General features: G+C 37.5%; 1 protein-coding gene across 3 annotated transcripts; it reads right to left on the reverse strand.

Annotated features, from left to right (window-relative positions):
- Nucleotides 1–35,212: 35,212 nt before the first annotated feature.
- LOC308690020 (uncharacterized protein) lies at nucleotides 35,213–48,452 on the reverse strand. 3 transcript variants are annotated; one of them, XM_081364228.1, is made up of 8 exons: nucleotides 48,367–48,413; nucleotides 46,954–47,272; nucleotides 46,401–46,538; nucleotides 45,807–45,900; nucleotides 45,598–45,685; nucleotides 45,075–45,239; nucleotides 35,920–37,159; nucleotides 35,213–35,803 (listed from the first exon to the last, which is right to left on the reverse strand). In XM_081364228.1, exons 7-8 carry the CDS (start codon nucleotides 37,152–37,154, stop codon nucleotides 35,779–35,781), a joined length of 1,260 nt encoding a protein of 419 aa, XP_081220354.1. In that variant the 5' UTR covers nucleotides 37,155–37,159; nucleotides 45,075–45,239; nucleotides 45,598–45,685; nucleotides 45,807–45,900; nucleotides 46,401–46,538; nucleotides 46,954–47,272; nucleotides 48,367–48,413; the 3' UTR covers nucleotides 35,213–35,778. The 3 variants fall into 3 exon arrangements, with proteins under 3 accessions (XP_081220354.1, XP_081220353.1, XP_081220352.1); XM_081364227.1 differs by lacking the exons at nucleotides 45,075–45,239; nucleotides 45,598–45,685; nucleotides 45,807–45,900; nucleotides 46,401–46,538 and adding an exon at nucleotides 39,353–40,691 and having other exon boundaries at nucleotides 48,367–48,452; XM_081364226.1 differs by lacking the exons at nucleotides 45,075–45,239; nucleotides 45,598–45,685; nucleotides 45,807–45,900; nucleotides 46,401–46,538 and having other exon boundaries at nucleotides 48,367–48,425.
- Between the last annotated feature and the right edge of the window lie 23,637 nt (nucleotides 48,453–72,089).

Here is a 72,089-nt window from a genome sequence, read left to right on the forward strand (position 1 = left end):
ACCCTGTTACTCCTGACATGATTTTCCTCCTTTTAAAAACAGAGCATTTCTTAAACCTGTGACACTCAGGAAGTGACATCATCTGGGCTCTTTCTAAAGCATGATTGGAAGACAAGAAAATAATCTCAATCCATTGTCTCAGTTTTTACTCAAACTGTAGCATTGACTGTATTCATCAACCCTGTTACGCAAGTTACTGTAAGAAGAATCTCTATAACTTTGAATAACTTGTATGATATTTGACAAATACAACTTTGTAACTTATAATATTAACTAGTAACTTGGTGTTTACTGATTATTCCTAAACAATAATAATTGTTTTAACTATGTTGAAAATGACTAAAATTCTGGTAACGCTGTTGCAAATTGGAAACCAGATATAAAATAAATGTAAAATAGTATTTAGCTTGCTCTAATATTAGGGCTGTAACGATACGCGATATGAAATCGAAATCGCGACACTCGGATCCACGATCCTGTTTCGCGGTGTGAGAAGGCAAAATCGCGACACACCCCTTCCAACTCTCAGAGTACGGCCGTTTCACACATACTCCATTTGCAGTGCGTATGTGGTGCATATTTTTTCCGTAGCCTACCCATGTTAACAGGTTAGAGCTTTCACACTGCACGCGGTTGCCGTCTGTCGATCCGTTCCAGTTGCCGTGCGTATACAGCAGTGCAGCGATCGTTTCCGCAACGAGTAATTCTTTTGTGCTGCACGCGCTGAATTAAAGTGACAGCGCATGGTTCGTGGTCAAAATGAAAACAGATTGACAATAAATGCGATTAATTAAATAAAATGTAGTATCTCACCATAAATGTATTTAATTAAATACTATCTTTTTCACTTTAAGACTGGGGAAAAGCAAGAAAAAACACAATTTACCTCAACTTGGAAGGTTTGATTGGTGGTTTGCAGCACAGGCAGTAAGCCTCAGTTACCACAGTGTGAAACAGTAGCCATTTAATTTAGCCTACTTTGTGTAAGAGAACTTGATTGAAGGAGAATTTTCAACATGCTCGAATCATCACCACAATGGAGTTTAGTTCTGTTTGTTTTTCAACAGTATTTTGTTACAAAGAAAACAGAAGTGTTATAGCTTTGGCTATTTATTTATTTTATATATGGCTATTTATATTGTTAATAATTTGCATAGTTAATCTTGTTCTTTGGTGTTCAGTTTGTAAAGGTTTTACAAATGTTATTTAATAAAAAATATTGTTTTAATAAAAATCATCCCCCCCCCACCCACCCCCCAAAAAAATCGTGATACGAACCGAATCGTGGGTCAAAAATCGTGATACGAACCGAATCGTGGGTTTGGTGTATCGTTACAGCCCTATCTAATATTGATAATCAGTATAAAAATGTCTCAAACCTCCCTTTACTGTCCATTTGTTGAAGAAAACCCAGAACCTTCTGTACCGTTTCATAGTTGAACTGTTTATCTAAATGTGATGAAGTGCTTGAATGTTTCTAACATGAATGTTCTTCAGCATCATGAATGAATGAAGAATAAACACCAACCTCTTTGTTCTTCAGGATCTTCAGTGTGTTTCATTCTGCAGGGTTCTGGATCACTCATGTTCTCACTGTCCTCTTTAATAAACTCAGTCTTTGCAGATTTCAGCTCTTCCTGATGCTCGTCTTCACTTGTAGCTGATGGGAATTTACAGCATTTATTGGAGAATTGCTGTGGGAGGAGCTTCACTGATGATTAATTACTGTGGGAGGAGCTTCACTGATGATTAATCACAGTGGGAGGAGCTTCACTGATGATGAATTCCAGAGTTGGGGGAGCTTATCTGCCAAAATCAAAAGTATAAATTACTGAGTTTGTTTTTATAATAAATTACACTTCTAAGTGTAGCTGTAGCGGTCTGCAAGTAGAATGCAGACTCAGTATTTAATCGCATTCAAAAATCAAAAAATAAAATACAGAAAAATGAACATGAAAAATAAACATATCGCATTAGGCTTGTATCATAAATCTGTCATATTGTGTGTTATTTCTGTTATTAACTATGGGTAATAACGTTTTACATTAACATTATGCAACATGAAATAAACCATCTTCCTTTCAATAGTTAACACATACAGTAACATGCATGAAGCAAAATGTACATGCTTTACATCAGTGCCATTGAACATCAATAAATACAAGAAAACTTTTAAATGAACACATTATATTTTAAACCAGGTATTGGAAGTACATACCAGGGGGCTGTTCCATAAAAGACGCTTAGAAAAGCGGGGATTAAACTCCAAAACCGGACTTGAATGAGCCTAACAAATGAGTTGGGGCTAAAGTGGTTCCATAAAAGGTAATTGAAGCTCACGCAATCTCACTAACTCGATCCAGGTTTATCTAGTCTAGATAATTGCGTGTGCACGCGTTTCTTAAGCAGCCCTAGAGGTCGATCGTGGATAAAATCGATCCACCATCAAACAGCGTATATTTTGTGCTGTTTTATGTGTTTGTGACATGTTTTTCCCTCCCCCCCTCAGTTCAAAACTTACATTTTACAGTTATATTCTCCATCTGTAAATGTTCGAAAGTCATGCAAATGTATCCATTTTGCTGCTAATTTTCATATTGAACGAGCGCTGCTGCGCGCATGCGCGCCAAATAGGAGCGCAATAATTCTGACTAAAATATACATTTTGCTTGGAAAATTAATATGCGATGTTTTATAACACTAGAAATATCTTCTAATTATAATTATTTATCTTTAGGATGTTGGATAAGTTGCAGTGAACTTCTAGCGAACAGAAGTACTTCAGTGAACAGAAGTAGCCTAATTCAGGGAAGATTTTTTTTAAGAAACTAAATATATAAAGATACAAAATATAGTTTTGGGTATAGGACCTATGCTACATAATAAAGATGATGTATACTTATTTAGAATTACAGCTTTTAATGCAATATTTTTTTTGGAGAAAGCAAGAATCCCCAGTTTTAAATGAGTAGATTTAGTTTCTAAAGTACATTATCGAGAGGATAACATGAAATTAAGAGCAAATGTATACATATTGAAAAAATATGTGCAACTCTAAAATCAAAGAATATTCCATAAAATAAAGGAATATATATTAGCCTACATTAACTACATTTTTATATAACCCTCCCTCCCTTTTATTTCTAGTTATTTGTTATTTTATTTATTTACTTATTTAATATTGAATATTTGATATTCAAATAATATTACTTGAATAACTATTAGGAATTATGTGTCATTATAAGAGTTTGATATAAATATGTTAATGTTAATTTGTATTACTATTTATTTATTGTTTTTTGTCTTTTCCCCCTTAAATCATATGTAAAAGTGTCTATGTACTTTTTGGTTATTGTTCTAATCATGTGTGTTTTTAGGCTATGTGTTGGTGGGTATTATCACAAAAGAAAAAAAGAAGGAAAAATAAGGAATATTTATTGGGGGAAAATATGATGTCTTTAAAGGAACTGTCAATTTGTATAATTGTGTTAAATGTGTTTGAATTGAAAGACATAATAAAGTACATATATAAAGTATATATATATATTAAAATATTTGTTATTTGGACATTAGATTAGTGCCTTATTTAGAATTTTAAACCTGTGTGTGTATTTTTATGATAGCAATAACTGTAAAGGGACTATTGTAATGGGGTAAATCAAATGTAGGCTAATACTGTCAATTACTAAGCTCAGATTCATCTTACCAGTTAAAATTTATACTCTTCTTTTGTAATTATTTATTTTTAATTTTGTGATTTTAACTTCTGCTTTACAAAGCTTTTTTCAGATTGTGTTCTAATGTTCTTCTAATCATAAACATGTACTACAGCTGCCAAACAAAACCAGAGAGGAATGTATTCATAAATCTTTAAAACAATCTAATTAAATCTTGGGCACAAAACATTCAGCCAGTAAAAAAAAGAAAACCTGTAGTATATATATATATATTGTATTTAGGCCTATCTATCTATCTATCTATCTATCTATCTATCTATCTATCTATCTATCTATCTATCTATCTATCTATCTATCTATCTATCTATCTATCTATCTGTCTATCTGTCTATCTATCTATGTCTAAATATATATATGTCTAATTTATCATTGTAGCCTTATTTAAGTTGATTTTCTGTATACTGTGTATTTATTTTTGGACTAATAGTGGTTAATAAAGTCCAATAATGGCATGAGAGAGTGTCAGTGGTAATATCATTGTGTTCTTGTCGGTCAGTGTTAGAGGATCTGTGTAACAGCTGAGGCTTAGCCTGACAGTTAGTCTGCCCTGGACCAGGCTAGTTTCCCAGCATAAGTTGCCAGGGTAACTGAGTTTGAACTATTTTAAGTTTGCTTTATGAAACAGAATCCACCGACAATAAGTCTGACTAACCGAAATAAGCCTGGCTTATACTCCAATCTTGTTTTATGGAACAGCCCCCTGGTGGTGTTGGTTATGTTTTGACATAATAATAATAATGATGTCATATCGACACAAAGCACTTATATGCATCTCAAAACCAAACAAGTAATACGCATGTGCATGCTGTCACCGTTTTCACAGATTCAAGATTTTGAAGTTTACATGACAAACGATATCGTTTTCAAACCTCGTATTCATAAACTTGCACTTTGAAGCCTGTTCCAAAGTTTGCATTCTCAGATCACTAAAACCCTGTTATCATGTAAATGAACAGCTAGAAAGTACAAGTTTTTTGTTTGTTTTTTAGTTGCAAATGGTGTCGTGTAAACTGCAAAAGGTGAATCTCTACAGAAACATTATTTGTCTGATATCAATCACTATGTTAAACAGTTTTATAAATATACAGTATATCGTCTAAACTAGGACCATTAAATGTTCATCTAATCTTTATATTCAGTCCGAATAAAATAATAATATGATGCCTAACTGCCTGTCAGTGTTAACCTATTATTTTTACAAATCCTCGCACACCCTGTTCGCCTATGGAATTACTTTTGGGCCAATAATAATGAACAAAACTTCTCAAGAAACTTATGAAAATATAAATTGAAACTGAAAAACATATGATTTGAATTTGATTCTGGTCTTAACAACATAACTGCATCCAAGACTTTCACTTTGATACTTGTGTAATTTTAAATGTTAGAAGATAATATGAACTAAAGGAAATAACTAAATAAAATTATCAGCATGATAAAAAAAAAAATGGCAACAAGAACATTCTTTGGGTGACATTTGTAATGAAATGTCCTTAGAGGTGAGTATCACCTGACAGCAGGCCACAATTGTAATTTTCATATTGTTTAAATTCCTCTTACAGTACAGGCCAAAAGTTTGGACACATTACTATTTTTAATGTTTTTGAAAGAAGTTTCTTCTGCTCATCAAGCCTGCATTTATTTGATCAAAAATACAGAAAAAAAAAATAATATTGTGATATATTATTACAATATAAAATAATTGGTTTTCAATTTATTATACTTTAAATTATCATTTATTTCGGTGATGCAATTCCTTTGTTTTCCCCACAAGAAAGCGTTTATTTTAAATAAATTGCTGGTTATATGTTTAAATAATTGATATTTGTAAAAAAAATCACTATATATAAAGGGAAGTTAAGACAAAAAAGGGAGAAAAGAGAGGTTTGCAAGTGCATTTCGCTTCTTCCCCTGCAGGATGCCATGGATGGGTGTTTCTGGCACCGGCATAGTATATGAGTTCTCTCCATCTTATACAAAACAGAAGAAAGACAAAAGGTTTAAGTCACTTTGTGGTGGACTGGCTCCCTGGAAGTATGGTGTTCACATTGTAAACTAATGCTAATGTCTACAATATAAGTAACTGCAACCTTAAATGTTAAAGGTACAATATGATACTATGAGTACTAATATTTACAGCATTAAATCAACAAAACAAAGGACTCTACTCACTCCTGTTACTTTAACTCACCCCTGTTATTTTTCATATAATTAACAGGAGTTTTTAATCAAAAAGTTATCAAATACATGGCATATGGCCACATAGCATGCATGCTAATTGCATATGGACACGGAGGAAATTCTAGTGACTTACTAAAAGTTAAGAAATAGTTAAGTTAGGAAATAATTCAGCTAACAGTATGTTGAGATTCTTAGTCGTAGTTACAATTTTAATTCAAATATACAGAAATTAAAATTAGATTTTTTAGAGTTCCGAGTAGTTTTTATTAATATTTTTTAATCATACATTTTAAGCTTAATGGGCAGGACTTTTTGCTTAATAATAAAATGTATTTTAGAGTTAATTTTCATGCATTTTTATACATATACAGTGCTACGCATAAGTTTAGACACCCATGCTAAAGTTGACTAAAAAGAGGAATAAAAATTCATCTTTTGGAAACTGAACTTAATGCCTTAATTTAAAAAATTAGGAAAAATCCAACCTTTAAGGACACCAATTTTCTTTGTGAATGAATAATGTATCGTAAATAAATAAATGTTCTTCCTTAAAATACAGGGTGCATAAGTTTGGACACCCCTATGTTAAATTCCCATAGAGGCAGGCAGTTTTTTATTTTTAAAGGCCATTTACTTCATGGATCCAGGATACTATGCATCCTGATAAAGTTCCCTTGGCCTTTGGAATTAAAATAGCCGCACATCATCACATAGCCTTCACCATACCTAGAGATTGGCATGGTTTTATTTCAGTTAGCCTAATAGCTGGTTTGATTTGCATTGAGAGATGATCTTATGGAAAGTACCCCATGCCAATCTCTATACTGTAAAAAAAATGGTAATTTCTTCCTGTTATTTTTACGGAAAAAAACTGTATATTTAACATTGGATTTCAGTAATATGATATGATGTTAATTTATTGGCCTATTGAAGTATTAATATCTGTTTTGTGCACTGATAACCACCCATCACAGCAATGATGAGAGTCACATGATCAATCAAAGCTCAACACAAGCCATTCTTCCACAAGAAAGTTAATACTAGGCTAATAAATATAGAAGCTGCACAGTGTCATTCACACAAACATTAAACACCATCATGGTAACACATGAAATTTTAAAAATGCAATAAACATTAATTTAACAACAATATATGTAACATAAACCCCTAATGTACATAACTAATTAGAAAAAAACGAAGAAAACTATGAAGAAACATAGTTATTTATACATCAAATGTGAAGTGTCACAGGGAATTGTGGGAATATCAATTTACGTTTTTTCACTGTAAATTATACAACGAGTTGTTTTTTCACCTTCAAAAACTGTAAATGTACCGTTAGATCTATCCCAGTTATTTACCGTATATAGTACGGAAACTTTCTGTTAACAAATTAACAGTTTTTCACTGTAGCATTTTTACAGTCTTTTACCGTTAAAATTACGATCATTTTTTACAGTGAGGTGAAAACAGGAACTCTTACACACACGCAATAATCCGTCAAAGAACAAGGGGAACACACGCAAGAAGTAGAGAGAAAGTAATGAGACTAAAGGGAGAACATGTGTCACAAGCCGCGTTCCCATTACCCTTTAAATTGAGCAAATTAAAATTGCGAATTGAAAATACGCTCAATGGAAACACGTCAATTTCGTAAAAACTCCCATTTATCGCAAAAAAGTTTTCACGCTCGCATGAGGTGGTTTTTCAGGCAATTTGAGAAAGAAATATTTCGCAAAACTGCAATGGAAACAGTTTTTGCGCATTTAAAGTCACTTGACTTAGAAGGCGCTGTGTGTTTGGACAGAATACGAAGTCAAGAGTTAAAGTTTGAGATCTGTGAGGGGAATCGATCTCAAGTGTGGCTGTATACAGCCACTTTATCTCTCCTCTTTATTTTTTAAAGCTTTTTCAGTTTCTAATGATCTAATTACTTTATTGTAATGAATGTAGTTATAAAACCAAACTTTATCAGTTCTTCCAATAGAGCAGTTTTACAGGCTTTTATATCCTTTATAATCGGTTTTTAATGGTTAAACACTGAGAATAAAGTGAGATGATCTGCTGATGATCCTTAATGGCTTGTTGAATGGGTGTTGATAGTCTGAGGCTCATCAATATTAACAGATCTGCTGAAAACACTCTTTATTTCATGACAATAGTTCCTGTTTTCACCTCATTTATTATGCTGATGTCTTCAGATCTCCTGTAAATTGACACTTAAAGCTCATTTCATTGGTGTCAGCAGACTGAGGGTACATTGTTGGCTGCTATATGTACATTTATTTCTGTGTTGATGATTTTAACTGTTTTTCTTACCTTTATTCATATTTGGAAGAATTTAAATCATTTATATTCTTTTCTATATTTCTAGATACCTGGATTTTAATCAAGAAGCAGAATAATGTTAGGATTAGCAATAAAAATTGTTCAAAATAATTAATGAATTGGCTCCAGTTACTGTAGGATGAATAGATAGACAGACATAAATGCGTATTTAACAGGTTAAAGAATGACAAATGTTTTGCAACCTTTCATTTTCTATTTTGTGGGTATGTGAGTTTTATGTGAGTCTTGCATTGTTCAGTCATTTCATAGGTAGTCTATTCGGGAGAGTTGTGTGTTGTGTAAGTGCGCCCTCTATTGGATAGAGGCTAGAGTGGTGGTCAAATACTGAACTTTCGCGCTCGTTGCTCAGTGTACTGGACCGAGAGAGGTAGGTGTTCACATCAGGGCGATGAAAGCTTGAAATATACCGGTTGTAACTTTAGCTTTAGTGCACATGGTAACTTATACGTGTATTTTATGGTGAGTGCATACATTTAGTTGAGATGTGTCGAGAACTGCTGTTTTGAGTGCTTAAGAAATTGCTAACATCCTGGTTTGTTTTGCTGTGTGCTAGCGCTCGCCAGTCTATCGTCTTGTAATGCAGCCCACGTGTTTCAGTTGTCCTTTTTCTTATGTTAGGCTGATTCTAAATGGAGATAGAATCCTGAACTTTTGCTCTCTTTGAAATTGTTCAAGAATGTACTTCCAATACCAGGTTTAGAATATAATGTGTTCATTTAAAAGTTGTCTTGTATTTATTGATGTCCAATGGCACTGAACAGCCCAGATGTAAAGCATGTACAATTTTTGCATGCATGTTACTGTGTGTGTTAACTAGTGAAAGGAAAATGGTTCAAAAAACAAAAAACTCAGTAGCCTAATTGATACTTTTGATTTCTGCAGATCAGCTCCCCCAACTCTGGAATTCATCATCAGTGAAGCTCCTCCCACTGTGATTACATCATCAGCGAAGCTCCTCCCATTGCTATTGCATCATCAGTGAAGCTCCTCCCACAGCAATTCTCTAATAAATGCTGTAAATTCCCATCAGCTACAAGTGAAGACGAGCATCAGAGCATCAGGAAGAGCTGAAATCTGCAAAGACTGAGTTTATTAAAGAGGACAGTGAGAACATGAGTGATCCAGAACCCTGCAGAATGAAACACACTGAAGATCCTGAAGAACAAAGAGGTTGGTGTTTATTCTTCATTCATTCATGATGCTGAAGAACATTCATGTTAGAAACATTCAAGCACTTCATCACATTTAGATAAACAGTTCAACTATGAAACGGTACAGAAGGTTCTGGGTTTTCTTCAACAAATGGACAGTAAAGGGAGGTTTGAGACATTTTTATACTGATTATCAATATTAGATCAAGCTAAATACTATTTTACATTTATTTTATATCTGGTTTCCAATTTGCAACAACGTTACCAGAATTTTAGTCATTTTCAACATACAAAATGTCCACGTCTGGTAATGCTGATCAATAGTATTTAGGGCTGTCAACGAATATTCTAAATTCGAATATATATTCGAATAGTTTTAAAAAACAGAAATTCGAAAGTGAAAATTAATATTCGAATGTGAATTTCGAATATGGAAAAACACGCCCGCGGAAGCAGAGGCGCGGCTGTCTGCTTTGCGAGTGGGCGCGCGCGCTGTCTCGTCAGGGTCGCCCTGTCTAGCACAGCGTCACTGCTGAAAGTTGACTTGCATGGAAGATGGCAGAAAGTGCAGAGCCCAAGTTCAACTCGACCGCAGCAGAGAAAGTGATTTTAAGCCATGTCTGGAAGTACTTTGGATTTTGGTCGGTAGAACGTAAAATTGTGGAGCCACGACTCCCGCAAGATAAAGTAGTATGCAAGCTATCTATGTAAGATACAGATAGCATACCATTCGACCACTAGCAACATGAGGTCACATCTCGAAAATTGTGTGCCTCATTTTATTTAACGTTAAACAGAAAAGTTCCACGTTTACCACAGCACAGCTCGCTCGGAGCGTTCAATGTCGGTTCTATACTGTAAAACTTCAATTAATGTTAATAAATTTGTTTCAATCACTGAATGAAGCCTGCTATATTTGGGACAAGAGTCGCAACCTTAAATTGCTTGCACAAAACTCTTGATCAGCACTCAACATGTGCTTATTGTTGTTGTTCATTTTTAAACCGTTATGCGCAGAGAGCGCGAGCGCGAGGGCGAGGGAGGGAGAGAGTGCCTGCGAGTGAGCGAGAGTGAGGTCTGCGGTCTTGGCCATTAGTTTATTTACTTGATTTTGTGTTGGTAATACATTGTCAAATATGTTTAAACTTAAATTAACTAGGGTAAACGTACCTATTAAGCTCAAGTACCCATTAAGCACACTACCATCTTGGAGCTCAGATTATAAAAAGAAACAGCAATGTATTATCCTATTTGATGTATTAACCAATTGATGTGTTTGTTACTATATACCTCCTGTAATTTTAAACCAATCAGACCATTGCACACTGAGATATGTGTGTCCATGTGTTCACACTGTCTGGCGGCTATTTTCAAAGCTGTCTGAAAACTTTCACCAGAAGAGGAGCCCCTCAGATGTGCATTTTTTATATGTTTAAGCCTTTATTTTGAAGAAGTACATCTTCTTATTGCAAAATTAAGAGATTAATGTTTAGACTTTTGAATATTATAACCTGGAACCTGGATGTGGGAAATAATTACAGTTAGATCTAAAAGATAGTTTTAGCAACATAGCCCAGATGCTACGAACATAGCTAGCTTATTAGCTGTATAAGATTGTGTGCTACATTAATATATTACTTCACAGGAATTAATGGCTTGTACTTTTAAATCCATAATATTATAATTTTACATTTTATTGATAGTCTGTGGTTTTAAACTGCTGTAATTTTTAAAGAATTCATATTATTGTTAGGTGAGCTTAAAGGGTGCACTACTATGACAATCACACAGCTTCAGTGTGACATCAATTAGAAAAAGCATAATTTCATAGATATTGTCTATAATAGTTGTTCATATTAAAATTGGTATAAACTTAATACATTACCTAGATTATTAATTTAGCTAAATATTTTCCTTTAAATTTTAATTTAATATTTATTAATTAAAAAATGTTTTTGCTCCAATTAAGCACAGTGTGTGCTCCCTTTAAGCTCACCCACATTAAACGTCTATGTAAATACTTAATAATCAGAATTTAAATATTAACTGATGGTTGTCACTATGTTAATCTTCAAAAAAATGATTAATAAACTTATTTTCACAGTCTTAAGATGACAAAAGCTAGACGAAACTATAGTGTATGCCCAAAGATGAAAGAGGCATGTCATACAAAGAAGGAGCCATCAGAAACCTGCCGTATCTGTCCAAGAAGTTTGGAGTAGACAGGAAAGCTCTGACCCAGAGAGTTAACCTGTTAAGCTGCAACCCCACTTTTGAAAAATCCCAAGAAATGACATACCCAAACTGAAACAGATACAGTTCATGAACCCTTTGTACTAAAAGCACAAGTATGATCTCATTTGAAAGCTGACACCTGGCAGTTTATTGTAATGTAGAATTAATTATTGTCATAATGACAAAAATTGTTATAAATAGCTTCAAAGTTTTGTAAAGTTATTAGAAATTATTTTTTATGAAACATCCTCATGAAAATAAAATTGAAGTTGGCCCTGGAGCAGTCTAGAAATGCACTACAGCTAATGCCACATGTCTAAACATTTTATGTTTAAAATCTTAAGATAATAAGTCCAAAACTCTGTATTTAGTGAAATGTTTTTCAAGACCATGTCATGTGACTTTATTTTGATTTGATGCTAAAATGCTACTGATATTTAGTGTCATCTTCTTACCATCTATGCAGTATATTGTCTTTATTGTTTTGTGGTGCAAACGAGCCCCATTCAGTCTCAGTCTCCCCCTGCACACATTCACACCTCTCCAGCCAGGTTATGGCTCTAAATATGCATTTCTTTTGTCTGCATTAGTTACTAACGACTGGCTATTCACATGCTATTCATATGGTTTCAGTCACTAATTTATTTTCTCAAAGTTCACCCTTACATTCTAAACTGTTTTAAATGCATTTCTTGAATAAAGAAACATTTCAGTAAGCGTTCAAAAATAATAAAAATATAACTTCTAGGTGGCAGGTGCACCTAGGGCTAGCTAGCATGTTAGCTTAGCACACCATCAATACACGACAATTTATGAGATTAAAACCATGTTTGTGCTTATAAACTTACTTTATAAAGCAAATCGAGTATTTTAAATAATTTTCTGTGATCTAATTTGGCTTCAGATAAAAAAATCAGACAGAAAATATACTATTGTATACTGTTCTGCACAATGATAGTCTATATAGATTAGCATTACATTATAAATATAATCTATTATTATGGAAATACCTGGCATGGATTGAAAAACACAGGTAACTCAAATATCATAGCAAACATGTTTATTGTCTTCAAAACGACTGTTTCTCCATGTTACAGCGCGATCTGTTGTTAGCTGTGTGTGTGTTCGAGGCTTCCTGGATTGTCACATGATTATGGCACTTCTTCATGTTCTAATACTGTGCACAGGGCGGCGAGGGCGCCCTCATGCTATTGGTATGAATTGAAAACGCATTAACAGAGTATACAAACGCTCATAATGATTACATCGACGCATTTGGGTATAAATTCAATAAATATTATTCCTGTCTATAGAAATCTGATGTAAACCTATGAGAATATATCAATATTTCTCCAAATCTGCACATTTTTTAGCTAAAAGCCCGGAAGGACGTTGTTTTGTGTATCGCTGTCATGACGACAGCACAGAGTTTTTTTATGAATGAAAGCAGCTGACGCGCATAATTCATATCAAAGGTATCGACTCATTTTTTCATTTCATAACTCCTGACACAAATTAAGAAATAACTGCCGCTATAAGTTTCTCAGAATACAATAGTGGTCAAATTCTGAAACTTGAGTCTTATATCTTTGTAATGATGTATAGTTTGTCAAGGTATAACATTAAATCTGATAGTAACTTTGAACTATTTATAAAAAAAACCGCTTCAGTGCGCCCGCGCTCTGGCAACGGTTAACAGGTTAAAGGGATACTCCACTTTTTTTGGAAATAAGCTCATTTTACAACTCCCCCAGAGATAAACAGTTGAGTTTTACCGTTTTCGAATCCATTCAGCCGATCTCCAGGTCTGGCGGTACCACTTTTAGCATAGCTTAGCATAATGAATTGAACCGGACAAGACCATTAGCATCTCTCTCAAAAAAATGACCAAAGAGTTTCGATATTTTTCCTATTTAAAACTTGACTCTTCTGTAGTTACATCGTGTACTAAGACGGACGGAAAATGAAAAGGTGCGATTTTGAGAGTATAGTTCCTAGCCATATCAGCCTAGAAAATTTAAACTTTACATTTTCCGTCGGTCTTATTACACGATGTAACTACAGAAGAGTCGAGTTTTAAATAGGAAAAATATCTAAACTCTTTGGTCATTTTTTTGAGAGAGATGCTAATGGTCTTGTCCGGTTCAATTCATTATGCTAAGCTATGCTAAAAGTGGTACCGCCAGACCCGGAGATCGGCTGAATGGATTCGAAAACGGTAAAACTCAACTGTTTAACTCTGGGGGAGTTGTAAAATGAGCCTATTTCCAAAAAAAATGGAGTATCCCTTTAAGGAGCACATTGGTTTGTTTTGTTATTTGATTTTTCAATATGGGTTACATAGCTGAACGTGGACTAGTCTAGATGTTGCAATGAGTTTGAATGACACGTCACTATGAATAGGATAGGCTACCTGATCAAATTGAATGCCTTGTTGCTTGATTTTAGTGTTCTGTTTTTTTGTGATTGACTCTGTACCTTCAAATAAAACTTTTTTCAATTATTCCTTAAAAAGGTTGTTTAAAATAAACAAGAATTTTTAATAAAACTTGTTGTGAGCTTATTGGGAACAGGGGTGTGCTTAAAGGGTACAAAACGTACCCATTAAGCACAGCCAGACTTTTTATATTTAATGATGTACATCTTAATTGAAATACTTTTGTCATTTAAAATAAAATGAAATATTATAGTGTGAGAGATTAATATTTTATTTTAAAATAACTTCTTGTACTAAAACCAATATCTTGTGCACTAAAAATGTCTCAATGTAGATTTTGGTGAGCTTAATAGGTACGTTTACCCTACCTATACAAGTAGTTATGTCTCTTTGTATTAATTTGTCCTGTTATTGACGTAATGCGCGTCATTGACAAAATGCGCAACCAGATGTTCGAATAGTTCGAATATTCGTATGTGTTTTAGAGGGAATATTCGAACGTCATTTTTGAACAATTTTGACAGCCCTAATAGTATTGTTGATTGATTAATTAAATTAAGTATCCCCAACTGAGCAAGCCAAAGGCAACAGTGGCAAGGAACCGAAAAACTCCATCAGGTGACCTAAGGGAGAAAAAAAAAACCTTGGGAGAACCCAGGCTCAGTCGGGGGCCAGTTCTCCTCTGGCGTTTATGAAGTAGAGACCGGATTTAACTGTAAGATTAAAAATATTATATAAATGCCTGGCTGAAGAGATGCGTCTTTAATCTAGTTTTAAACTGGGAGAGCGAGTCTGAGCAACGAACAGTATCAGGAAGGCTATTCCAGAGTTTTGGAGCTAAATGTGAAAATGATCTCCCTCCTTTGGTTGATCTGGATATCCTAGGTATGACCAAAAGCCTCGAATTTAGTGATCTTAAAGAGCACGATGGATTATAGGGCGATAGAAGATCCGTTAAATAGACTGGAGCTAAGCCGTTTAGGGCTTTATAAGTCAGTAGCAATACCTTGTAATTAATACGGAGCTTTATAGGTAACCAATGTAGTGATGATAAAATTGGTGTTATATGGTCAAATTTTCTTGATCTAGTAAGAACTCTAGCGGCGGCATTTTGGACTAACTGTAGCTTGTTTATTGAGGATGCAGGACAACCAGCTAATAAAGCATTACAGTAATCTAGTCTCGAGGTCATGAACGCATGAACTAACTTTTCTGCATCAGAAACAGATAGCATATTACGTAGCTTAGCAATGTTTCTAAGGTGGAAAAAGGCTGTTTTTGTAACATGAAATATGATTTTCAAAAGACAGGTTACAGTCTAATATAACACCCAGGTCTTTTACTGTAGAGGATAAAGTAACAGGACACCCTACTATGTTAAAGTTGTATTGTAAGAGGTTTTGTGGGCGGTTTTTTGAACCGATAAGTATTACCTCTGTCTTGTCTGGATTTAATAAAAGAAAATTGCGCGTCATCCAATCTTTTATATCTTTAACACACTCTGTCAATTTGGATAATTTAGCGTTTTCATCCGGCCGTGATGAAATATATATTTGAGTGTCATCAGCATAACAATGGAAACTAATTCCATGTTTCCTTATAATATTTCCAAGTGGCAGCATATATATTGAGAATAATAGAGGGCCTAACACAGATCCTTGCGGCACTCCATAGTTTACTGGAGTTATGATAGATTTTTCTCCATTTAAATAGACAAAATGGTATCGGTCAGATAGGTATGATCTGAACCAGCTTAATGCTTGTCCTTGAACACCAGTTTAATTTGGTAATCGATCTAAGAGTATTGTGTGATCTATAGTATAGAACGCAGCACTAAGATCAAGTAAAACTAATATTGAGATACAGCCTTGGTCAGAAGCTAAGAGTAAATCATTTGTGATTTTAACGAGCGCAGTTTCAGTGCTATGGTGCGGCCTGAACCCAGACTGAAACTTTTCATAGATGTCATTTTCTTGTAAGAAAGAGCCTAGTTGGGCAGACACAACTTTTTCTAGTATTTTGGACATAAAAGGAAGATTTGAAATGGGTCTATAATTTGCTAGATTATTTGGGTCTAATTGTAGTTTCTTAATGAGTGGTTTTATAACTGCCAGTTTAAATGTTCTTGGAACATGACCTAAAGATAAAGATGAGTTAATAATATTGAGGAGAGGCTCTTCCACTATAGGTAACACTTCTTTCAGTAGTTTAGTTGGTATGGGATCTAATAAACATGTTGTTGTTTTAGAGGAAGTGATAAGTTTATTTAACTCTATTTGTTCTATAGTTGTAAAGCACTGTAATTGTTCTTGCGGGGTGATAATCGAGGCTGAATTATAAGGCGCGATTGAGGATTGAACGTTACAATTGTGGTTCTGATGTTTTCTATTTTCTCAGTGAAAAAAAATCATGAAATCATTACTACTAAACTGTAACAGAATATTTTGTTCAGGTGACGCTTGTTTATTTGTTAGTCTAGCCATGGTGTTAAATAAAAACCTAGGATTGTTTTGGTTATTTTCTATTAGTTTGCGGAGGTGCTCACCTCTGGCTACTTTTAGGGCCTTTTTATAACGTGACGTACTGTCTTTCCAAGCTATTCTAAAAACCTCTAAATTAGTTTGTTTCCATTTACGCTCTAAATTACGAGTTTCTCTCTTTAGGACACGAGTAGTATTGTTGTATCATGGTGCTTTAATTTTCTCTCTGACCTTTTTTAGTCTAATAGGTAGTGGTGCAACGGATCATCATTGATCCGTGATCCGTTCGGATCAGTATCTTCGGTTCGGCACACACGTGATCCGCGGATTGATTTATGAAAAAAAAGCACTCAACATTTGCTTATATTTGTTGTTCATTTAAACCGTTATGAACCGCAGAGAGCGTGGCGCCTCATTTGCGCCCCAAGATCTCCAGACGCGCGTAAACGCGTCTTTACATTGACTAATGGAAATCACTCGCACCAGGCGCTCTATTCGCGTTTGGTGTGAACGCAGCACAAGGGTGAGGGCGATAGAGAGAAAGAGTACCTGCGAGTGAGTGAGCGAGCGAGAGTGAGGTCTGCGGTTTTGGCCATTAGTTGATTTACTTGTTTTTGTGTAGATAATATACGTTGTCAAATATGTTTAAACTTAAATAAACTACCTATACAAGTAGTTATGTTTCTTTGTATTCATTTGTCCTGTTATTGACGTAATGCGCGTCATTGACAAAATGCGCAACCAGATGGTCGAATAGTTCGAATATGTTTTTTTAGAGGGAATATTCAAACGTATTTTTTGAGCAATTTTGACAGCCCTATATGACAGTGGAAACACATCAAGCATTGTTCCATGTTTAAAGGAAGAGATGCCTTTTTATGTTGCACTTTAAGTTGTTTTTCATTAATTATGTTAAAAAAAAGATATTATGCCTTGTGCACTTTAAGTTGATTTTATATATTTTAATTTAATAATTTAAAAGTGTTCATAAACAAAAAAAAAAATTTTTTTTGCTGATCCGAAAAATTATCCGATCCGTGAGTTTTTTTATCCGTTGCACCCCTACTAATAGGTGCAACAATATCCAATGTTCTAGAGAGAATGGTGCTCATTTTGCTGGTTAGTTCCTCTAATTCATCTGTTTGTTTGGGTTCACTGAGCAGCTGAGACAGATCCGATAAGCAATTTGAGAAATTATCTATGGTGGATGGAAGGATTGTTCTGCCTAATCGATAACACGGCGCAGCATGATATATTACAGGGGTACGTAATATGCAAGTTACCATGTAATGGTCAGTTACATCATCACTTTGTGGAATGATATCTATATCGGTTGGATCGGTTCCATGTGATATAATTAAATCAAGTGTATGATTAAGACGATGAGTTGGTCCGGTAACGTTTTGCTTAACCCCAAAGGAATTTAATAAATCTATAAACGCAGCCCCTAACGCATCATTTTGATTATCTACGTGTATGTTAAAATCTCCAAAAATTAATGCTTTATCGACATTGACCAATAGATCTGAGAGAAAATCTGCAAACTCTTTTAGGAATTCAGCGTAAGGCCCTGGCGGTCTATAAACGGTAGCCAAGGCTAAAGATAATAGGGATGTTTTTCTGGCATCTAAGAGCGTAACATTTAGTACAAGTACTTCAAATGAAATAAACTTATAACCCGTTTTCTGAGTAACACTAAGAAAATCTCTATAGATTGTTGCAATACCGCCGCCACGACCAATCAGACGGGGCTCGTGCTTATAGGAGTATCCTGATGGAGTAGATTCATTTAGACCGAAATAATCATTTGGCTTAAGCCAGGTTTCAGAAGGGCAAAGTACATCAAAGCTATTATCTGTGACTATTTCATTTACAATAACTGCCTTAGGTGTGAGTGATCTAATGTTTAGAAGACCTAGCTTTAGAAATTGTTTTTGTTTACTAATAGCAACATTTTCTGTTTTAATAACAATTAGATTTTTCCTAGATCCTGCTGTAGATTTATTATTTGATCGCACTAAACGAGGAATAGACACAATTTCTATGCAATGTTCTACACTAGTATTTATATCAGTTAAATTGGTGTAGCAGAGACTATGAATTTGGACTTTTGGTTACTAGTCAAAAGGTATTTAACATTTTGGAGATGTTATCCGACAGAAGATCCGCTCCGAATCTGCTTGGGTGTAAGCCATCAGTACGGAAAAGCCTAGGATGCTCCCAAAACAGATTCCAATTATTTATCCATCCATTGAGTGAACACAATCTTCTAACTATCTCATCACTCCTGCGAACAGGAAGGGGGCCAGAGCAAATTACAGTGCTTGACAACGTATTTGAGAGTTCACACACCTCTTTAAAATTAATTTTGGTGATCTCCAACTGGCGGAGTCGAACATCATTAGTGCCGCCGTTAATAATGATCTTAGAGAATTTACGATTAGCATTAGCCAGCACTTTTAAATTTGCTTTGATGTCAGGCGCTCTGGTCCCGGCAAACATGTGACTGGTGGTTGGTGTCTCTATTTTCACGTTCCGTGTGATCGAATCGCCAATTACTAGGGCACAATCAACAGGATTCTCAGTGGGTGTTTCACTGAGCGGGGCTAATCGATTTGTTATGGTAATCGGAACGGAAGAGTGGTTTTTTGATCCGCGACTAGAGCGATCCCTCACTGTCACCCATTTGCCTTTCTGCGCAGGCTATACTTCAGCTGGAACCGAATCATGTAAAGAGTTCACTATGCTAGGCGCATCCAAAGCAGCATCTAAAGCTCTAGCACTCTTACTATCCTCAATTAAAGTTTGGATTTCGTGACTCTAGTTCTGAAATCTTCTCCGTCAGCCTGACTGTCTCTTTGCATTTATCAGTGCAGGTGACAATAACAGGACGACATTACTCACCATGTTTGTTGACTGATTCTTACTCACCTGGGCTTTTTATAAACTCAAAGGTGTGGGCGCTCAAGAGAAAATAAATAAGAAATAACTGAGTGCATGTGTTAACAGGCTAGCGAATTACAAGCTTGTTGTGCTAATTATAACGGAAGCTAGCAATGTCAGGTTAATCTGAGATGTTGGGTAAGATGTATTTAGTAGTATAAACAACTAGAAATGATAGTAAATGATGGTTCAAAACAAAGAAATACGAGGCTAAGACGGAGCTTACAGCACCGAAGCAAACAAACTCACAGCAGGCAGCGAGGAAGACAGGGAAGGTTTTAGTAAAATAAATATCAATCTCAAAGTTGGTTTCAAAACATGGCAGTATTGTACATTTTATTGTTAATATCATGTTAGATAATTGTTATTGATCAAATATATTTAATAGTTCTTGCTAAAGAAACATGGGATTCGTGCCTATGTTTTAAAAATAATAGTTGGAAGATACATTTACCTCATTCATGGAAAGTTCAAGGACATATAATCAATTTATAAAAAGGCATGATATTATCATATTTTATAGCAGTTTTCTACTTTCCACATCAGGGCTCACTTTCATGTCCATTCACTTTATAACTTTGAAGAGAAATATTTTGATGTACTAATGTAATAATTAAATGTAATAATTGTTTCTTTCATGCCAGACCTGATGGAAGAGAGCGAGGAGAGTGAAGAACTGAGTGAAGTGGACGAGGAACATCATGTCAGACCTGGAGGAAAACCTTTCAGTCGCTCAAAGACTAAACAGACATTTTTAAAGAAAAGAAGAGCCAAGAAATCTTTCACCTGCATGCAGTGTAGAAAGAGTTTCACAACCAAACTAAATCTTGAGTGTCACATGAGAGTTCACACTGGAGAGAAGCCGCACACGTGTGATCAGTGCGGAAAGAGTTTCTCTATTAAAAGTGAACTGAAGATACACATGAGGATCCACACTGGAAAGAAGCCGTTCTCATGTGATCAGTGCGGAAAGAGTTTCTGTCAATCTTCATCCCTTAATGTTCACATGAGGATCCACACTGGAGAGAAGCCGTTCACATGTGATCAATGTGGCAAAACATTTCTTTTTGCATCAACCCTGAAGAAACACCTGACAGTTCATACGAAGGAGAAGCCGCATTCATGTTCGGTGTGTGGAAAGAGTTTTTCATCGCTGCAATATTTACGTGGACATGAGAAAATGCATACTGGTGTGAGAGAGTACATGTGCTTTGAGTGCGAGAAGACTTTTATTACAGCAAACTGTTTAAAACTGCACCAGAGAATTCACACTGGAGAAAAACCTTACAAGTGTTCACACTGTGACAAGAGTTTCAATCAGTCTGGAAATCTGAAAACCCATGAGAGGATCCACACTGGGGAGAAACCGCTCACATGTGATCAGTGCGGAACGAGTTACTCTTTTAAAAGCGAACTGAAGCGACACATGAGGATCCACACTGGAGAAAAACCTTACACATGTTCACACTGTGACAAGAGATTCAGTCACTCATCACATCAGAAAAGACATGAGAGGATCCACACTGGAGAGAAGCCGCACACGTGTGATCAGTGTGGAAAGAGTTTCTCCAGTAAAAGTGAACTGAAGATACACATGAGGATCCACACTGGAGAGAAGCCGTTCTCATGTGATCAGTGCGGAAAGAGTTTCTCTATTAAAAGTGAACTGAAGATACACATGAGGATCCACACCGGAGAGAAGATGTTCACATGTCATCAATGTTGCAAAACATTTCTTAGGGCATCAGCCCTGAAGTCACACCTGAGAGTTCATTCGAAGGAGAAGCCACATTCATGTTCTGTGTGTGGAAAGAGTTTTTCATCGCTGCAATATTTACGTGGACATGAAAAAATGCATACTGGTGTGAGAGAGTACATGTGCTTTGAGTGTGAGAAGACTTTTATTACAGCAAACTGTTTAAAACTGCACCAGAGAATTCACACTGGAGAAAAACCTTACAAGTGTTCACACTGTGACAAGAGATTCAGTCAGCCAGCAAATCTGAAAACACATGAGAGGATCCACACTGGAGAAAAACCTTACAAGTGTTCACACTGTGACAAGAGATTCAGTCAGCCAGCAAATCTGAAAACACATGAGAGGATCCACACTGGAGAAAAACATTACAAGTGTTCACACTGTGACAAGAGATTCACTCACTCATCAGATCTGAAAACACATGAGAGGATCCACACTGGAGAAAAACCTTACAAATGTTCACTCTGTGACAAGAGATTCAATCGGTCATCAAATCTGAAAACACATGAGAGAAGCCGCACATGTGTGATCAGTGCGGAATGAGTTTCTCTACTAAAACTCACCTGAAGTTACACATGAAGATCCATTCAGTGGATAAACCACTTAAACACAGACTGAAATCATTGTAAGTAGTAGAGATCCACCGATTACAATTTTCTTGGCCGATTCCGATTTCCGATTTTTCATTGAGTTTGACCTGCCGATACTGAATTTAGCCGATTCCAATTCCATTTTTTCTAACCACTTTACAGCACACACAAATATTTATTTTCTATCTTTTCTTTAGTAGAACATTTTGCATAGAACATATATATATTTTTTTTTTACAGATAATGTTAATAACTAATCTAGAACTATATAAATTACTCCTGGTGTGGGAAATTCACAGTGCAGTGTTATGGAAGAACCATTTCCTTCTTTTCACATTCAATATCAATTTCTTCTCTCATCTGCCACATGTCCAGCCAGGCTAAACAAGCACTCACACAACAACACTAATTGTGCTCACCTGATCCTCATGTGCTCTGGTCCCTTTATATTTAGCCTCTTCCCTCATGTCTTTGCTGGTTTGTTTTGTAAGTTGTCTTCATTCAATTTATCTGCAAGGTTGCAGTCTTGTTTAATTTATTTTTGTTTACTTCTGTCCTGGCAAGCCACTCTAGTGCCTAGTGTTGTTTCATCCCACCTATGCCAAGCCTCTGGTTCCTTGAGTTGCTGTCAAATTTCCACTGTTCCCAAAGAGCCTGGGTTTGTCTAATCCCTGACCCACCGGTTCTCCAGTTGTGCCCTTGACCCACTTATTCTCCAGTTGTGACCTCGACCCATCTGTTCTCCAGCTGTGCCCTTGACCCAACTGTTCTCCAGTTGTGTGCCCTCGACCCACCTGTTCTCCAGCTGTGCCCTCGACCCACCTGTTCTCCAGTTTGTGTGCCCTCGACCCACCTGTTCTCCAGTTGTGTGCCCTCGACCCACCTGTTCTCCAGTTGTGTGCCCTCGACCCACCTGTTCTCCAGTTGTGACCTCGACCCATCTGTTCTCCAGCTGTGCCCTCGACCCACCTGTTCTCAAGCTGTTCCCTCGACCCAACTGTTCTCCAGTTGTGTGCCCTCGACCCACCTGTTCTCCAGCTGTGCCCTCGACCCACCTGTTCTCCAGCTGTTCCCTCGACCCACCTGTTCTCCAGTTGTGTGCCCTCGACCCACCTGTTCTCCAGCTGTGCCCTCGACTCACGTGTTCTCCAGTTGTGCCCTTGACCCACCTGTTCTCTAGCTGTGTCCTCGACCCACCTGTTCTCCAGTTGTGTGCCCTCGACCCACCTGTTCTCCAGTTGTGCCCTTGACCCACCTGTTCTCCAGTTGTGTGCCCTCGACCCACCTGTTCTCCAGCTGTGCCCTCGACTCACGTGTTCTCCAGTTGTGCCCTTGACCCACCTGTTCTCCAGCTGTGTCCTCGACCCACCTGTTCTCCAGTTGTGTGCCCTCGACCCACCTGTTCTCCAGTTGTGCCCTTGACCCACCTGTTCTCCAGTTGTGCCCTTGACCCACCTGTTCTCCAGTTGTTTGCCCTGCTCTATTGTTTGGACTGTTCTGCCTGTGTTTTGTCTTTGTCAATAAATATCACTCCCCGTTCATTCGGCACCTGGGTCCTCCCTTCTCTGAATCCTGACAATTTATTTATATTTCAAAAAACAGTACTAGAGATTCTAGAAACCATATCCATTTTTGCCCTTTTAAAGGGGTCATATAATGCCATTTTTGTACAAGCTAATATGATTCTTTAGGGTCTAAATGAAAAGTTTGTAATATACTTTAATTAAAAATTCTCAATAGTATTGTTGGAAGAACACTCATTTTACCTGGTCAAAAACAGCTGTTTTCAGCATGCTGTTTAAGTGCATGTGTCTTTAAATGATAATGAGCTTTGCTCACCGCCTACACCGTTTGAAATAACACAATAACCATAACGTGCTGTTCATTATAAACATGGGATTATGAATTATATTGAGAAGGTCGTTTATAGAAAACATGCCGTAATGGACCCTGCGTGTAAACCTTAGATGCATTCATTGTGAAGCTAGTGATTTGCAAAGATTAATATAAATATTAATATAAAGGTTAATAAAACGTTACACTCACTTCTTTTTCTGGAGGTGCAGCAGGAACACAAATAGTTGGTACCGTTCCTTTTTTCATGAGCAGAAAGCTGTTTGGTGTGAAATGATTCATGCAAACATGAAAGCATTGACGTTGATCGTGGGGAATGAGAAGGAACAGACCGCCAGAGACAATAGAGATCTTGTTCAGCTTGCCAAAGCCATCGATGGACATAAAAGAAGAAGAATTGCTATATGGACAGGGTTCCTTACAAGTGTCTCCACATTGTTGTGCATCTGACTAAGCCTACACCAGATGGGAGTAGGTGTTCTGTGTGTGTATCTTCTTAGCATCCTTGACAATGACAATTATCATCATTACTCTTGTACTACTATGCCAATGGAGACACTTCGTCAATGCACTCAGCCCTAAATTTTAAGGTCACAAATGTACCTCACATAATACCTGAGGTCTAATGTACCTGAGGTGGGATTATAGATCTCTTTACTGCCCATTGTACTTCAGAAATTCTTTTAAAGGTATACATGTGAATTAAACGTGGCACAATGGCCTTCATCATCACATTATGCTAATGCCTATCTAGTGCAGGGATTTCATCGCTATGCTGATTCAGGACTGCTGGGACACTCCAGTCACAAGATGATCCAACTACATACTGTTTATTCACTGGTGTGTTCTAACATGTGACTATTTCATGTTTGGTCTCATTTGACAGCTTATAAACTGAATTGAACTGAACAGTGGTGAACTTAATAGAGATATTAAAGTATCTTAATGTACAATCTAGGTATTTTTTGCTTACACATGCATTGAGGAGAATATGTTAATGTTCTTCTCCCCCTCTGGATCTCCACCCATTTGCCTCATCTTTCGGTTTCCTGTCGGTAAAGTTTGTTGTTGGTATTCCACTCATGTTTAACAATGCTTTGTTCAGGGTATAAGAAGGAAAGGTAACTGTGTATCTGGGAGAAAGGCTGTAGCCCAGCCACTCCCACACACCGGTGCGTAACCTCATACTATGAGAAAGGCTTTTACGGCCTACACTCTCTACTGGGCTAACAGTTTCCGGTTCCGTATTTACATCTGACGCTAAGCCACGTTTGGTTTGTGCTGTTGTGTTGGCAAGATACAACTCAACTGTGAGTTTCCATTCATTTCCAGTGGAAGAGGATCTCAGAAAAAAGTGGATCGTTCAGATCAGGAGAGATGACTTCCAAGTCAACAAAAACACAAAGGTGTGTAGCGTTCATTTCAGACATGATGACTTTATGGATGGGGCTCGTCTGAAATGTCTGAAAAAAGGTGTTTTCCCTACACTGTTTGAGTGGAACCATTACTAGGAGCAGCCGCCGACGTTAAGTGTTTGGGAATGTCGAGAGAGACTGCTGACCCCTGATCCTGACTCGGACGTGGACCAAGAATATATGGACTTTGATGTGACTGGACCTGATTATTGTTCAGTTCCCGAAGCTGCCGCTGTGGACATGGTTCTACATGAAAACGAGGAGTTAAAAAGGGAGATAGATGATGTACGGAAGCAGTTGGAGCAAACAAAGATCATACACTGCTTTGGTCTCAAGAGATTTGCTGGGTCCGATTAGAACATGCTTTTATACAAGGTAAGATTACACTCACCTAAAGGATTATTAGGAACACCATACTAATACTGTGTTTGACTCCCTTTCGCCTTCAGAACTGCTTAATTCTACGTGGCATTGATTCAACAAGGTGTTGAAAGCATTCTTTAGAAATGTTGGCCCATATTGATAGGATAGCATCTTGCAGTTGATGGAGATTTGTGGGATGCACATCCAGGGCACGAAGCTCCCGTTCCACCACATCCCAAAGATGCTCTATTGGGTTGAGATCTGGTGACTGTGGGGGCCATTTTAGTTCAGTGAACTCATTGTCATGTTCAAGAAACCAATTTGAAATGATTCGAGCTTTGTGACACGGTGCATTGTCCTGTTGGAAGTAGTCATCAGAGGATGGGTACATGGTGGTCATAAAGGGATGGACATGGTCAGAAACAATGTTCAGGTAGGCCGTGGCATTTAAACAATGCCCAATTTTATTTTATTGCCCAGTTTTATTAACACAGGAATAAATAACAGGAAGCGTGAAACTTCAGGAGGGGTTCAAGCCAAAATAACAAACAAAAATGGTTCTAACTAAAAGGGAATTAAATGTAATTTACCTAACAAAAGAAAACCCCAAAGAAAATACAAAAGACTTCCCTTTCTCCCTAACTAACCATAAATAGGAGAAAATTACTCAAGAAAACAAAAATGGCAACCTCCTCCCTACGGCTTCCAAAAGAAACTAATTAAACATCAACTTAATGACATAAATCAGTAACAGCTTAAATAAACACGAAAATATAAATAAAATATAATACAAAAGAGAAACATGTGATACCAAGGTAACAAGACAGATGTCCTCATAATTCGACGATGACAATCCCACACAGGGAAACCTCACTGAACGAACCACACTCCAACATTTAGAACTCCAACAATAAACTAAATGTCTGGGGCAGGAGATGAGGGACAGAACGACAACGGAGCTCTACGACGCGCGCCCAAGAAGCTCTCCTACATTGCCGTCTTTCTCAGCATATCAACACTCCCGCTCATCAACGTGATCTGCCGCAGCTGAACACAATCAAGCCTGCACAGAAGGAGAGGGAGAAAGAGAGAGAGACAACAAACTGCACAACAACAAATCACATCACAAAAATCAAATAAATAAAAGAAATAACGTAATGTCCAGGACGTAACAATATCATATTCAATAACCGAATTAAGCTATAATAAAAAATACATAATTTTACCAGTTTTACTTCTAATAAACACAACAAAATATTTAGTAGTATAATCTATTTAATCTATAAAGTACAATCTATTTATATTCATGAAGTATATGCTGTATAATGGACATATATAATCTGATTTGATTTAAATAGTAAAGTGAAGGTTTTCTGTTCTTAGATTATTTACTTGTATTTTATAACAGATTGTGTTTACTTTTCTTCTGGTATTTCTGATTTATTGTTTTTTGTTCATTTGTCAGTTATTGTGTTTCTATACTGCTGTAACATCTAAATCCTTTTACAACATTCACATAACCTATTACAATCATACACTGTCCTTACCTGCAGGTCAAAGATGCTAGAAGTTGTTTGAGGGTCCTCAGTGGTGTCCAATCCAGTTCAGTCCTGGGTCTGTTTCACTGGGCGTTTGCTTAGTATTCATATCTAAACTACAACAAAGTAAAGATACTTCTAGGGAAAAAATCACTCTGAGACTTGTTTTAAAAGTTTTTCGAATCACCAAAAAATGGTTTCGTTTTACTTTAAAAAGTTTCAGAATAATACAAAGACAATAAACTCAAAAAAGACAATACATACATTTAATGCTGACGAATCTTCACTTAAAGGAGAAGTTCACTTTTAAAAAAACTTTTGCTGATAATTTACTCACCCCCATGTCATCCAAGATGTCCATGTCTTTCTTTCTTCAGTCGAAAAGAAATTAAGGTTTTTGATGAAAACATTCCTGGATTTTTTCACATATTATGGATTCCATTGGGACCCAAACGGTTCAAGGTCCAAATGACAGTTTCAGTGCGGCTTCAAAGGGCTTTAAACGATACCAGACCATGAATAAGGTTCTTATCTAGCGAAACGATCGGTCATTTCAAAAATAAATAAAAAAGTTTAAGTTTTATAAGCACAAATGTTCGCCTTGCTCTGTTCTGTGATGCGCGTTCGTGACGTCACGTAATACGCAATTACGTTGAAAAGGTCACGCTTGAAAAATTTAAGAAAATGTTCTTTTTGGCTTTTTAATATTAAAACACCCAGGATGCGCACACGAAATGGGCATTTTAAACGATAAACTGACACAAATACATTTGAAAATGTGTATATGGTCCTCCTTCCGCACATTTGTAAACACGTCAAACTTGACCTTTTCAACGTAATTACGTATTACGTGACGTCACGAACGCGCATCACAGAACAGAGCAAGGCGAACATTTGTGCTTATAAAACTTAAACTTTTTTATTTATTTTTGAAATGACCGATCGTTTCGCTAGATAAGACCCTTATTCATCGTCTGGTATCGTTTAAAGCCCTTTGAAGCCGCACTGAAACTGTCATCTGGACCTTGAACCGTTTGGGTCCCAATGGAATCCATAATATGTGGAAAAATCCAGGAATGTTTTCATCAAAAACCTTAATTTCTTTTCGACTGAAGAAAGAAAGACATGGACATCTTGGATGACATGGGGGTGAGTAAATTATCAGCAAAAGTTTTTTTAAAAGTGAACTTCTCCTTTAAGAATCTGATGGTAAGTTTTAGCTGTTGCTTTGTCATTTACAGGGTAAATTTCAAATAGATTCATACTACAGTCCTGAAAATGCACTTTGACCTTTAACTTTTTCTCCAACAGGACGAGAGTGTGCTGGTGAAACAGCAGACATCAGTGTGACTGTCACTCTGGAGAAAGTCAAACTAACTTTTTGTGTTAATGGTTTGTCATAATGTGGACGTTTTTAAAGGTATTAAAACTCATTAAACAGCAAAATCCCCAGTGTTGAAATTAATGAGATAATTAAATGATTAATTGAGTGATGATTGAGCGTTATTGAAGACACCTGATGTTAACAAGTAGAATCACTGAAGGAAAACATCACAAATTTGAAGTCGCCATTATGGAGATCATGCGCATGCGTCGCAACTGAGTGCGTTGTTGTGTTTGGAGCTCCGTCGAATTAATTCAGAAACCTTGTTTTTCTTCTTTACACTGGAATACTATTCTCCTTAAAAAACAATCGGATTGCTCTGATATCGCTACATATATCCAACCTTTCGAACTTCCGCTACTAGCCTTAGCCCGCTAGCATTACACGCGTGGTCACGCCTATCGATCGACTTATTTACACCCGTATCACTGAAAGCTATAATTCGCCATTATAGCACATCGGCTATAATGGCGAATATAACGGATGTTGTCTAACGTTGCAGGTGAGGACACCTTCGAGCTGCATTCTGTGCAGTTAGAGCTGGAATCCGTGGAGAAGCAGATCCGCGACCTACTAGAGAGACAGGCCGAGCTACGAGATCGACGATTCGCGCTTGAAACTTCACGCGCCGATGCTCACAAGTCAGTGGTTAGTAACCTTTTGACTCCGACCTCGTCTACTCCATGTGTTTCTCTGCCCAGGATGCGATCATCCCTGGTTTCATTCACTCCGGCACCGACACAACAACATGGACCCTGGGTGATGCCACAGCGGAAGACGCGGGCCAGGACCAGAGCTAGGACCTCTCCGCCCCTTCCGGCCTTCGAGATCTCCACCCGGAACCGCTTCTCCCCTCTACGCGAGACGGAACGCGACGCTGTGATCATCGGCAGTTCCATCGTCCGGCATGTCCACGCTACCATAGGTAAAGGTAAGGTGCGCACTCACTGCTTTCCTGGTGCTCGTGTTCTCGATGTCGCTGCACAGGTTCCCGGGATTCTGAATGGTGACGAGCCCGTCGGAGCTGTCGTGCTGCACGCGGGAACGAACGACATCAGGCTGCGGCAGTCGGAGGTTCTGAAGAAGGACTACAGGAGCCTGATCGAGACGGTACGCAGCACATCGCCTGAAACAACGATCATCGTGTCTGGACCGCTTCCCACTTACCGACTAGGACACGAAAGGTTCAGTAGATTATTTGCTCTAAATGAATGGTTAATGTCATGGTGTAATGAACAGAGACTGCTCTTTGTAAATAATTGGAATCTTTTCTGGGAGCGACCTAGGCTCTTCCGTGCTGATGGCCTTCACCCCAGCAGAATCGGAGCGGCTCTTCTGTCGGACAACATCTCCAAGACGCTACACACCATATGACTAGTAAGTCAAAGTCCAAATCACACTCTTTGCTGTCCAAATTCAATTGATATAAGTACCAATGTAGAACATTATATTGAAACGGTGTCTATTCCTCGCTTAGTGAGATCAAATAATAAATCTACTGCAGGATCTAGGAAAAATCTAATTGTGATTAAACCAGAAAATCTCAATATTAGTGAACAAAAACAATTTATAAAGCTAGGTCTTTTAAACATTAGATCGCTTACACCTAAGGCGGTTATTGTAAATGAAATGGTCACAGATAATAGTTTCGATGTACTCTGCCTTACTGAAACCTGGCTTAGACCAAATGATTATTTCGGTCTTAATGAGTCTACTCCTCCTGGATACTGTTACAAGCATGAGCCCCGTCTGATTGGTCGTGGCGGTGGTGTTGCTATAATCTATAAAGATATTCTTACTGTTACTCAGAAAACAGGTCACAGGTTTAATTCGTTTGAAGTTCTTGTACTAAATGTTACTCTCTTAGATGTAAGAAAGAAATCCCTATTATCTTTAGCCTTGGCTACTGTATATAGACCGCCAGAGCCTTACGCTGATTTCCTAAAAGAGTTTGCAGACTTTCTCTCAGATCTTTTGGTCAATGTCGATAAAGCATTAATTGTTGGAGATTTTAACATACACGTAGATAATTCAAATGATGCGTTAGGGGCTGCGTTTACAGATTTATTAAACTCCTTTGGAGTCAAGCAAAACGTAACTGGTCCCACTCATCGTCTTAATCATACGCTAGATTTAATTATATCACATGGAACCGATCCAACCGATATAGATATTGTACCGCAAAGTGATGAAGTCACTGACCATTACATGGTCACTTGCATACTACGTACCGCTGAAATTTGTCATGTTGCGCCACGTTATCGACCAGGCAGAACAATCCTTCCAACAACTATAGATAATTTCTCAAATAGCTTACCTGATCTATCTCAGCTGCTCAGTGAACCCAAACAAACAGATGAACTAGAGGAAATGACTAGCACTATGAGCACCATTTTCTCTAGTACATTAGACATCGTTGCACCAATTAGACTAAAAAAGGTTAGAGAGAAAACTAAAGCACCATGGTACAACAGTGCTACGCATGTTCTAAAGAGAGAAACTCGTAATTTAGAGCGTAAATGGAAACAAACTAATTTAGAGGTCTTTAGAATCGCGTGGAAAGACAGTATGTCACGTTATAAAAAGGCCCTAAAAGCAGCCAGGGCTGAGCATCTCCGCAAACTAATAGAAAATAACCAAAATAATCCTAGGTTTTTATTTAACACCGTGGCTAGACTAACAAATAAACAGACGTTACCGGAGCAAAATATTCCGTTACAGTGTAGTAGTAATGATTTTATGAATTTCTTCACTGAGAAAATAGAAAGCATCAGAAACACAATTATAAATGTGCAATCTTTAATGGTGTCTTATGATTCAACCTCAATTATCACCCCGCAAGAACAATTACAGCGCTTTGCAACTATAGGACAGGAAGAGCTAAATAAACTTATCATTGCATCCAAACCAACAACGTGTTTATTAGATCCTATACCAACTAAACTATTGAAACAAGTGTTACCTGTAGTGGAAGAGCCTCTTCTCAATATTATTAACTCGTCTTTATCCTTAGGTCATGTTCCAAGAATATTCAAGTTGGCAGTTATAAAACCACTCATTAAGAAACCACAATTAGATCATAATAACCTAGCAAATTACAGACCCATTTCAAATCTTCCATTTATGTCTAAAATTCTAGAAAAAGTGGTGTCCGCTCAACTGTGCTCTTTCTTGCAAGAAAATGATATCTATGAAAAATTTCAGTCAGGATTCAGACCGCATCATAGCACAGAAACTGCGCTCGTTAAAATTGCAAATGATTTACTTCTAGCTTCTGACCAAGGCTTTATCTCAATACTAGTTTTACTCGATCTTAGTGCTGCGTTCGACACTATAGATCACAAAATACTCTTAGACCGACTACAAAACTACACTGGTGTTCAGGGACAGGCATTAAACTGGTTTAGATCGTACTTATCGGACCGTTACCATTTTGTCTGCGTAAATGGGGAAAAATCGAAGATAACGTCAGTAAACTATGGTGTACCGCAAGGATCTGTGTTAGGCCCTCTGCTATTCTCAATATATATGCTACCACTTGGTAATATTATAAGAAAACATGGAATTAATTTCCACTGTTATGCTGATGACACTCAATTATATATTTCATCACGACCAGATGATATCAATAAATTATCTAAATTAACAGAGTGTGTTAAAGATATAAAATACTGGATGACGTGTAATTTTCTGCTATTAAATTCAGATAAAACGGAGGTATTACTTATTAGTCAAAAAACTGCACACAAAACCTCTTACAATACAACTTTAATTTAGAAGGGTGTCCTGTTACTTTATCCTCTACAGTAAAAGACCTGGGTGTTATATTAGACCGCAACTTGTCTTTTGAAAATCATATTTCATATGTTACAAGAACAGCCTTTTTCCACCTTAGAAACATTGCTAAGCTACGTAATATGCTATCTGTTTCCGATGCAGAAAAGTCAGTTCATGCATTCATGACCTCGAGACTAGATTACTGTAATGCTTTATTAGCAGGTTGTCCTGCATCCTCAATAAACAAGCTACAGTTAGTCCAAAATGCCGCCGCTAGAGTTCTTACTAGATCAAGAAAATACGATCATATAACACCAATTCTGTCGTCTCTACATTGGTTACCTATAAAGTTCCGTATCAATTACAAAGTATTACTACTGACCTATAAAGCCCTAAATGGTTTAGCTCCCGTGTATTTAACGGAACTTCTATCGCCCTATAATCCATCACGCTCTTTAAGATCACTAAATTCGAGGCTTCTGGTCATTCCTAGGATATCTAAGTCCACTAAAGGAGGGAGGGCGTTTTCACACTTAGCTCCTAAACTCTGGAATGGCCTTCCTGATATTGTTCGAGGCTCAGACTCGCTGTCCCAGTTTAAAACTAGATTAAAGACGCATCTCTTTAGCCAATCATTCACATAATACTTACCTTTTATACTACAGTTGAATCAGATTGAATGCATTAATATTGTGAACAGCAGCTACGCTAATTATTTCCCATATGCTTTTCTGTTGTTATCTCGGGACGCTAGTCCCGAGGTAAATACAGATCGTCAGCTCCAGTTTGTATCCAGCCTCTCATGGAAACTACAGATTCTCCAACACCCGTGCAGAGACGACTCGGCGCCTGTGAAGAGACGACTCGACGCTGGCGATATGTTTATGCCCTAAATCAATACATGATTAACTAACTGTATTTCTCTATGTATATTTCTGAAATGCACTTTCTGTAAAGCTGCTTTGAAACAATATGTATTGTGAAAAGCGCTATACAAATAAATTTGAATTGAATTGAACTATTTCTCACAATTCTGACTTGATATATCACAATTGTGAGAAAAAAAAGTCAGTATTGTGAGATAAAAAGTCCCAATTATTATTATTTATTTATTATTCAGTGGCGGAAACAAGCTTCCATAGAAAGCTGAGATTATGGATTATCACGATTAATACCGTTCCAAACTATCCTACATCCTATCCAGGACAGATAGATAATCCCGCGGTAACTAAAGAGCCTATCCTTTAGTCGTTTCCTCAAGAGTTAGTCGATCAGTCTAGGGCTGCACGATATTGGGAAAAAATGACATTGCGATATTTTATTTTTCTGTGATATGAAATGAAATCTAATCGAATTTTTTCTTACAAACAAATATGGGGTAAGCACACTTACATTCTCATTTTAAATGATTTAAACATCAGAGTATTATTTAAATTAAATTAGAATAAATTATTTGTTTGTAACTTTAGGATATGGTTTGAATTGTTAACATTAGTTACTGTATCTAATAACTAACATGAACTTACCATGAGCAATACTTTTGTTACTGTATTTATTAATCTTTGTTTATCTTAGTTTATAAAAATACAGCTGTTATTGTTTGGTAATGTTACTTCACAGTGCATTAACTATGTTAACACATACTGTAAAACTTTTGATTTCAATAATGTAGGCTATAGCCTAAATGTTGAAATTAACAATGTTGTAGAAGTGCAGTTTACTAATAGTAAATGTTAACTAATGTAGTTAAATAGTATAATAAATAGAACATTATTGTAAAGTGTAACAGATTTTTTATACACCAATTCAGATGTCTCGTGAGTTCAGTGTTGGACAGGTCAGTTGTTTAAACCATTCATTAAATTGAATCTGTTCAAAGGAATCATTAGTTCGCGAATCGGACATGTAGTCTACGGCACGCGTTGTGTAATTATCTCGGCAGTTTAGGATATCGCACAAGATTTGTCAACACAGAAAAAATTTCATCACTGGGTAGTTTTTTTTTTTTTTGTTCGACACCATCGTGTCAACTGATTTTGATTAATATGCGCGAGGGAGAGAGAGAGAGAGAGAGCAAGACAGCGCTCGTGTTGTTTGAAGACGGTGAAGGTGAATGCGCGTGCGCTCTCTCTCTCTCTCTTGTTCTTATATGCGCCCTGTTAAACTGACAGGACTTAAAAACACATGCAAATGATAAACTTTCACTCTATGATGGTTAAGATGTGCAATTAATCCGCGAATAACATGCGTCAAGGGCCGGGGAGCAGCTGGCCCGAACGGTTAATGAATCACGGATCAACTATGACAGTCTACATCGCACATCCTGCTATGTGACTATCGTGGATTCGCACATCGCGATATCGATGCTTAAACGACACATCGTGCAGCCCTACTTAAAACTACATTTCATGATACAGAAACAGTAGTATTATATCTCAACTGTGTTAAAAAATGGCGCTTCTTATGTTGTCATTCTCCTTGGCGCAGCCTATGCTCGTTATCAGCTGTCAATCAAAGTTAACCACGCCCTTATTTGTCATACATTTTATATCTAAATATGATCTAAACTAACGAGTTAGAAAAAAATTCACCCCCCCTCACAGTTGTCAGGCACTCGGAACCTATCGAAAAATACAATAAAAGTCCATGGGACCAACCTGCAAAAACATGAATTTATGCTGTGAAAACGGACATTTTAACATGGTGGTCTATGGACATTTGCTCCCTTTTAGGACCTCCCTCTAGCGGATTTTCGATGCATTGCAGTTTTTCGCACTTCCGGGTAGGCTTCATTTTTCAGATTAGAATGTTGCCGCTTGGTCGCGACCCATAGAAACTAACGTCGACTGTAGACGTTTGGGCATCTTCCTGATGCTCTGATGCTCGTCTTCACTTGTAGCTTCTTATTTTTCTTGTTTAATGGCGATTAACTTCAGCTGTAGCTGTATTTTAAACATTTTGTATGTTTATATCTGGTCAGCACATGTCTTTAAAAGGCAAAGCAAATAGTAGAAATATTATCTGAACAAAAAAAAAACATTGCTTTATTCAAAATCAGCTTGAACAAAACATTTGTGTTTAGTGTAAAAAGGCTTTCAGACTTTTTAGGCTTTTCCTGGGTCAAATTAATATAAAAGGACAAAATCAGGAAAGTTAAAAGTTAAATGTTAAAATAATTAATTGGATGTCTTTTATATTCTTGACCTAAAACAATGTAAATCTTAGTTCTTCAGTGTCATGATGTTTGATTTTCTTAAATTGTGTTTGATGATCAAAACAAACTTTAACTAGGGCTGCTAGACCTTATTGATGAAATCTATCATGAAAATAATCAACAACCAAGCTAATTATAGATTAATTGTGCTCAATCATGTCAATTTACAGCAGTGAAAAACATTTCTATGGACAAAACGCTTCAGAAAAATAACATGGTCGGTGAGCACAGAAACCATGTCAATTTTATTGTAAGTTTGTGTTTACGTCGCTTAGCCAGCTACAGAGACACTGGTAACCAGGCAACAGACAAGTGACCAATCCTGAGTGGCGATGTCACTACACACATTCAACCATCACGGTTCGGCACGGTCAGCCAAGTGTGCGTGATTCTCCACTGCAAATAAAAAAATAAAGTTCACAATGGTGAGCTACAGCAGGAAAAGCACACAAGCCAAACTAACTTAAAGATTTCAAATTTTGTATCTCAGCACATAAAGATGAACTACTCACCGTGATCTCAGACTGTGTTGATGTGGTTTCTCCACTGCATGGATCTTCATGTGTCGATTCAGATGAGTTTTGATAGAGAAACTCTTTCCACACTGATCACACGTGTGCGGCTTCTCTCCAGTGTGGATCCTCTCGTGTTTTTTCAGATTTGAAGACTGACTGAATCTCTTGTCGCAGTGTGAACAGATGTAAGGTTTTTCTCCAGTGTGAATTCTCTGGTGTGTTTTCAGATGTGACGATCGACTGAATCTCTTGTCACAGTGTGAACACTTGTAAGGTTTTTCTCCGGTGTGGATCCTCTCATGTTTTTTCAGAGATGATGACTGACTGAATCTCGTGTCGCAGTGTGAACACTTGTAAGGTTTTTCTCCAGTGTGGTTCATCTCATGTATTGTCAGACTTCTTGACTGAATGAATCTCTTGTCGCAGTGTGAACACTTGTAAGGTTTTTCTCCAGTGTGAATTCTCTGGTGCTGTTTTAAGCAGTACGCTGTAGTAAAAGTCTTCTCACACTCAAAGCACATGTACTCTCTCACACCAGTGTGAGTTTTCTGATGTATTTGTAAATATTGCAGCAGTGAAAAACTCTTTCCACACACAGAACATGAATGCGGCTTCTCCTTCGTATGAACTGTCAGGTGTGTCTTCAGGTTTGATGTACAGAGAAATGTTTTTCCACATTGATCACATGTGAACGGCTTCTCTCCGGTGTGGATCATCATGTGAACAATAAGGTGTGATGATTGACTGAAACTATTCCCACATTGATGGCATACATGTGGCTTCTCTCCTGTATGAATTCTCATATGAATCTGAAGAGATTGTTTGCCTGATAAACTCTTCCCACACTGAGTGCAGGTGAAAGATTTCTTGGCTCTTCTTTTCATTAAAAATGGCTTTTTAGTCTTTGAGCGACTCGAAGGTTTTCCTCCAGGTTTGACATGATGTTCCTCCTCCACTTCTCTCAGTTCTTCTCTCTCCTCCTTCACTTCTCTCAGTTCTTCTCTCTCCTCCTTCACTTCACTCAGTTCTTCACTCTCCTCCTTCACTTCGCTCAGTTCTTCACTCTCCTCCTTCACTTCACTCAGTTCTTCACTCTCCTCCTTCACTTCACTCAGTTCTTCTCTCTCCTCCTCCACTTCTCTCAGTTCTTCTCTCTCCTCCTTCACTTCACCCAGTTCTTCACTCTCCTCCTTCACTTCACTCAGTTCTTCAGTCTCCTCCTTCACTTCCATCAGGTCTGAAATTAAAGAAAAGACAAACAGACATACAGGCATGAAGCTTGAATTCTCTTCTCTTAAATGAAGTAATTTATATAAAAAACAAATATTCTCGTCTTTGGAAATCTGTATTAAAAGAGAGCGATTCCAGTCGACCTCATTAGAGCTAATTCAAATGTAATGTGACTCCGCCCACGTAGAGCGCGCGCTATTCAAACGCAAATGGCTGAGGTAATCCGCGCAATCCTGTGAACGCCCCCCCCAGTATCAGCTCGAGAAAACCAAAACACAAGTTTATTCAGATTCACATTACTTGCTTACACCGTCTGGCAGCGCTGTGAGGAATAACGAGGAATACGAGGAATACGAGCTGAGGAATACTAGAAAGTTTTTCCTTCTCGGGTTTCTGTTTATGAATGAATGAACGGCATAGATGCGCGCTGTTTACCACAGCTGGCAAAAAACAATATTACGTGACAGTTCTCCATTATGGACGCAAGCTCTAAAAAAAAAACACTAAAAGACTTTCAAACTTTCACAGAGACCTCAAAACAGAAAGTACAAATCCTTTCTTTAAAACGAATTTCGTTTTGTATCAATTGTATCTTAATTTCAATAATTTTTTCATTAACAAATTTCCTGGATTTAAAGTAAATAAGCCTATCGTCAACGAATGATGATGTTTTAGCAAACTGTATTGCTATACTGAGATGAGTAAAAATCGACTGAAATATGTTGAAATAAAATGTAGGCTATTTGTATAAGCAACGTAAACGGCAAATTAACATTTATATGCCCCAATATTTCATGAAAACAACTTTACAGTCAGGGGAAATATGAAAGACAACATTTTGTTTAGTAGATTTGGGTACAGTTTTTACTGTAGAATATACTGCCTCGTCAAATAAGCTTTTGCTTAGCAATTTCTATATATAAAATAGCCTAATATTTTTGTCAAAAATAAAGTCATCATCTAAGATGTTAGCTGTTCCAATGTTGGCTATATTCAAAGTAATGAATACATAGATAAAATGTAGGCCTATAATCTTTTTTTTTTTTTTTTACAAAGAAAGAGTACACTTGAAATATTGTTGAAATTGTAATTATTGTTGTAATTGTGACCTTTTTAATAAAATAGCAAAACATATGTACAAGATAGATGTAAGCAAAATCTTAAATGGTCAATATAAGTCTTCTTCTAAATATATTTTGTCCTTGCATTGTGGCTCAGCCAGTTTCACACCTGTGTGAATGGCTCATTATGCAGAGTCATTATGCAGAGTGGGATGGGACATTGTAATTTCAGGTGTAAACTCCTCGTTCACGCCCCCTCGCATATTGGCTTTCCAAGCAAAACCTGTTTTACATCAATTTAAATCAATGTATGGTTTTATTTGAACGATAAAGCAAGACTATTTTCACATAATTTTGAAGAAAAAACACTAGGCGAGGACATCCATTGGTCAAAAGTTTAATTGACACATATTTACTATGTGTTTTGTGGCCTTATTTCAGAAATGTTAGTTTTTAGTTTTTTCAATATCCACGCATAAACATTATTCTCTCAAAAATGAAAACATGTACATTCACGTGGCTCACATATTATGGTAGCCCTGTTTGTGCTTTATAGAGTGAATTTACAACTTTGCCATTAATATGTTTATAAGCAACTGAAAAAAGCACAAATGTCAGGGCATGTCAGAACATCTCAAGGGCCCAGAAAACCGCTCAGACTCCAGAGGGTTAACTAGGGATGCTAGACCTTATTGATGAAATCTATCATGAAAATAATCAACAACCAAGCTAATTATAGATTTATCGTCAATCATGTCAATTTACAGCAAAACAAAAATAAAATGGTTGTTGAGCAATGAAACCATGTCATTTCTATTAATGTTATTGTAAGATTGTGTTTACGTCGCTCAAATTGCTTTTACGTCGCTTAGCCAGCTACAGAAACACTGGTAACCAGGCAACAGACAAGTGACCAATCCCTACCAAGTGACCAATCCTGAGTGGCGATGTCACTACTACACACACACACACTACCATCATGGTTGGCACGGTCAGCCAAGTGTGCTGAGAGTTCAGGGCCGAGAGCGGTTTGTAATTGTGCTGTGCCGTACCAGGCTCAAGTGGAAACACAACTGGAACCTTTTCCGAAGGTGGAAATGCAGCTTTTGTTTCTCAGCACATAAAGATGAAATACTTACCATGATCTCAGACTGCGGTGATGTGGTTTCTCCACTGCATGGATCTTCATGTGTCGCTTCAGTTGAGTTTTAATAGAGAAACTCTTTCCACACTGATCACACGTGTGCAGCTTCTCTCCAGTGTGGATCCTCTCATGTGATCTCAAATGTTCTGATCGATTGAATCTCTTGTCACAGTGTGAACAGATGTAAGGTTTTTCTCCAGTGTGAATTCTCTGGTGCTGTTTTAAAGTGGCCGCTGTAGTAAAAGTCTTCTCACACTCAAAGCACATGTACTCTCTCACACCAGTGTGAATTTTCTGATGTATATGTAAATTACCCCGCTGTGAAAAACTCTTTCCACACACAGAACATGAATGCGGCTTCTCCTTCGTATGAACTGCCAGGTGTGTCTTCAGGTGTGATGCCTTAGGAAATGTTTTGCCGCATTGATCACATGAGAACGGCTTCTCTCCGGTGTGGATCCTCATATGAACAATAAGGTGTGATGATTGACTGAAACTATTCCCACATTGATGGCATACATGAGTCTTCTCTCCTGTATGAATTCTCATGTGAATCTGAAGACTAGAGTTGGTTGTAAAACTCTTTCCACACTGATCACACATGTGCGGCTTCTCTCCAGTGTGGATCCTCTCATGTGTTTTTTTATCTGCCGACTGACTGAATCTCTTGTCACAGTGTGAACACTTGTACGGTTTCTCTCCAGTGTGGATCCTCTCATGTCTTTTCAGATGTGCTGACTGACTGAATCTCGTGTCACAGTGTGAACACTTGTAAGGTTTTTCTCCAGTGTGAATTCTCTGGTGCATCTTTAAGCAGTACGCTGTAGTAAAAGTCTTCTCACACTCAAAGCACATCTCGTACTCTCTCACACCAGTATGTTTTTTCTGATGTCTTTGTAAAGTTTGCAGCAGTGAAAAACTCTTTCCACACACAGAACATGAATGCGGCTTCTCCTTCGTATGAACTCTCAGGTGTGACTTCAGGTCTGATGCCCTAAGAAATGGTTTTCCACACTGATCACATGAGAACGGCTTCTCTCCGGTGTGGATCCTCATGTGAACAATAAGGTGTGATGATTGACCGAAACTATTCCCACATTGATGGCATACATGTGGCTTCTCTCCTGTATGAATTCTCATGTGAATCTGAAGACTAGAGTTGGTTGTAAAACTCTTTCCACACTGAGAGCAGGTGAAAGATTTCTTGTCTTTTCTTTTCATTAAAAATGTCTGTTTAGTCTTTGAACGACTCAAGGGTTTTTCTCCAGGTTTGACATGATGTTCCTCCTTCACTTCACTCAGTTCTTCACTCTCCTCGCTCTCTTCCATCAGGTCTGAAATGAAAGAAAAATTTTCTAAAGTTTACTGGTGGGATTCTCTCTGAAATTTGTCTGAGATCCTCCAGCCGTGATTAAAGCTTCTTCTTGGGGGAGATTCTCTGAGAACTGGTCGAATACTCTCCCGGCCTTTTAAAGCATTTAAAAGACATTGTCTGAAGTGTGTCGGTTATTATTGCTGCACAGAAAGTTAGTTAGGGGAACAAGTTAGAGATAGGGGACGTCGACTGTAGTCGAGAGACCCATATAAACTAACAACGACTGTAGACTTTCAGGGACGCTGATTGTAGACAAGACCCAGGTAGACTTAGGTCAGGTGCGAAATAGGGAATAAGGCTGAATCCCAATTCTCTGTCTTACCCCTTCCCCTACCCCTACCCCTTCGTCTTACCCCTAGCCCTTGTCCCTCGAAACCGAGTGGTAAGGGCTAGGGGTGAAAACATACCCCTATGAAATGAGACGCCACTTGGTTACATCATCATATATCGTTACTAAGTGTTACTAAGTGGCTCTGTGTCACCAGGGGCAACACGTGTTGATCACAAACTTCCAAGATGCCGTCTGCAAGCGTGTTTATGTCGATTGCGTGGGTTTTAGAAATTTTTTTGCGATTGTCTGCAACAAATCGGAGAAATCAAGGGAGAAGAAGAGGTCTACGACGCCTACGGATGCTGGTGGATCCGCTTATGGTATGTATGGATTGGTAACAAACGTTTACCGAACTAACCAACACAGTTATCTGAGCTGTTAGCTATAACGCTAATTTTTATTAGCAAAAACATTATTTTTTTGTCCCAGTTCAGCCCTGCTAACGTTATGTGCTTTCTTGGGGAAGGGAAAAAACTAACGTTATATAGGGTTGCCAAATGTCCCGTATTTTGGGCATAATTTATTTGTCATAAATAATAATGCATAATTTATATTTCCCTTGTCCTATTTTTTTTACTGGAAAGCTGATCTAACCACTGACTGATACAGCAGCAGCTGCTGATCACGAAACTTGAGAATGATCATGACACCTGTTATCATCCTATCAATAATAATATATCATTATTTAAGGACAAATCATTGTTTGATTTACCGCTCCGAGCGGGACTTTCAATGTCAATGTCAGCATTTTGAAAATTACTTTTACCGGTTCTTTGTGGCAAGCTTAGATGTGTGCGGTCGTGCGTTTGAGTGCGGAGCGGAATATTCAGAAATGCGCTCTCCGCTCACATGATCTGATCGGAACAAACCCAAACCGAACATCTGTCTGCTGAACTTGCGCAGAAACATCAAAATAGACATAACCAGATTTTTAAAATTGTTTTTAAAACTAAACATTTAGACTATTTTAGCACAAATTATGAGCTTATTGTGGATTTTTTTATAATTCTTGACAAAATTCGAATATAGTAATTTTTTTTTTTTTTTTTTGTGCCTGTTGAAAAGTGGGTTCCACAAGCTCATTACCCAAGCTCATTAATGGTGTGAAATGGTTTTATTTTCCAGACTGGTACTGCAACTAGATACTGTGCCATAAACCCCAACATGCCTATACTGCGCATGTGGTTCGATGCTGAAACTGAGCTGAGGCAGGATTTCCGCCTCACCAGAACAGCGATGCAAAGCTTACAAAGGCTTTTGCAAAGGGAGCAGGACCATGGCTGGGGTAATGAGCTTGAGGTACTCATTTATACCTACTGGCTGGCACATGGACTCTCTTATCGGGTGGTGTCCAGTGTTTTTAATGTCCCAAAGGCTACAGTTCACCGCATCATCCACAGAGTGGCCCAGAATATTTGGGACAATCTGAGGAGAGCAATCTGCTTCCCTTTAACAGTGGACCTGCCTGCAGTTGGTCAGGGATTCGTCAACGTTTCAGGAACTCCTGCATTCCACAATGTGGTTGGAGCAATTGATGGCAGTCACATCCGAATAAAACCACCACAGCGTCACAGATTGGACTATCTGAATTATAAAGGATTCTACTCCATTAGTATGCAGGCAATCTGTGACTCAAATGGCAGGTTTCTGGACATTTTTGTGGGGTACCCGGGATCTGTCCATGACACGCGCATAATGAAGAACAGCAGTTTTTATACTGCAAGACGGTATCCACCAACAGGCTACATCCTTCTGGGTGATGGTGGGTATCCTTGTTTGGAAACGCCAATTTGCCTCATCACCCCATTCAAGGAGCCAGTGCATGGAAGAGTACAGCAACGCTTTAACTACTTTCAGTCAAGGGGGCGCAGCATAATCGAAAGGGCGTTTGGCATGATGAAGACCAGGTGGAGGTCAACACTCTTCAGAGCTTTGGAGGTGAAGCCCACGTTTGCACCCCAGGTCATTGCTTCATGTGCCTTTTTGCACAATGTGTGTATGGACAATGGTGACACACTGGTTCCAGATGAAGACATCTTGATGGATATTAATGACCCCCAACCAGCCCGTGAACCCATGGCAACAAACGAAACCTCTGGGAACGACACACGAAACCGACTGGCTGTCCTAGTTTCAGGCAATGTGCAAGCCTGAACATTAGTGTTCATTACCATGTTTTTTTTTTTTGCAAATCCTTTTGTGTCAAAAACTGTGCTTACCAAAACATTATTGTAAAATGATAAAACTTTTACGGTTGAAAAATATTGTTCTTTCTAAATCTGTATCTGTTTGAAGCTGTTTCTTGCTTTTCACTTCCTGCAGTTGTTGCATTTATATATTTTATACTTTTGTTCACTTTGGTGTTGGATATGATGTTCTTATCTGTGTAATTTTGTCTGTTTGCAATAAATATGTTTTATACACACTGCATGGTGTTTTGTATATCTGTTTCAGTTATCACTGTTTTGAATGTCACTGATGTTCAGAAACACTTTCTTTGTTAACAAAAATCTTTATCGCCCAATAAAGTAAACATAACAGGCAAAAAAAATTGATACAAAAATATTTTATTACAGAACCAATAAAGTAAACATAACAGGCAAAAACGTCAAATAAAAATAAATCATATTACAGAACCAATAAAGTAAGCATAAAAAAAAACAAAAAAAACTACAGCTTATCCACCATCTTTTCAAACAGGACCAAGAACCTCTCTGTCTTTGCCTCGCTCTCCTCATGGCACCTCTGCTCTTTTTTGGATTCCTCAGTGAGGAAATCCAGGATGGGGTTTTTTTTTTTTTTTTTTTTTGGGTGAGGGAGTTGAGGGGCTTGCCATGGCAGAGGTAGAGGGTTCTGAACTGCTGGCTGCAGAGGTGCTGGCTGGGGATGAGGGCTCAACAATCTCCTAAATAGTACGTGAGGCAGACCTCCAAATTTAAGACATTTTATGGGCAGAAAACAACCTGCACTCCCTGAGAGCAATGCATGTGCCGGCAAACTGAACTAGGGAGCAGATATGCTTTTCTGGAGGGCAGGTCAAACTCTTCACCTCCAAAGACTCCATGTCATGTGAAATTTGTGTTATAATATATATATATATATATATATATATATATATATATATATATATACATACACATGGGATAATATTTAGCGATAATGTATAACAACCCCGACAGGCTGAACGGGAATCAGTCTGAAGGGGTTGTTATTCGACAACCGCCTCGCTATACATTATCCTGCTTATTACAAAATAAATCAATAATCTGACACAAAATATTGATTTAAAAAGAAGTTTATTGATTTAAAACGATTGTATTGCTTCCGCTAAAGAAAATATCGAAATAACAAGATATTGTTATCAAGAAATAACAGGCCGCATTATACATTGGAATTCAACCAAGCCATGTAATAAATGTATGTATGTATATATGTATGTGTATATATATATATATATTAGGGCTGGGTATTGACATAAATTGCACGATTCGATTTCGATTCAAAAGCTTGCAATTTGGATAGATTTTGATTCGCCATTGATTATTTTGGATATCAGGTAGAATACAAGACAAATTATCTCAATTAAAACATCTCTTAACTAATGCTGTAAACTATGAGAGTCAGTTCTAGCCTAGCCTACTTTAAAAGCACACTTATTTTTATAATAATAAAGTTATATGGAATATATTTAAATGGTGGCTGTCATAAATACTTGCCAGTTATATTCAAACATGTAAATATTGATGAACATTAAAGGGCTGAGATTGTTTCATATCAATAGTAACAAAGCACAAATATTATTGTGATTTGTTGGATGGGATGCACTACAATGAACAATTCATTCATCAACTGAAAACAGGATGACTAATCGATTGTTGGGATTTAAGAATCGATATTGGTTCGTAAAAATGAGAATCAATTTTTACCCAGCCCTAATATATATAAGAGCATTACAATAAGAACATGTTAACATTCCGCAATTCCAGACCACAAAATGTCCTGCATACATACCATGAGGATTGTAGTGGGATCCTCATAAAAGGATGCCACCACCACAGGAGGGTCGAGTGAGGGCCTGGCACCCAACACCTCATGCATATCTTCATAATATTGCCAGGTTGCAGCAGTCACTTCCCCCCTTTCTGTTCCCGACCCTGTTTTGGGAGTTCTTAGTTCCTGGAAAGACATACAACACACACAATTAAATAATGCCTACAACTAGGGCTTTATTTAAATAGAGTATTGAGTGATTTTATCTACGTCTTTTCTTGTTTGATTAACAATAATGACTTCAGCATTAATGTTGGCTGGTGTCACTTTAAGAGCTGCACGTTTCAAAACAAGCTTTCTCAAATGTTTGAGACCATTTAGGCACTATCTGAATAATCGTTTTACCTTGATTGTCTAATTTTCATAATTGTTGGAAGCCGAAAGCGAACTCAAAATACAATAATAACTTATACAGTATGCATTCATTGCCTTGCATTGAGATTGAAGATATGTTTGTTTTTTTCTTTAACAGAACATCACATACCTTGTATCTTTGCTTAAGATTTTCCCACTTCTTTGATGCCTGTTGGCCAGAAACCCTTCCCTCCGACCCCATTTCTTTCATCAGTGTCCTGTATCATAACCAACAACAATGTACAGGTGCATGAACAGGAATTAATTACAAATTATTACAATAATAACCTACAATACCAATACAATAATGTATTACTACAGCATGAACGCATTACTCACTCCCATAGTTGCTTTGCAGCATATTTTGATTTTAAAAACTTAAGTTCGTTTTCATCCCGAAAGTGGATCAGCTGCCGGGTTTCCTCCGGCGTCCCTGTGTGATACAGGACAGTAACGTTAGAAGTCTGCCGTCGCTATTCATCATGTTTATGCACAAGGTATTGTTTCAATTACACTGAATTCATTAAAATCGGTGAATCTGAATGTAGTGTTTAACGTGCATGAACGCTAATAAGTGATCGGTTTATGTGCGTTTTATTATTGCTTAAATTCCTGTGTTTTCGTATCAGTCGGGATCCGTTTGAAGCTGAATACATACGTGTCAGTGTCAAATAATGTACACATAATTTAATGAATGGCGACTGTAGAAAGCAAAAACCGAATCCCGGACATTTTAGGCGATCTCGAAATGCAAAGCAGCAATGTATCGTTAACATAGCCTAGCGTAGCAGACTAGCGATTTTTAAAAACGTTTAAAAACGTTTCAGTTAACAACATGGTTGCAAATACATATGAACATGACTGCGTAGAGCACAAAACAAGACTGTCATAATTTTTCAATCAATCATTCATCATCAAGCCGAAAATACTTACATTTATGGGACTCTCTTGGTGGTGTGCCCGCCATTGTTGCCGGTTGCGCAGTGCATTCTGGGTACCCCTTGGCTTCAAGTAAGCTCGCGAAAATTCTTGGTTTTAAGGGGTATCTACCCCTTCCCCTTAGCCCTACCCCTTGATCAAAATGAGAATTGGGATAGCCCTTACTCTCACGTGAACGAGCAAAACTAAGGGGAAGGGGTAAGGGGAAGGGGTAAGACAGAGAATTGGGATTCAGCCAAAATCTACCACAGTATACATGTTTTGTAAAAATACGCACAAAATTCAGGTCAAAATTCTAGTAACACTGTTCGAAATTGTAAACCATATATAAAATAAATGTAAAATAAAACCTAAAATATTTAAATTTTGTTTGACCTGATGTTGACAATCAAAATGAAACCTCCTTTTACTGACCATTTGTTAAAAAAAGAGAAACTTTTGCAGCCATTTCACAGTTTAACTGTTTATCTAAAAGTGATGAAGTGCTTGAATGTTTCTAACATGAATGTTCTTCAGCATCATGAATGAATGAAGAATAAACACCAACCTCTTTGTTCTTCAGGATCTTCAGTGTGTTTCATTCTGCAGGGTTCTGGATCACTCATGTTCTCACTGTCCTCTTTAATAAACTCAGTCTTTGCAGATTTCAGCTCTTCCTGATGCTCTGATGCTCGTCTTCACTTGTAGCTGATGGGAATTTACAGCATTTATTGGAGAATTACTGTGGGAGGAGCTTAACTGATGATGTGACTGATGTGGGAGGAGCTTCACTGATGATGTGACTGCTGTGGGAGGAGCTTCCCCTGATGATGTGACTGATGTGGGAGGAACTTCAATGATGATGAATTGTAGTGTGAGGAGTTGATCTGCCAAAATAAAAATATATAAGTTACCGATTTTGTTTTATGCTTATGGACTACAGAATATAATAATGTCAATTTGTGTGAATAATGTAAATAATGGTAAGAAAAACAGTTGAATGTAGGGATGCACGTTATTGCATTTTGGCCGATATTCGAAATGCCGATATTTTCAAACTAATTTTGTCCGATGCCGATACAGATATATAAATTTTTCACCTGATATATTTACACTTAAATTTAACTGAAGAGAAATCCAATTCTCTCACTTACAAGTGAGAGAATTGGATTTCTCTTCAGTAAAATTTAGTACTACCTTTACCGTATTACACTCATGTGTTGTAGATAAGGCAATACACAATAGCCTACTAGTTTTTTATTATTATCATAGTCGAAATTCAAAAATGAATTTATATTTAATTATTAAAAAATGCCATTATTTTATATGAAAAATTTAATACTTGTATTTTATTTAGAAAATATTTTAGTTTGTCGTGTATATATTTTTTATTAGATCAGATAACATTTTAAGCTGTCATATGGTCATGTTACAATGTGTTCCCCACATGTTACAATGTACCCCACCTATGGGGCATGTTGTCACATTTCACTTCCATTCTTTCGGGGTATATCAAGAAAAAAGTATATACTGTATTAATAAAACAAAAACACATAATTGTACTAGACATGTGGGAAATGAATGTGGGAAAAAAATAAATACTCTGAACCATAAGTAGATTTACACAAACTGAGAAATAAAGGTAAACATGAAAATGGCAACAGCAAAACTTTGGATCGATTTCTATCAATTCCCCTCACAGATCTCAAACTTTGACTCTTGTCTTAACATTCAGTAACAGTTTTCACTCCAAACATCGAGACAATCACACAAACGAACACAAACTCGCTCAGGTCTGAATGAACACAACATATTCTCCTCATGCTCGCTGCTGCTGCACTAAATGTTTATTTCAGTAGAGTAGGAGGACGCCAGAAAAAACGCACAAGTATCTCTGTGATCGACAAAAACAATACAGAAATGAGCCTGTCGCTTAATCACACTCTATAAAGTGTGTGTAATTGTTGTATATGAGAAATACCGTGAACTGCTCTCTCCTCATCTCAGAAGACTCGACGCTTCTTCTTCTCCGATATGTATGGCGGGTCGCAACCAACTTGTTCAGGTGCATACCGCCACCTACTGCACCGGAGTGTGTAAATAAAGGTTTTAGTACTTCAGGTTACAGATTCAGAAAAAAAAAAATAATAATAATTGAAATTACCTATATGTTATAATCAAATCCTGTAGATTTGAGAAAGTTAAAGAGAGCTTTTCAACACTCCCTTGTTACCTCACTCATCACTAGAATCCCTTCTAAATTCCATCCCCGTCCTAATTCCCATATCTTATTCAGATTCATCATATTTATTACACTTCATGATGACATTTTCAGGAACATTACAAACCTCACATTTATCAGACACACATTTTGCCATTAGATACAGCATTGATTTTAACCCAGTCCAAACCTTAAATCTTGAAAAAATCACTTCATCTCTTCGATATTTCCCTTTGAAACCCTCCACCTTGATTGATTTATGAATGCTGTAATAGTGTCTCCCTTTATGGTCTGTGTCCGATTCTTCTGCCATACGTCACTCACTGCTTTCCTAATTAATGATTTGGCCTCTCCTTTTCCAAAGGGAATAATCATTATTTAATCATCTTTTAATTTTAACGCTGTCTTTACAATCTCATCTGCTTTTTCATTTCCCCCAAACAAATTGTACATCACCTCCAGTTCTTTGTATTCTCAGTATTATTGTATATATTTCAATCAATAAATCATCTCTTACTGTCTTTTTGGAATTCAAACTATACATGGCGGCAGTGGAGTCTGAACAAATGACAACTCTCTCAGGCCTCACCTCTTCTATCCACTGTAAACCTAAAATAATAGCAACCATTTCTTCTGTATATACAGATAATTTATCATTGATTCTTTTACAGTGTTAAAGTGCGTGATCTGGCAAGCCATCCGCATGATCCATGAAGACCTACTTCCTGTTCCTAAGTGCTGCCCTTAAGCCTTTATCTGAATTTAACATTGCCTTCCAGGTGGGTGTCAATGATATTGAATGAGTGAATAATAGGATATAATTAAATGTTTGTGGTTATTGTAGCATTCTTATTTCACTGTTATTTTGTTGTGACCATTGATATTATCTGCAGTCAGAGGGAATACAAATTCACAGACTTGAAGAGGAGATGTGCAGGCTGATGAAGAGGATCCTGGGCTACCTCATTCCAGCCAGGGCAATCGTGGGTGTACCTCTCAGGGAGGTGAAGTATGGAGATGGACACAAGCTGGCTGATGAAGATCTTTTTATCGGAGCAGACACAAAGGCATTCATGAGAAGCGCTGAGCACCCTGTGTCAGCCGAGAAGAAAATCTTTCAGTGAGTATATTACCCAGTAGTTATATTATGATATCATCTTTTGACAGTATGAGAGTATAGGCTGTGGTGTGCCTAAAATATTACCACTAATGCATTTTTTTCACTCTTATGCTGTTGTAGAACTGTGAGAAGCTTCTATGGGGCAGTGCTTAAGATGATGTTCTCCTCCTTTCCCCTCGACCATCCACTCTTGAGGGACCTGAAAGTGCTGGACCCTGCAGCCCGTCTTAACATAACTTCAGGGACAGGTAGATAATAGAAACAGTTTCCAATAGGCTTTATGCCCAGCTCCAATACTTACCCTAGCAACCAACCACCCTAGCAATGGTCAGACACACCTGGATTAATCAGTTTGTCCAATAATGTAAGACAGGAAATAAAGGAGCTGGCTTAAGTTCAGGAAGTAATGCAGCTGTGCATAAAGCCTATTGATAATAGGCAAGGCAAGGCAATTTTATCTGTAAAGCCCATTTTTTTCAAACAATTTGTCTCAAAAGGCTTTACATCGCATGATAACATCATCTTCTGGGGACAGTTCCCCATTGATAACCAAACAATTAATTGGCACAGTATACTTGATACTTGTTTAGATCGGCAATGTTCAGTCAAACACTTGTTTTACTTTACAGTGGACAGGCTATGGGCCCTGTTCCCTCAGTTGAGGCTGAAAGAGGATAAGATGAGAGAGGAATTCACAGACTATCAGGTGACAGATAGTAAGCAACTACCCCAAGAAGACAGAATCGACAGATTCTGGGGCCTGGTAGGAAAGGACATGAGGTTCAGTGAGCTGCCAAAACGTATGAAGGCTTTACTATGCATTCCTTATAGCAATACAAGTTCAGAAAGAGTGTTTAGCATGGTACGAAAGATTGTTACAGAGAATAGGATGATGTTAGACAACAGAACTGTTTGCGCTCTACTCTCATGTAAGATTAACCACTCTGGCCAAGCCCACAAATACACTCCTTCCAAAACAGTCTTAAAGAATGCAAAGTCTGCAACAAATTTGTACAACAACAACTTTGTACTCACTAAAAGAGTAAAGAAAAGTTATGTGAAATGAAAAGGAAAAACTGTAAAAGAAAAGCAAAATGAAATGAAAAGAATGTGTGGAATGAAAATAAAACGTAAATGTAAAGACAAGCAATGTTAAATGAACAGAAAATATGCAACTGAGCCTTCAATAAATGCTCTTCATATATACTCGTTTGTGTTTTCATTTAGGATATAATGAATGTTTACAGCATGTCAATGTCAACAAAGGTAGGCCTATCATAGGCTTTATGCACAGCTGCACTACTTCCTGAACTTCAGCTAGCTCCTTTATTTCCTGTCTGCCATTATTGGACAAACTGATTAATCCAGGTGTGCCTGACCTCAGTAGTCACAACAACAATAATCAGACACACCTGGATTAATCAGTTTGTCCAATAATGGCAGACAGGAAACAAAGGAGCTGGCTAAAGTTCAGGAAGTAGTGCAGCTGTGCATAAAGCCAATTGTAGTTTATAAGTGGTTGACAAGTGGTGATTTTAGCTTTCTTGTACACCTGTCTTAAAATGTAAGGGAAACTGGAGCTTGGTTGGGGTGGTGGGACTGCTTGTGGTGGGCGCCGGAAAATTTCCCTTATTTTCAAATCCAAAACTTGACAGGTATATGTTGTAACTTGATCCAATATGCTAAAGACAGTTTGGAACGTCTTAAATATAATGGCAATTCATCAGCTTCTACCAGCAGTGCATTAGTAGGGGTTGTTTTCACTGCACCTGTACTTAGTCTTATAGCTCTGAACTGTATTCTGTCTAATTTTCTTAAAATACTCTTGGCTGCTGCTCCATATACCATACACCCATAATCAATACACAAGCGTATTAAGGCCCTATACATATCTAGTAGTGATTGTTTATCTGCTCCCCATTGGTAACCAGAAACTGACCTCATGAGATTTAGTACCTTTTTACATTTTGTTTCAACCTGTTTAATATGATTCCTCCATATACATTTCTCATCAAACCACAATCCTAAATACTTGAACTCTTTCACTCTTTCCATATTTTGTCCATACAATTTAAACTGTATATTATTAATCCTTCTCTTTCTGGTAAAGAACATATAACATGACTTTGCGACTGACATCTTAAACCCCCAATCATATGACCATCTTTCAACTTTTAAAGGGGACCTGCCCCTTTTCACAAGATGTAAAATAAGTCTCTGATGTCCCCAGAGTGTGTACACTGTTAAAAATGTATTGTAATTTTACAGGAAATTCCTGGCAACTAATTGCAGTAAATTTACAGCAAGTAATATACACTCACCTAAAGGATAATTAGGAACACCTGTTCAATTTCTCATTAATGCAATTATCTAATCTCACATGGCAGTTGCTTCAATGCATTTAGGGGTGTGGTCCTGGTCAAGACAATCTTCTGAACTCCAAACTGAATGTCAGAATGGGAAAGAAAGGTGATTTAAGCAATTTTGAGCGTGGCATGGTTGTTGGTGCCAGACGGGCTGGTCTGAGTATTTCACAATCTGCTCAGTTACTGGGATTTTCACGCACAACCATTTCTAGGGTTTACAAAGAATGGTGTGAAAAGGGAAAAACATCCAGTATGTGGCAGTCCTGTGGGCGAAAATGCCTTGTTGATGCTAGAGGTCAGAGGAGAATGGGCAGACTGATTCAAGCTGATAAAAGAGCAACTTTGACTGAAATAACCACTCGTTACAACCGAGGTATGCAGCAAAGCATTTGTGAAGCCACAACACGCACAATCTTGAGGCGGATGGGCTACAACAGCAGAAGACCCCACCGGGTACCACTCATCTCCACTACAAATAGGAAAAAGAGGCTACAATTTGCACAAGCTCACCAAAATTGGACAGTTGAAGACTGGAAAAATGTTGCCTGGTCTGATGAGTCTCGATTTCTGTTGAGACATTCAGATGGTAGAGTCAGAATTTGGCGTAAACAGAATGAGAACATGGATCCATCATGCCTTGTTACCACTGTGCAGGCTGGTGGTGGTGGTGTAATGGTGTTGGGGATGTTTTCTTGGCACACTTTAGGCCCCTTAGTGCCAATTGGGCATCGTTTAAATACCACGGCCTACCTGAGCATTGTTTCTGACCATGTCCATCCCTTTATGACCACCATGTACCCATGCCTGCAGGCAGTACTTCATGACGCCATTCCCCGACCCAAACCCCGGACCACAAACCCGTTACAATGCAGCTCTAGCCAGGACAAAGGCACGCATTGAAATGACCTTTGGGCAACTAAAGGGAAGATTTCAGTGTCTGAAGGGTCTGAGGGTTGCACCTGACAGGGCCTGTGACATTATTGTTGCATGTGCCATCCTCCACAACATTGCCACCATCAGAAAGGAGAGGACCCCTGTGGTGGAGGTGCAGCCTGATGATGACCTCCAGCCAGTGCACTTGGACCAACCTAGTGGCAGAGCTGCACGAGACAGAATTGTGGAACACTTTTTTTTTTTTTTTTTTTTTTTTTACACACACATAAACCTTCATTAAAATTAATAATAGAAGACAAGACAGCATGCTTAGTTTATTGAGTTTTATTTCAATTATAGTTTCTCAAGAAAAGCCAGTGATGGTCATCTTTTGCCTGCAATAAGATATATTGTTATCCAAGGTCAGCAATAGTACTCCTTGTGAAAAATAGTGTTTTAGCACTTACTCTGAAGTTCCTTTTGAAGCAACTCAATCTCTAGTGCCAGTTTTTTCTTCTTTAAGGTGTCAAGTTCTATTTCACCCCTTAATTTTTGTATTTTAAGATCAAAATACTCCATTTTCTGTTGAAGATTTCGTTTATATAGGGTACGGATATCACCCTGTGCCATTTAAAAAAATAAAATAAAATCAAGACAAGCCTCATGCAACAGAAATAAAAATGAAAAGTAGACTGCCCACCTCTGTATCACTTTGTGCAGTAGGCCTTTCTGTAGGCCTTTCCGTAGGCCTTTCCTCCTGCAACTCATATTGCAGTCAGAAATAATATGTACACACCTATTAATTAAATAAAGTTATTTATGCACTTACAAGTACTTCCTCCAAAGGACAGTCATCTGAGAGGGTTTCTTCACTGTCCTGTGCAAAAGAAAAATGGGTATTACTAAGTGTTGCACTTTCTTTCCTTTTGATGTAAAGTTAGAAAAAGTCCACTTACTGCACATATTTCAGCCACTTTCTTGGGAACAGGTAAAAGTGTTGGTGTATTATGTAAAACTACACAAAAGAGGAGAACTCAATGGCATTACAATGAACTACACTAGGAAAAAATATGATCAATAACATATTGCAAAATATTTTTACATTGTTATGCAGTTTTCACCTTCACAAGTCAAAGCAATTAACTCAATATTTAGCTGTTGAAATGTGACTGAACCAGCCATTTGGATTATAGAAATAATTTAATGCAGCAACAAATTATTTACAGTGTAGCAAGATGATTTAAAACTCATTTACCTGTAATTAAGGTGTTGCTGTTTCTGGTCCCTGGCTTTAGGTCTAAGGAAGAGCTGCCCCCAGGGATGCCCTCCAAAATGGGTCGGTTCATATTTAACCCCAGGGCCAGCTCTTCTGCTGGGGTATAATGTGGGGGAGCAGGACCACCACCTGTTTTTTTCTGCTCCGCCTTTTTCTTGGTTGCTGTTATAAACAGACAAACACATCATTTAAAATGTTTTTGGTAAAAGAGACTAAACAGTAGAAGTAGAAAAGATTACCAGTTTGAAGAATATTCTTGTACTTCACTTTTACTTGTTCCCATGTTCTAGTGGGTCCTGAGCTGGCTCTGACAAGCAATTATGAAATTATTAAAATACAAGAATATATACTGTATTAACCCATAAAATAAATATATTTGAAATATATTTTTGGAATATATGTAAATATTCGAAATTGGCCCAATAAATATATTTTAGTTAAATATATGTAAATATATTTCACACTTAAAATCATAGTTTTGTTATATTTCAGAATATATTTCAAAATGATAAATATAAGTGAACAACAATGCAAATATATTTCAATGTATTTGGAATATATGCCACATTTATTTTTGACACTTTAAAGTATATTTCAATATATTTTTTTCTGTATGGGAAGTGATATAACCATAACATGGAACACTTACGCATTTAATTTGTCTGCTACCTTTTGCCAGCCCTCTCTCCTGGCTTTTGCACACTTTGAGGTGTTCCCTGGCGTTATAATTATTTTTTCAAACTCAGCATACCCTTCCAGTAATAATTCTTGCTCTGCTGCGGAGAAAAACTGAACACGCTCTTTGGCCATGGTGAGCAGCATTGCTGATCAATGTTTCTACTATCGATACATGTCCCCTTTTAAACCAGCGCATGAACGTGCAATTATCTCACTTACTCAATCCAGCGATACTACTCATAAACAACAGGTGTGTTCAAAGAACCTAATTAGCCAGATCATGATTGGCACGATGATATCATCTTGGATGTCTCGTTTGATCTCGGATGTTTTAAGCAACGTACAAAGAACGGACCCCTTATTGATGAAATCTATCATGAAAATAATCGACAATCAAGCTAATTATAGATTAATTGTGAATGCTCAATCATGTCAATTTACAGCAGTGAAAAACATTTCTTTGGACAAAACGCATCTGAAAAATAACATGGTTGGTGAGCACTGAAACCATGTTATTTCTATTAATTTTATTGTAAGTTTGTGTTTACGTCGCTCAAATTCTTTTTACGCTACTTAGCCAGCTACAGAAACACTGGTAACCAGGCAACAGGCAAGTGACCAATCCTGAGTGACGATGTCACTACTACACACACACTACCATCACAGTTCGGCACGGTCAGCCAACTGTGCTGAGAGTTCAGGGCCGAGAACGGTTTGTAATTTACTCAAGTGGAAACACAACTGGAACCTTTTCTGAAGGTGGAAAATCTGCTTTTGTTTCTCAGCACATAAAGATGAACTACTTACCGTGATCTCAGACTGCGGTGATGTGGTTTCTCCACTGTATGGATCTTCAAGTGTTGCTTCAGGTGACTATCAATAGTGAAACTCTTTCCACACTGATCACACGTGTGCGGCTTCTCTCCAGTGTGGATCCTCTCATGTGTTTTCAGATGTTCTGATCGACTGAATCTCTTGTCACAGTGTGAACACTTGTAAGGTTTTTCTCCAGTGTGAATTCTCTGGTGCCGTTTTAACTTGTCCGCTGTAGTAAAAGTCTTCTCACACTCAAAGCACATGTACTCTCTCACACCAGTATGAATTTTCTCATGTCTATGTAAATATAGCAGCTGTGAAAAACTCTTTCCACACACAGAACATGAATGTGGCTTCTCCTTCGTATGAACTGTCAGGTGTCTCTTCAGGTCTGATGCCTTAGGAAATGGTTTTCCACAATGATCACATGTGTACGGCTTCACTCCGGTGTGGATCCTCATGTGACCATTAAGGTGTGATGAATTACTGAAACTCTTCCCACATTGATGGCATACATGTGGCTTCTCTCCTGTATGAACTCTCATGTGATTCTTAAGAGACTGTTTGCATGTGAAACTCCATCCACACTGAGTGCAGGAGAACGGCTTCTCTCCTGTATGAATTCTCATGTGACGCTCAAAACCTTCTTTGCCTGATAAACTCTTTCCACACTGAGTGCAGGTGAAAGATTTCTTAGCTCTTTTCTTTAAAAATGTCTGTTTAGTCTTTGAGCGACTCAAAGGTTTTTCTCCAGGTTTGACATGATGTTCCTCCTTCACTTCACTCAGTTCTTCACTCTCCTCCTTCACTTCAGTCAGGTCTGAAATGAAAGAAAAACTCTCATTTTCAAATTTTCTAAAGTTTACTGGTGGGATTCTCTCTGAAATTTGTCTGAGATCCTCCGGCTGTGATTAAAGCTTCTTCTTGGGGGAGATTCTCTGAGAACTGGTGGAGTACTCTCCCGGCCATGATTAAAGCATTTAAAAGACATGGTCTGAAGTGTGTCGGTTATTATTGCTGCGAAAGTTAGTTAGGGGAACAAGTTAGAGATAGGGGACGTCGACTGTAGTCGAGATAGGGCTGGGCGATATATATCGTGAGATTGTTATGCATATCTCGTCAGTAAAGCCGGTTCCTTGATTAGTAGTAAAACGCCATCACCTGCTTTCAGATGGAGCGGCATTTACTACAAAGAGCCGTAGTTAACTGACAAGCTGAGCCATATCGCATTGATATCCGGAACATATCGCCAGCGATAATTAATGCGATGTGGCTCAGCTTGTCAGTTAACTACGGCTCTTTGTACACAGCAAAAACTCCAGTGTTAAATTAACACTCCTGGGAGTGTATTTGAGTCCACACTCAAGAGTGTTGAAGTTAATGAGCTAATTAAGTGATTAATTTAGTGAAGATTGATAATTATTGAAAACACCTGATGTTAACAAGCAGAATCACTGAAGGAGAAAATCTCAAATTGTAAGCCACCGTTATGGTGATCGGTGTTTGCTTTAGTTGGGCTCTTGACCCTTATATCATTAACTTTAGATTTGTTTGGCTGCTGTATCTGAGTTATAACTGCCAGATGAACAAAGAAAAAAGTGATTTGATGGTGTTGGTTATATTATGACAATCATCATTTGAACTTTATGTTTTTGATTTATATTGTTGTTTACAGCATAACTGTGATTCTGCATAAATATCCAGAATTTTAGATACTAGTGCAAAAAATGCCCGTGCAAAATCAGTTTTTGTGTGTGTTCTTAGTAATTGTTGGTTTGGTGTGTTTGAGTGCTTATTGTTACAATTACACAGCAAAAGTTCAGTGACATTTTTATTTGTGCATGGTAGAAAGCACACAGTGAACTCCGAGAAACCGCTATGCTTGAGCAAACAGTTTGTGAATAGGCAACTACAAATAATGCCCGTGAAAGAGAATGTGAACGCATTGAATAGGATATGTTTAGTTGGTGAATAGCATAGGCTACTATTACACAGTAGCGATAACGTTAAGCGCACCAGAATGAAATATAATATTCAGAAATAAACAGCATAGCTGACTTACAGATTCAGTTTACATCCACGAATGTATAAGCGCGTTGATTCAGGGAGCAGTGCAAAGTGCCCGTGCAAAATCAGTTTTTGTGAGCTGATCGCCGTCAAAAAAGTTCAGGAGATATTTCTTGCGATGGCAATTTGATCAAAAATAACTTTATATTGATTCAATGGATTAATTGCATTTTGAAAAAAAAAAAAGTCATGAATTTATTGCATTTTTGGGAAAAAATAATCCGTTTTTATAATAAATCTTTGAAAATCAAAACCTGGATTTGAATTTATGTTATTATAACCTAAAGATGCTATGTGAAAGTTTGAAACAGAAAATAGTGGTTTTCACACATTTAGTGGTTATCTCACATTCGAGAGATATGCGAATAACACACAGACAGACAGACGTTTCTGTAATTTATAGATAGATGGATTTATCACGTTCTGGAACCAAACTATAATATTCAGAAGTAAACAGTGTAGCTGTTTATGTCAGAATGTTTATTTTTAAACTACAACCTTCTTGAGGCTTCTTTGCCCGATACAACTCTCTAATGTCAGAATGTTTATTTTTAAACCACAACCTTTTAAAAGTGATATATTTAACGATATATTTTGCATTTCTCATCCAAACAACGTCAAACTTGGCACTGCACTTACTCGTGCCCGTGGCGAGACACCTGCCGAGTTTGAAATCCATCGGACTAACGGTTCGAGAGATATGCGAGGAACAGACACACACACATACGGACACACAGACAGACAGCAGACGTTCCTGTAATTAATAGATAGATAATATAAAGGATTTCTTAAAAGTTGTTTAAAAAAAATATATATATCTTTCTTTTAGGCACACACAGACGTCAAGATTCAGTCAATGCATCTCAACAATGGTGACGAGCAGAATATTCAATTACAAAAAGTAAATTACATAGACAATTCAGATCATAATTTATTCATACCGCAATGCATGATGGGAGCCATTAATGAGTTGTGATTGGTGGCAGCCACTGCAACATGCTTTATTATTGTCACCATTGTTGAGATAATTCACAGGCTGATTATTGATATCTGTGTTTCTAAATAAATACATTTGAAAGTGTTTTGATCAGAACAATGTTTATTAAATATTTTGGATTATAAGAAAAATACTGATAATCATATGCTGTACAATCACAAAGCTGCTGCTAACAAGTTCAACTATCAAACTATCTCAATAAGTTTCATTTTTCAGATCACAGCATGATTATGTCAAAACATAACCAACACTATCAGATCACACTTTTCTTTGTTCATTTGACTGTTATAAATCAATAACAGCAGACAAACAAAACTTAAAGTGAATGTATAAGGGTCAAGAGTCCAACTAAAGCAAACACCCATCACCATAATTGTAAATGCCACTCCATCTGAAAGCAGGTGATGACGATTTACTACTAATCAAGGCACCGGCTTTACCGGTCAATGACGTGACGCCTAAATTTTCTGTCTGATTGCATTTTTTCAGGCAAAAATGGGTTTAAATGCATAAAAATATACTGTATATTTATTAGGGATGTCCCGATACCACTTTTTCACTTCCGATACCGATGCCGCATCTTTGGCTATTTGCCGATACCGATATCAACCCGATATTTTTATTTTATTCTTGAACTAATACTAATAATAATAAAATATAATGGAAGCACTTTGCTCAATTAGCCACATAAAAACATCTCACTCAAATTCTTATACTTCTCCAGTATATAGTCCACAACAGTTGATAATGAAAGACTGCCAGCCTTTATTCAAAAGACCTTGAGATATGTTTGGTAACCTGAATGAATTTAAAATTAATTTGCTATATTTCAGATCAATATATTTGTTTCCTTAAAATTTTAATTAACTTTAACTTTATTCTCAATCTCATCTGAATTATAAATAATTTATTTCCGTATAAAATAATACTACTTTTAAAAACAAGTTTGATTTTCTTTTTTATTCAATGTAGAATGTGTAACTTAAAAATAAAAAGATTAGTGCTCTGTTTTAGGACAAGAAATGAAAACCAATGCAATGATGAATGTCCAAAAGATGAGATCATTTTTGCTTTTAAACAGCGTGTGTGTGTGTGTGTGTGTGTGTGTGTGATTTTGGTTGGGTGACAGTTACAGTTTGACAAAAGCACAATGTTGTGTTTTACACAAATATAAGTAAGCTAAACACTTTTTGCAGTTTTAATGATGTCCATATGAAAATGACGGAGTATGTTTTTATGTTTCCACTGTTCGATCGCGCCCGTGCCTCTCTCTCTCTGACACACACTCACACACACACACACTCCAGCATTGCAATCTTGACATCGCAGCCTGTTCATTTTGCTGCGATGCTTGAATAGAGCGTCAAATTTGCGTCTATCTTGTCTAGTTCGATGCTTGAACAGTTTGAATTCATTCGCGCGTCCAAAGCGAATAGGACGCGCCGCGCGCGTATAATGATAAAGTGAGCGTTTGAAGAGATATAGACGCGCGTTCAGAGATAAGGCGGGCTACAGATTAGGTGTCCCTAAAGAACCCGCATATGCGCGTATCTAACAGTAACGTTAGTTCCGTATTACATTAATTAATGTGCACGCGAGATTTATTTATTTTTATACCGTGTATTCTCTGTGTAAATCCATGCACCGAACGTACGTTCAGTACGAATACATACCGTTCCACCCCTAATGGGTATCGGATCATAGGTATCGGATAATTTTTTTTCTCCCCTCCGATATCCGATCTAGCATTTTGGGCCAGTATCGGCACGATACCGATGCCGTGGATCGGATCGGGACATCCCTAATATTTATAGTACCTCTCCCATGTATGTACTCACTCAAAACCTTTACTTATTTGTTATTTTTTTTGTTATTTAAAGTGTCAAAACATCATGTGGTGCGACCGTCCGGCCATAACTTCTGTTTTGAAAACGTCTTTGAAATTACTCTGAATTTATTCAAATTTATTTTCTGCACTATTTGGCATGATTTCCAAAATGTTTTGTAATCCTTTAAAAAAATTCAAAGCATTTGTATTTATATTTCCATCATAATATACAAACAAACTTTGTCCGATGATGTCCATTTTATGAAATATCATGTGGTGCGACCATCAAGGAACTACCATTTTGGGACTTATATGTTGTAAACTATTCAAACACAGGAAGTTACATCATAAACCAATTTACCAAGGACCCATGGAAGCAGCAAGCAGGTTTGTAATTCTCTCAAATTGGAAAAAAAATAAACCTTTGTAATGGTTGGTATGTAGTTGCCACATTTGGATGTCATGTGGTATGACCTAAAAAAAAAATGTATATTAAAGTTATTTCTACAAATATATATTTTTATTATAAATTTCATAGTGACCTTTTTTGGCAAGCTACCTTGTTTTGTTTAGGTGGCCAATTCTGTGCCTGTAAATTATGACTGAATTTGAAAATATCATGTGGTGCGACCAAATATCATGTGGTGCGACCACTGCAGACCGTTTTCCATGATAGATATATGTCCTAGATTGGCAGTTTTATGCTTTTATATTCAATTGACGGTTTATATAAAAAAGTACTTTACTTTAGTATCATTTGGAATAGATTTTTATGCAATTTGGCATCTTTTTTATAGATTTCAGAAAGTTTGTGTTTACTCTTTGTACAATATGAGAAAAATGCAACAAAAAAAATTAGAGCATGTAATTTCAGTTTAGTAATATTTATTAGTAGTGTATTTATTATTGCCTATTTATTTATTTAAAACTATTTTAATCTATTTTACCAGATGCCACTGCCAAGCGAAAAAATTCGAACCCTGCAGCAAGAGCAGAGTACCTTGATAGGAGAAGAGTGAAATATTATTACAGTTTAAAATATCTGTTTTCTATGTGAATATATAGTAAACTGTAATTTATTCCTATGATCAAAGCTGAATTTTCAGCATTGTTACTCCAGTTTTCAGTGTCACATGATCCTTCAGAAATAATTCTAATAATATTATTATATTATTATTATATTATTATACATATTATGTAACCCTAGACCACAAAACCACTCAATGGGTCAATGTCACATGGGTACATTTTTTGAAATTGAGATTTATACATCATATGAAAGCTGAATAAATAAGCTTTCCATTGATGTATGATTTGTTAAGATAGAACAATATTTGGCCGATACAACTGAAAATCTGGAATCTGAGTGCTACAAAATCGAAACATTGAGAAAATCGCCTTTAAAGTTGTCCATTTATGTTTGCAATATTGCTATATTCACTCACAAAAATAAATGTTTATAAATTTATGGTAGGATATTAACAAAATATAAAACATTATCTTTATTTAATATCCTAATTATTTTTTGGAATAAAAGAAAAATCGATAATTTTGACCCATACAATGTATTGTTGGCTATTGCCACAAATACTGTGCGACTCGTGACTGGTTTTGTGATCCAGGGTCACTAATGATTTGCTGCTCAAGAAACATTTATCAATGTTCATATTTTTTTTGGAAACTGTGATACATTTTATATGTCAGGATTATTTGATGAATATAAAGTTCAAAAGAACTGCATTTATTTGAAATAGAATATTTCGGAACATTATAGCCTGCGCCTGGATGTGACACTGAATGTGTCCTTGATTAATAAAGTATTAATTACTTTAACCCTCTGGGGTCTGAGCTGTTTTCTGGGCCCTGGAGGTGTTCTGACATGCTCTGACATTTCTGGTTATTTCTGTTACTTGTGACATTTTCATGGCTAAAGTCTAATTACACTGTATTCAGCACAAACTCTGCTACAATAATATATCAGCAGCATGTATGTAAAAGTTTGCAGTTTTGAGATAATGACATTTATGCGTGGTTTGTGAAAATACAAAAAAAAATTCTCACTGAAATAAGGCCATGAAACCCCTACTGATTATTTCTTCACAAGACTTTTGAAAATTGTATGACATAGCCTAGAATATTTGCTGCAAAACTATGTGAAAATCACCCTGACTGCTCATTCAGAGAAGACAATATATTGATTTAAAATTTTTACGACGTGTTTTGTGTGAATAAGCCTTATGCGAGAGCTCATTAATATGTATGGCTTTTCTCACCTGAGAAAGACAAAGACACTCCCTAATGGCCCTATTAGGAACTATCAGGGCCCCTATCATTCTGAGCAACCTTGCACAATACTGTAAATGAGGAGATTTAAAAAAGAATGGCTTTTAAATTGTTTAGATTTATTTACACAACATAATGCAAATAGACACAACAAATGGCAAAAAAGCCCTTATTGAAAGACAGACCTTTGTGCCATTCCTATAAACATTGTAATTACCTTTCATTTTCAAGGTGTTTGATTTTCACTTTACCATGTTCATGTTCCAGAGACTCATGTGAATGTTGAAGTCGGCAGGACTCAGTGGCATCTGGACCCTGAAAAAAAAGTGAACATACTGATATCAAGAGAAAGGCCTGCACGATTTTGGAAATAAATATTAGATTTTTCTGGTTAAAATTACTTTTTAAAATTCACAAAATTCACAAAATACACACACACACACACACACACACACACACGTTTATATAATATAATGAAGACCAGGTTTGTGGTGCCTTGTAGGCATAAGCTATGCGCAGTGCTGGGTAAAATAATAATAACAATAGATAGCAGTATAAATCTTCCAAAATATTTCAGTAACAACCAAGCTAGAGAAAAATATATTGATTATCATGTTACTTCAAATGTTTCCATTCGTTATGATGATATGAAATGAGATAATAGTAAAAACATGAAGCCGTTTGGTGTGTTTTGCTTTTCAAATTTTCAAATGATACATTCAAACGCGATCGCGCTGCAAAATCTGATACATTCAAACGCGATCGAGCTCAAATATAAAACATTATGGTTACCATACATATCTACGTTTGACCAGATATCCACAAACACAGTAGGCCTAACAGTAAACACGGGTCTAAATATTATAATATTCCCCATATATCTAGCAACAGTTCAACTGCAATGTGACATTTATGCAACAATAACAAACTAATATGGAAACATTTCTTACCTTAAATCTTTCTGGTCTTCAAATCGCGTTATTCTTCTTCTGAGGTAGCCTAAATCCAATGTAAGCTCTGGCGCGTCTTTCAAACTCGACGAAAAGTGAAGTGAAGTGTTTTGTTGTTGAGGTAACGAGCGCATTCGCGTTCCATGTGGGGATTTGCATGTGAATCTCTTTTGCGCGAGTAGGCGTGGCCAAATTATCTTTAATGAGCAAGCGTTTGAGAAGCTGGACATCTTGTTGGTTTTATACAAATTACTTAAACAGAAAATATTTGTTTTCGTTTTGAACCCGATCATTTAAAAGTAAACACTTAAATGTTTATAAAGGTATATAGCTCATAAATGTGTGACAAGTATTCGCTGAGTTTTGTTTCAGTTTATAGACGTGCTCAAGAAAAAAAAAGTTCACCGCGACGGAGAGGCAGAACGCACACCCTGTCTATTTTCTTTATTTTACAAAAGCACAATGTTTTGATTTGATTGTAAGTGGACACATACAAAAGTAGAAATATCACAGATCATTTTTATATTTTTCTTTTTTCTGTATGACCATAAATGACGGAGTAATTTAAGTTTATAGTGCTACAATGTGGAGAAAATCCAGCAAAACGCGCCGGCGCGTTTGCCGACCTCAGAGGGTTAAAAAACTATTGACCCCAAATGTTACCTGTATACAATACTTTTATGAAATAATTTATATCTATATAGAGTGGAAGACAGGCGGCCAGCAGCGGTAAACAGCACGTAACGGGGAATGAAAGACAGAGCGGCCCAGCCGGTCTGAGTATAGAACACTTCACCCTAAGTACCATACCAGAAATATCACCAGCATGTGAACGTAGACTGCACATGAGAGACTGGGCAGAGCATATATGTCACTTATACTGACAGCAATTTAGCCTGTAAGGCGGGAACTTCCAGGTTATAAAACCTCTTGAATGTCGATGGGGAGGCCCAGCCCGCCGCCATACAAATATCGTGGATAGAAATTCCACTGGACCAGGCCCACAAGAGGCCATGCCTCTAGTAGAGTGGGCTCTGATACCCAGAGGGCACTGCGGGTGTTTGGAGGCATAAGCTGCTGCAATCGCGTCCACTATCCACCTGGACAGGCTCTGTTTCGAGGCAGCGAGACCCTTGGTGCGTCCGCCGAAGGAAACAAAGAGCTGCTCGGAAAGCCTGAAAGCGGCGGAGCGCGTGATGTAAACTCTCAGCGCCCTGACAGGGCATAGGAGGTTATCACTGTCCCCATTATCGGATGCAGGCAGAGCCGAAAGGGAAATGATTTGTGGCCTAAAAGGGGTTCCAATCGCTTTGGGGATGTAACCGTGTCTCGGTCCGAACTCAAGACATGCAGGGCTAACAGATAGCGCGTGCAAATCCCCCACGCATTTTACTGAAGACAGAGCTATCAGAAAAACGGTTTTGAGCGACAGGTACTTTAAATCCACGGATTCAAGCGGTTCAAAGGGAAAAGCCTTCAGGGCCTCCAGGACCAAGGACAGATCCCAAATAGGAACCGAGGGGGGCCGCGGGGGCCCAATATGAGGTGGAAGCGTCCGTCGAGATAACTTTGCGGAGTGAGATGGCTCCCATTGTCACTCCCCGCTGGTACCAGTCGGCCGCTAACCAGGGCTTCAGTGCTGAAATGCAGCTCTGAGTCACTCTGGCATTCAGCCAGCGTTGTAGCGGGTGCATACTTAACAAACCCAGCTGAAGCACTGCTGCAGCTAAAGCCATACAACCCAGCATCCTCTGAAATGTCTTGAGAGGTGCGGTGCTGCCCGGCTGGAAGGACGCGGCCAGGTATCTAATGCAGCGCGCGCGCTGTATCGACAGGCGGGCCGTCATTGCCACAGTGTCCAGATCCAAACCCAGAAAAGAGATTGATTGACTGGGCACCAATGAGCTCTTGGTCCAGTTGACCGTGAGCCCCAGGCTGTCCAGGTGGCTTACCCCCAATTTCCACCGGCTGCGTTACGGCTCCGGCACGGCGGCGGAGTCAATAGGTTTCCATTAAAGTCAATGAGTGTATTTCCACTGAATGCGGTACAGCTGCGTTCCGACTCCGGCAATCCGCAGCCCTCCGGAGCAGATACGCAGAGCTTCTATTTTTGCCGGATGCCGGAGAGCTACGCAGCACTACAGGGCAGAATGCGCAGGACAGGAATTCGAGCAAAAAAAACAGAACAAACCAAAACAAAATAAAAGATCCGGTTAATTTTCTAAATAAAATACACCGTGATCATGGCGGATCATATTTCCCTACACTACACCTTGAAAACGTCATAATATGCCATTCCTCATAACGTTCTGTTTATAAAACTATATATCGCGCGATCATACGTGAATTAGCGAGATCTCGTGGGTCCTCGTGACTTTTTTTTTTGTTTATTTTTGTTTATTTATATTTTGCACCTTAAAATACAAAATGACAAAAATAATAACAAAACATAAAATATATGAACAAAACTAAGACAAATATTATCAATTTAATGATGTGCAGGAAGAGGCAAAAAACCCCAACTGGGCTTATTTAACGCCTCCACCTATAGACATAATTACAATAAAATCAAAACAAAAAAACATAAAAAACAAAAACATTTTACTACATAAAAGTAACAACAAACTAGTGAAATACATCCATAACACACACACAAAACACACATGCACATACATATATACATACACATAACATCAACAAATTTTGAAGACGATTACAGTAATGAAAATAATAAACAAAAATATGATCATAACATAAAAATAAAATAATTTCTATATTAAAAATTTAGAACAGCAGTTAAATGGGCTTTTAAATATTTTTTATAACATTTTAATGAGGAGGAATTTATTGCTAAGTGGGAAAAACTGTTCCATAATTTGGTACCCCTAAATCTGATAGTAAATTGACCTCTGCACGTAAGAAACTTTGGAAGATGAAGATCTAAGGATTGACGAGTTGAATAAGAATGAACCTGTGAGTTAAATATAAAATAAGTCTTAAAGTGCTCTGGGATATTTTCATAATTAAAATATACCTTATAAATAAAAACACATATTTGAGTGATATTAATGTCATACACAGTAAGTATCTGAAGATTCTGAAATAGAGGCACAGATGAAGAATGTGACTCAGATCGGGTTGCAATCCTGACAAAACGTTTCTGAAGAACCAAAATTCTATAAAGTGTAGAAGGAAAAGTGCTTGCCCAAACTATATTACAATATGAAAGATATGGATAAATTAAACTGTAATAGAGTGTAAGAAGACAATTTGTAGTAATGAGATTGCTAATCCTCCTAATTATACCAATAGATTTATTTATTTTCTTGCTAACCCAGTCAATTTGTGTTTTCCAATTCAAGTTCTCATCAACAAAAATTCCGAGGAATCTTGTTGTTAAAACTTGGGATATCTCCACAGTCTCCATTTTGACTTTTGAGAGGTTCTTAGAATATGATTTTTTTTCCACTTATTTAATCTGAACCATGTAGCATATGCAGTTAAACCAGTATTTACATTTTTAATCAGAAAATTTGTATGAGAATAAACTAAAGTTGTGTCATCTGCAAACATTATTGGGAAAATAATATTTGACACATTTGATAAATCATTAATACAAATAAGAAATAATAATGGTCCAAGAATGGATCCCTGTGGGACCCCACAAAGTAGTCTGGCTTTGTTGGAATAGCATCCATTAATACAAACAAACTGTTATCTGTTTGAAATATAATTTTTTAACCATTCAAGCGTAACATCATGAAAACCATATTTTTGCAATTTTTTCAATAGAATATGATGGTTGACTGTATCAAAAGCTTTTGAGAAGTCGACGAACATACTACAGGTAAATTCATTATTTTCTAATGCAGAGGAAACTTTGTCAATCAAATAAAGCAAAGCCATAGATGTGGAATGACTTTTCCTGAAGCTAAAGAATTAAATTAGAATCAAGATGGAATAAGATCCTTTTATATATAACTTTTTCTAATATTTTTGAAAAACAAGGCAATATGGATATGGGTCTATAATTATTGAAGCAACAAGGGTCATCTGCTTTAAACAGAGGAATAACTTTGGCAACCTTTAAATCCTCTGGTACAACTCCTGTTTTCAGAGAAAGTGAAAAAAATGAAAACCAGTGGCTGCAAAATAAACTGCTTGATCTGTTTGACAAGGAATGAAGAAATATTATCATGGCCGGTTGAAGATGTTTTCATTTCATCAATAATATCACTTATTTCTTGAACATCAGGAGGCTGAAAAAAAAAAGAAATAGAAGGATAATTCCTTATAATATAATCTAGTGGATTACCATTACAAGCAGGAACTTTACTGGCTAATTCATGTCCAATGTTAACAAAAAAATTATTAAATTTTTGAGCTATATCAAATGAGTTATTAAAAGAATTGTCACCTTCATAAAAAACTGAAGGTAATTCTGAATGAGACTTATGCAGCAACTGATTTATAACTTTCCATGTGGTTTTAGTATCATTTGAACACCTCTTAAATTTCTCACAGAAATATTTATTTTTTGACAATCAAATGTAATTAGTATATTTATTTCTACAAGATGTATAAGCACCACGGGTAAGGGGTGTAGGATTTGAAATATATTTTTTGTACAATTTATTCTTTTTCCTCAGCAGCTTCAACAATATCAACTGTAAACCAAGGCTTACTAAAGGCCTGAGTATATTTCCTAGTAGAGCTAATAATTGGAAAACATTCATTGAAACTACCACTAATAATTTTCATAAAATTTTGATATGCAAAATGAGCATTTTTTTTCTTTGTAAAGATCATTCCATGAAGTACTGGCAAGTATATCTTTAAATTTAGAAACATTTAGCTTGCTCATAATTCTTTTAAGCATCTTTTTCTTTTTTTGTTTGGTTGTATTAAACTTGATTAACGAAAATTGGAATATAGGGAAATGATCAGACAAATCCAAATACAAGTCTCCAGATTTCATTCCTTCACTCAAATTATTTGTTAAGATGTTATCAATCAAAGTTGCTGAATTCTCCTTTACTCGAGTAGGTTTATGAATAAGAGGGAAAAAATAACTAGAATAAAGTATATTTAGAAAATCTGCAGTAAATGTATCTGGATTATTTTTTAAAAGATTTATATTAAAATCACCTAAGATGTAACAAAGTTTATCCTCCTTGTTAATCAGATCAAGAGAACTGGATAGACATTCATTAAAATCTTTGACAACAGAATCTGGTGAACGATAGATGACGCCAACCATGACGTTTTTTCCACCAAAAACACCAGAGAGCTCCACAAAAACAGATTCTACTGAATTCAGTGATAAGTCATCCCTAACTTTAAATTCATAGTTGTCTAAAAAAAATAAAGATACTCCACCTCCCGATCTATTTTCTCTTACATAATAAACTGAATTGTAATTTGATAATTTAAATATTTCTCTAGAGTCTTCTGTAAGCCATGTTTCAGATAAAGCAATAACAGAAAACTTATGTTTAAATAAAGATAAATAATGAATAAATTTGTCATAGTTACAAGGAAGACTTCTTATATTCAAGTGAAAAGTGGAGAATATATTAGGAGGCATGGAAACATACAAGTAATTAAACTGAGTTTCATCATAAAATCTGCAAAGGTTTGTGGTATCAAATGATGAAAAAAAAAAAGTAAATCTGGGTCAACATCAAAATTATAAGAATCAATTAAAGAGGAATCAAAAATATTGAAATCAAAATCAGATGTATTGTAGTAGTCCATAGAGTGTATATTTACTGTAAAAAAAAGAAAAGAAAAAACACAATATTGTGTAAAGAAAACACGGTAGGCAACTATTGAACCAACCTCTAACTATGGGTCCTCCTTTGTTGAGGAGGATTTTGTGTTGGTGGATGGACAATAAGTTTGTCATATCTCAAATATGCAATGTCACCTCTCTCTCGAGCCGCCTTCATTGCAGGGAGTAGATCTTTCCTTCTTTGACGGACGGTTTCAGAGAAGTCCTCATTGATGAAAATTCCTGAGCCCTTCAAGTTCTTTGCTTTATCCAGAACAGCCAGTTTGTCCTTAAGCCGCAGAAATCTGACCACAATAGGTCTGGGCTTTTCTGAAGGTGTCGCTGGCTTCCCAGTTCTATGAGCCCAGTCAAGCTCTATTTTCAAGTGATCCAACTGTAACTTTTCACTGAATAGTTTTCTCACTTTATCTTCAGAATCAGACACTTTTTCTCTCACAGACTCTTTAATGCCGTCCACAACAATATTATTCCGACTTCAGCTGTCAGTCATGGCCGCAGCCGTTCCGCAACAAATCCGGACCTGGTGGGTATTGACGGACGACGGAACACGAAGCTGTCACGCAGCGGAGCCGTTCCGCAGCCGTTACGCATCTGGTGGAAATTGGGGGTTAGAAGCATTGTTCTGTGGGCGATGAGTTCGGCCTCTGACTGTGCTAGAATTAGCCAATCGTCCAAGTAGTCCAGAATTCGCATTCCCCGACCCCTCAGGGGAGCGACAGCCGTGTCCATGCACTTCGTAAATGTACGGGGTGCCAGCGACAGGCCGAAAGGCAGGACGGTGTACTGATATACCTGACCGTCGAAGGCGAATCTCAAGAATGGCCTGTGACGGGGTATTATCTGGATCTGAAAGTACGCATCTTTTAGATCGAGAGATATAAACCAGTCCCTCAGGCGAATTTGCACGAGAATTTGCCTGGTTGTGAGCATTTTTAACGGTCTTCTCATAAGAGCCTTGTTCAAACGTCCCAGATCCAAAAATGGTCTGACAGCTCCGTCCTTCTTGGGAACGAGGAAATAACGGCTGTAAAAGCCCGACTCGCTCATAGAAGGGGAAACCGGTTCTATAGCCCCTTTTGCACAGAAGTGTAGCTATTTCTGCTCGAAGTAGATGTGCTACTTCCCCATTCACTCTGGTCTCGGTACGCGCTTGAAAGCGCGGAGGGCGGCGAGCGAACTGCAGAGTATAGCCCTGTTTTACTGTGCTTAGCACCCATTCTGACGCGCCTGGAATAGCTTCCCACGCTTTCGTGTGTGCAGCCAGGGGCAGATTTGCCTCCGGGCTCTGATCGCCGCTTATCGCGGACTCGAGAGCTCGAAACGGCAGGTCGCACGCAGCGATAACTGGCCGTTTCACACACAGCGTCCCGGTGGCTTTGGACGGGGAACATACAGTGTGAGGCACGACGGTGCCGGTGGCGGCGTGCTCGCGACCCAGGCAGAGAGCGCAGACGAGGTGGCGGTCTCCGTTGCTGAGCGGGGCGCAGCACGAGCCGCAGGAAAAACGGTTTTGCTCTTTTAGAGTGAGAGAAAACGTGTGTCGCATGGCGAACACAAGCAGCAATAGAAAAAAGGATACGTCGCCGGATAGCGTAGCAGGCACGGATGGCTGAAGGCGGGCGGCTTCTTCAGGCGCTGTCCTAAGCTTGCTTGGTCGCTGGTTTCAACGGCGGAGGCTCTCAAGATCCAGCGATGCGAAGAGCTTCGCTGAAGACAAGAAAATCAGATATTCAGCCTGTAAACCAGGGGTGGGGAACGTTGATCCTGGAGGGCCATTGTCCTGCAGAGTTTAGCTCCAACCCTGAATAAAACATTTGGCTGCCTGCAACTTCAGTAATCCTGAAGACAATTGATTAGCTTCAGGTGTGTTTGATTAGGGTTGGAGCTAAACTCTGCAGGACAATGGCCCTCCAGGATCAACGTTCCCCACCCCTGCTGTAAACCCTCGTTATATACACACTGGCCACACCCATCTTGACGGTTAGAAGGGTGTGGAGGGCGAGGCCACGTTTCACGAGGCTCACTGATAGGCTTAAGCAGTTGCCGCCGAGCAGCCAATGAGCACGCTTATACAGCCTGCCTTGGTCTGCCAGCTGCCGCACTGCGTTGACAATGAATACAAAATTAAGGATAATTTTTGGCTTCAGATCTCAAAGAAAGAAGACTTTCACGTAGCGTAAGCAACTTACGCAATACGAGAGAACCTCTCGTAAGAGAACTAACGTCGACTGTACACGTTCGGGGATGTTGATTGTAGACGAGACCCAGGTAGACTTAGGTCAGGTGCGAAATAGGGAAAAATCTACCACAGTATACAAGTTTTGTAAAAATACACACAAAGTTCAGGTAAAAATTCTAGTAACATTGTTAGAAATTGAAAACCATATATAAAATAAATGTAAAATAAGACCTTAAATATTTAAATTTAGTTTGAC

This window comes from Scardinius erythrophthalmus (assembly GCF_964197995.2).
Source record: "Scardinius erythrophthalmus genome assembly, chromosome: 1".
NCBI classification, from domain to species: Eukaryota; Metazoa; Chordata; class Actinopteri; order Cypriniformes; family Leuciscidae; genus Scardinius; species Scardinius erythrophthalmus.

Excerpts from the sequence above, each read along its gene's own strand:
- LOC308690020 (XM_081364226.1), bottom strand. The coding sequence starts at position 47,011 with ATGAGTGATCCAGAACCCTGCAGAATGAAACACACTGAAGATCCTGAA. Across the intron at positions 37,160-46,953 it reads AGATCCTGAAGAACAAAGAG|ACCTGATGGAAGTGAAGGAG; the intron begins GTTGGTGTTTAT and ends CTTTAATTTCAG. Across the intron at positions 35,804-35,919 it reads CAACACAGTCTGAGATCACG|TGGAGAATCACGCACACTTG; the intron begins GTGAGTAGTTCA and ends TTTTATTTGCAG.